The 72,089-nt window shown below is 42.1% G+C and overlaps 1 protein-coding gene, 1 long non-coding RNA gene and 3 gene segments (V, D, J or C); 4 read left to right on the plus strand and 1 right to left on the minus strand.

Annotated features, from left to right (window-relative positions):
• Positions 1-7,861: 7,861 nt before the first annotated feature.
• Positions 7,862-8,469, plus strand: LOC143673531 (T cell receptor beta variable 28-like). The segment is given in 2 exon segments: positions 7,862-8,056; positions 8,177-8,469. Coding segments are annotated over 2 exon segments (387 nt in total).
• Positions 8,470-26,984: 18,515 nt separating this feature from the next.
• Positions 26,985-33,134, minus strand: LOC143673537 (uncharacterized). Its single transcript, XR_013170429.1, has 3 exons — positions 32,752-33,134; positions 28,116-28,199; positions 26,985-27,549 (listed from the first exon to the last, which is right to left on the minus strand). It is a non-coding gene; the product is annotated as an uncharacterized LOC143673537 (long non-coding RNA).
• Positions 30,273-34,135, plus strand: PRSS2 (serine protease 2). The gene is made up of 5 exons (XM_077148165.1): positions 30,273-30,359; positions 31,374-31,533; positions 32,846-33,099; positions 33,499-33,635; positions 33,931-34,135. The coding sequence occupies exons 1-5, from the start codon at positions 30,284-30,286 to the stop codon at positions 34,081-34,083; spliced, it is 780 nt and encodes a 259-aa protein (XP_077004280.1). The 5' UTR covers positions 30,273-30,283; the 3' UTR covers positions 34,084-34,135.
• Positions 34,136-38,735: 4,600 nt separating this feature from the next.
• Positions 38,736-44,562, plus strand: LOC143673521 (T-cell receptor beta-1 chain C region-like). The segment is given in 5 exon segments: positions 38,736-38,838; positions 42,964-43,338; positions 43,843-43,860; positions 43,999-44,105; positions 44,425-44,562. Coding segments are annotated over 5 exon segments (609 nt in total).
• Positions 44,563-47,087: 2,525 nt separating this feature from the next.
• On the plus strand, positions 47,088-53,860 carry LOC143681833 (T-cell receptor beta-1 chain C region-like). The segment is given in 6 exon segments: positions 47,088-47,298; positions 47,470-47,769; positions 52,242-52,616; positions 53,122-53,139; positions 53,278-53,384; positions 53,628-53,860. Coding segments are annotated over 6 exon segments (1,032 nt in total).
• The last annotated feature ends 18,229 nt before the right edge of the window (positions 53,861-72,089 follow it).

The raw sequence follows: 72,089 nt of genomic DNA on the forward strand, positions 1-72,089 counted from the left end.
ACCAACCCCTAAATTAGTCATTAGCATATGCAATAACGGAATGCAGAGAACCTTATCTGGATCCAAATTCTGGCAACAGAACCTCAACTTTGCTCAGAATCCACCATTCTTGCCCCAAATTATGTCTTTGTTATTGAATCAGTCCATCTTGCCATTGAATCAGTCCATCGTTCCCTTATTCAGGGTGCGCTCTCTCATTAGAAGCTTCTCAGGCTTTCATATACATAAACTTCCAGTAGACTATTGCTTCTTTGTTGATGGACTTGCCCAGACATATATGGAGTATTAAAAGTGCTGCTCCTTACATCCAATCTGGGTTTCCTCTATACTTTTTTATCAAATCCTTCAGTACATAGAATTATACCACTTAAACTCTAAATGCAAATGGTTAAACGATCAAAGACTACATTCCCTATGAAATGGATCTTCCATCCAATGACTTAGTTCCTGGAAATCCTCAAAAGTGACCTCATCGCATGGGGGCCTATGGGACAATGATGATACAGACAGACTCCTACTTACATTTGTAGAATTCCGCAATGCTAGCCCTCTGTTACACATGGGCCCAGAAATATGAGCTGGGAGACCCTCATTATTGTCTTGGACCAGCCTTAATCACCAGGTTCCTCTGTTTTTTAGTCTCATATTTCCTAATACCAGGTGAGCTCTAAACCATTCCTTAGAGGAATCTAGTTTTAGCCTTCCATATGGAATATACTCCCAATGCCTGACTCACACTTCAACTGACCACACACATTCTAAAGATATATTTACAAGATTCAGTAAATTTTTCAGATATGGAAGACAATTCATGATTTCTTATGACCTTAATTTTTGCCTCACTCATTGCCAGTGACTTTTGTAGATTACCATGCCAACATTCCTCCCTTAAAAATGGTTTTCTAGGTGTTGCAGCAGTGGCTCAGTGGTAGAATTCCCTCCTGTCATGCCTGAGACTCGGGTTAGATTCCAAGTGCCTTGCCCATGTCAAAAAAAAGAGAAAAAAATGGTTTTATTCATTATTTTGTCCTGTTCCCTCTTTTCTCATTATTCTATCATTTCCCTGAACAATTTCATCCAACTTTGTCACTTTAACAAAAATCAATATACTAATGATCTTCAAGTTAAATATTCTGGCTGGTTATCAATTGGAGTTCCAGCAGAATTCATATAACTTCCTACATGATAATGTCACTTGAAGTTTCTAGTGTTACCTCTAATTCAATTTTTCACACTCAACAAACTTGCTCCCATTAGTCTTGATGAAAACCAATGTGATTCATCCAATTCCCTGAATCTGTAACTAGCGAGTTTGGGAGGATGGCCAGAAAGACCATTCAGCAGCAATCCTCACAAATCTTTCCTGAACATAACTGAATTTTGATGTTCCATTAGAAAAGGTGCATGATAATTAAAATAAAACATGCCCAAACCTTATGCAAAAATTTAAAAATTGGAAAAGATACACATAGATAAAAGCACAATTATAGGACATACCCACACACACAAACTTACTTTATGTGTTGTTAGGTTTTCCCTGGCCATCCAGGGATCTGGGTTCCTCTCCTTTTTAAAAGAGGGGAAACCACAATTTTCTCCTATCTTCTTTGTGATTTCCTGTAATACTTCCTTGCACATGAGAAATAGACATGAACAAATGTATGAAGGAGTTAAAGGGAATTTCTAATAATAAATATGAAAGTACGAAACAACAACCAAAAAAACATTATAAGCCTGGGTTAAACTAGGAGGAAAAAAGCATCTCAGTATTTGGGTTAAATTAAAGAAGGCAGAAAGAGAGCCTAGGGGTTGCACAGTGGAACGGGTGGGCAGGACAGTGGTGTGCCTCCAGAGACTGAGAATTAAAGAGAAAAGGGGCAGTGATATTCCAGCCGTTTGCCTGCCTCTACAGCACAAATAAGTGCTTTGGCTTCAGTATCAACATAAAGTGAAACAGAGCACAATTAATGCAGGCTCAGGGCTAGGGAAACTTCGGTATTCCTGTAAGGAGAATTACTGAAGATGGAAATCTTTTGTAATAGGAGAGTCAGTGGAATGACTATAAATTTAAAGATTTAAGTAAATTAGTAAAAGCAATTTTGAGTTCAGGGAGACATTAGGAATGACTAATGATCTCTCTAACTATGGAAATAATTAGAAAATCCAACACCTGTACATGCAAAAATTGTCTTATGCTACAATAATGACATCATAGATAATAAGAGGTTGAAAAAGAGAACAAAGATAAAAATATATTATTATAGGCTTTATGTAGACAAAGACCACCAACTACTTTTCATTCCGAGTTAACCAGTAGTACCAGCTAAGTCCAATGGAGAAAAGAGGCTTAGTGTCTGGTCTCTAAAAGGTGCTTCTGGTCACAAGTAATTGGCAGATAGATATGATGATACAATAGGCTGACTGCCTAGCACTCAGGTCATATTTTGCTAACATCAGAGCTAACACTCATACCCAGAAATCACCCAAACCTTGGCCTCACCTGCCATGGACACTGGATTCCCTTGAGCTTGATTTGCCAGACTCCTACTTTAAGGTTTTCTCTGGTGATTATATATCACAATCCCTCCTCATCTTTCTCTCCATATTCTCACTTTTTTTTATCCACAGGTCCATGGATGCTGATATTACTGGAACCTCAGTACATCAGGTTTTCAGATTAGAAAAGACAATGATAATGAGGTATGACGAGAGTATATATATACTATGTGCTGATCCAGAAAAGAGCCAGGAATGAGGCTATAATTACTCTTTGACTCAGTTGGTTCCAGGAACACCAATAAATGGCATAGTATCTCTCAAAACAAAACTGAGAATTTCTACCAACCCTTAGACATCCAGGCCCTCTCGGATGTTTCTGCCAGTCCTTAGCCCACAACACAGCACAGTCACTTCCTCTCTGCAAAGAAGAGATGCCATGAGGGGTGAGGTGGCCCCATGCTCCTGAGGCCTGCCCCTACCAGAAGTTCCTGCCCCCACACTCTGGTCTTTTAAGGCTCTGAGGAACCCAGTCAGTAGAAGTTTATCTCCAGATCAAGGCAGAAGACAGCAGCTCTAAATGTGCTGTGACCATCCTCTCTCTCTCTCCCTTACTTTTTAAAAAAATATTTTATTGACAAATTTTCACACACATACAGTCCATACATGGTATACAATCTATGGCTCACAGTTTTATCACATAGTTGTGTAGTCATCACCATGATCATTTTTAGAATATGTGCATCACTCCAGAAAAAAAATAACAAGAAAAAAGAAAAAAACTCATACATCCCATACCCCTTATCTCTCCCTCTCACTGACCACTAGTATTTCAATATACGCAACTTATTTTAACCTTATCCCCCTATTATTTACTTATTTTTATCCATATATTTTTACTCATCTGTACATACTCCAGAAAAAAGGAGCATCAGACACAAGGTTTTCACAATCACATTATAAAAGCTATATTGTTATACAATCGTTTTCAAGAATTCAAGGCTAATTCATTCTGCATGTAAAAAAAAAAAGAAAAGAATTAAGGCTACTGGAATACAACTCTACAGTTTCAGGTACTTACCTCCAGCCACTCCAATACACCATAAACTGAAAAGGAATATCTATGTAATACATAAGAATAACCTGCAGGATAACCTCTCGACTGAAATCTCTCAATCACTGAAACTTTATTTTGTCTCATTGCTCTCTTCCCCCCTTATTGTCAAGAAGCTTTCTCAATGCCGTGATGCTGGGTCCCTTCTCATCCCAGGAGTCCTGTCCTATGTTGCCAGGGAGATTTACATCCCTGGGAGTCATGTCCCATGTAGGGGGAAGGGCAGTGAGTTCACCTGCCAAGTTGGCATAGAGAGAGAGGCCACATCTCAGCAACAAAAGAGGTTCTCTGGGAGTGATTCTCAGGCATACTTATAAGTATCTCCCTTACTTCTCATCTTTTGCTGTTTCAATGGGTCTTCCTAAGACCAAGCTGTTTAACAGGCTTGGCCTGAGTAATACCCAGCCTCACTTACACCATCTACTGGAGGGAGCTTCATTTTACCTCAGGTATAATGTGGTCTTTGGGCTCTCTCTCTCTCCAAAGACCCACAGGCCTGTCTGGCCAATTCTGTTTCCCTGTTCCTCACCATTCTCACTGCAGCAGCATTTTGTCCAGTACTACTATGTCCCACACAAACTGCCTCTCTAATTTCAGGTGCTGGTCCCTGGATATCACTCTTTTAGCAAAGGAGGTTTATTTATTTATTTGGTGGATCATGCTCTGGGAACCAAACTCCCGGTCTCCCACATAGCATGTGAGAATTCTACCACTGAACAATCTTCGCAAGCCCTGGATATCACTCTTTTAGGACTTAATATTTTATTGTGAATTATTGTATAACTGTATTTCAGTGACTACTGCCACCTACCTTCCAAAGTGTCTTTCAATAGTACAGGCTGTTCCTTCTGCCCAGTCTACCTGGCAACTCCTTCTTACCCCACAGTTCTTGTGATTGCTGCCCGGTTTGCTGGGAGGTCTCTGGTCACTCCCTGGGCACTCATGACAACTTGTCCACACCTCAGTTTTACAATAGTCTTACTGTCTTTAGTTTTAATTTCACACAAATCTCCCCCTCAGTCTGGTTGTTCTTTGATTCAAGGAATGCACGTTTTCATCTTAGTATCACCAAATCATGGTGCCTGATATACTGGATGATGATCTGAATATAATTTCATGGGGCATGCCTCTGTGGTCCATGACTTATGCCTGGGCCATGGCATACAGCAGGTGTTGCAAAAATTTTTATCAAGGATTCTAAGAGGCCTTAGATTGACCAGCCAAATTTTGTGTTTTCTTAAAAGCTCAGCTGTTTCTCTCTCCCAACCAAGAGCCTTTAGTCTAGGCAGCTGAGGGAACTGAATTAAGTCTCTGAGAGATGGGGTTTTAGAAGTATAAAAGACACTTTTTTTCTTGGATCATGCTATTTTTAAGCATAGATGCTGCCAATTTTGCTGTATACCTACCCTACTGCTGCAGAAGCCATCCCTCCACAGGCTCAGGGACAGAGCTTTACATTACAGACCTCCCCAATTATCTCTGACCCCAGAGTGGACCCAGCAACTAGGGGAAGTTCTCCTGGGGAGAAGATTTTCTCATGAACTGCAGGTCACTGGGCTGGCAGCCAGTGTCCTGACTCTCAGCCAGTAACACGGCACTGCAAAGCTGTTCCTGTGAGGAAGGGAAAGGGCTTGTGACAAAGGTATGTTCAAAGTCTTCCTTTTCTGAGCAGCTCTCAGTTTGGAATTTCTCTTCCTCATAGCAAATAACAGAAATGTTCATAATACTTTGTCTCCCACCACAGTGGACATAGCCTATTTGATAGCCTGAGAATATAACTTTTTAGCATCCCCTTTCTCTATACAACAAAATCATTTTTAATAATGATCAGGCAATATTCACGAATAATCAGTATAGTCTTGATTTGCTCTTTAAGTTAAAAATACAATTAACAATAGCAAAGTAAAAATGGATTTAAATGTTAAAAATTTTACTCAAATTTGGTAAAGTATCTCACGTATGAACCAAAATTTTGTATTTACCAAACAAAAATACTATACCTCACAATAAAGACTCTTTTGTGTTTATGGATGGTAAACATAAATAGAGATTTCAAATGGTCACATAGTATGATGACAGAATTGACGTGATTCAAGTTCTGTTTCTTCATGTTTACAATCCCTAGGCTTTCTTAAAATTGAATATTTAAATGCAGAAATAAATAGTACTACAGGGGTTGGGCACAGGAATTGTGCCTGAAGGGAGTGTGAATGATTCTAAACTTTGAGGAACTTACTCTTAAAACAGTACTTGCACAAATACATGTAGCTTAGCCCAGGAGGGTCGGGGCCAACTGTTTAACTGGGGGTTCTCCGAATTAACTTCTATGTTGGTATGGTGTCTATTAAAGTATAAGGAATAAAAATTATATATACATATGAAATATACATATATATGGCAACTGTTTAGGACTTGGCTCAGAAAAAGATTTTTTTAGGAGTCTTTGATCATCAATATATTTTAGAATTGGAAGAATCACATCTCCCTAAGAACCTACTTCTATGGAAGCACAGCCATAACGATTAGAACCCAAGTAGCTGAAACTATATATTATCTAGATTAAATGTGTGCTTTAGGACTGACCGGTAGGAAATGAGGACTGAGAGACTGGTGATAATTTGCAATGCAAGATGCCATCCCGGATGCAAGGATGTGCTCAAAAATGGCAGAGACCTGCTGGGAATCCAATAACCCAACAATACCTCCTCAATGCTAAAGCAAATTCCAAAATCAGAGAACAGCTCAAGGGGAAAAGAGAACTTGGGCCAGAACGCAAAGCTAGACATATTTCTTCTGACCACGTCTGGTAAAGAGGTTCCAGGAATCTCAAAGTAAAGGACCTGATGATTAATGTCAGAATTAAGCTGGAGTTTGTAGCTTTTCCTTCTTGGCTGGTAAGTAGGACCTGATGCTGTTTGGAGGAGATGTCTCTTGTAAAGTTGACACGCTTACAGAAGTAACAGAAATGGCACAGGACACATAGTAATGGATGGTATTTTAAAATCCGTGGTGCTGGAGAGGGCATATTAGTTTTAATTTTGTAGATTAGAATTCATTGAGAAACAATGCCTGCAGAAATACGTGGGAAGGCAAATATGAAAAGACACAGACTTCCCTGAAAGTCTGACATAGGTTGCTGAATAAAAGGCCTTCTGTTGGGGTAGTGCTTTAATACACTTCTTTTCAAAAAACAGTGTTTGAAATGGAATGATTTCTAAATGTTGTGTTAGTTAATTTTTTTTTAATTAATAAAAAAAAACAAAAAAAAAACAGTGTTTGATAAATGATGGCAGCGGTGGTAACAGCCAATGCTTTTAATAACTATGCTTATTGAGCCAGGCATGGTTCTAGCCAATTTAAATGTATCAACTTGTTTCATTCTCACAATAGCCCTATGAGGCAGGTGCTTTTATTACACCCTTTTTACATTAAGGACTTTGGGTCCAGAATTTGCCCCAAATCACACAGCCAATAAGGAACAGAGCCAGGATTCAAATAGGCCGTCTATCTTAGAAAACTGACCTCCTAACCAACACATTAATTCCAGAAACTATTGTTATTAAATAATATTGCATGAAAAACTTAATTTCTGTGAAGGAAAATATCCATACGCACACCTGCACACATTAAAAAATGGTAAAGTTTTTCTAATAAGAATTGATCAGGAAAAAAAAAATTATTTCCACATTTGGAGATTCATTTTCAGGGAGTCACTAGAAGGGCCCAAAGAACTCAGGATATTGTTATCCCCACAGCTAAGGTTTATTACAGAGATATAATAAAGATAGACTTCTGATCATAAGGCAAAAAGGCACGGGGCAGAGTCCAGACAAATTCATGTGAGAATTCCTTATGCTCTCTCCTTTCCAAGAGGGAGTGCCTTCTGACCCCAGCAACAGAATGCAGCAACATGTGTATACTGCTTCTGCCCAGAACAATTCATTGGAGACTCAGAACCCACTGTTTCTTGGGGGGAGACTTGTCACATAGGCACCCTCTACCAAGAACATATCAAAATTCTTGATCAAAGAAGTAAAGCAAGTGCTGAGCAGAAGCCGCATTGTTTGCGCAAACAGTCTACGTCCAAGGAGCCACCTTTATCAGTTACCAAATGGTGGAAACACTCAAAAATCCAAGTTCCCAGATGCCAGCTCATGGCCAACCTTACAAGCAGGCCTTTCTAAGAACAGCAGTTTCAAGTCTGCTATGTTAACACTTTCCTGCATACGTGCATACACAGTGATATTCCCTGGTGAAAAGCATACCCTTCGCTGTCTTGCCTCTTAGACTCTCTGGAGTCTAGAGGTTGGCTAAGGGACCATAAGGGGGCAGGGATGATGACATCATAGACAATGAACCCTTGGTGCAAGAAGACCCATTCTGTCTTCGAAACTGCCATGGGAAGCAGGCTCCTCTGTGGTGTGGCCTTTTGTTTCCTGGGAATAGGTGAGTCCTGGCAGTTTACAGAAAACCCCTATTGTATTATTCCTAGGGTTCTGAACATAAGCTTTTCCCTTACTAGTCTTCCTGGTGGCCTCTTTCCTCACCTCTTCTATCCTTTCACAGGCCTCATGAATACAGAAGTAACCCAGACACCGAGTTACCTGGTGACAAGGACAGGAAGGAAAGTTTCATTGGAATGTGTGCAGCATATGGACCACGAAAGAATGTTCTGGTATCGACAAGATCCAGCCCAGGGACTACAACTGATCTACATGTCATATGATGTCAGCAATAAGGATGAAGAAGATATCCCTAATGGGTACAGCGTCTCTAGGAAGAAGAAGGAAGCTCTCACCCTGACCCTGGAGTCTCCCAGCACCAACCAGACATCTGTGTACTTCTGTGCCAGCAGTTAATCCACAGTGTTGCACAACCACATCCTCTCTGCACAAAAAAGAGCAGCTATGACAGGGAAATGACCCTTACTCAGGGCTGATGGTGGCTCTTATGGCATATTTGGGTCCATTAGAAAGAGGTGACCACTAAGGAGAAACTGATCCCACAAGCACATATATTGGCAAACAGAACATGGGGTATTTTTCAGGTCCCACCAAACCACCCTTTGTCCAAGTTAGCAACCATCCTCAAGAGTACTCTGTACTCACAAATGTTTATGTTGAAACCCTGCTCTGCCTTTTTTTTTTTTTAATAGCGTTTCCTTTCCTTTTCTTTCCTATTCTAGTCCCTCTTATTTTAAGTTTTCTACTTTACTCAGTATCTTTTCTCTTGGTTGATATTTCACTAGAGGGCACTAATACCTTCTGAACTCTCTCTTTAGGTAAAATTTATAGCCATTGTGCTGATTCAAGAGACAGCGGATTCAAGAGAAAAAAGAAATTGAGATTTTCTTTGTCAGTTTTAAAACTTCAACTAAAAATCCTTCTCCAAGTTTTCTTAATGATCAATCATGCTTTAAGAAAAATTCTTGCAAGTGTAGGAGTAAAATGTGATGCAGAAAGTGGTAAAATTGAATCAGGTTGTACCTGTGAACACAATCACCAGGTAACAGTGTCTGCTAGTTTGTTTTTAAGTATAAAACATATACTTCCTGTCAACAAATATTTATTGAACCTTTTTTTTTGTTTTAGGAATACAAAAGATTTAAAGCATTTTAGACATCCCAAGCTTCACAGAATTTTTAAAATATTTTTATTATGAGCAATGAACTGACATACCAACATTCTTTTTTTTTACATGGGCAGGCACCGGGAATCGAACCCAGGTCCATTGGGCATGGCAGGCAAGCATTCTTACCTGCTGAGCCACCGTGGCCCGCCTCATACCAACATTCTTGACATGCAGTTATTCTTTTCATTTGAACATTGTTGACATGGTTGCAATCGATGGCTCACGGTGTGATCACACAGTTGTATATTCATCACATGATCACTGTTTTGTACATTTGCGTCACTCCAGCAAAAGAAAGTAAAAAGAAAACTCATACCTGCCATACCCGTTACCACTCCCTTTCATTGATCACTAGTATTTCAATCTACTCAATTTATTTAATCTTTGTTCTTCCTGTTATCTATTTTTTTATTCCTGTTTTTTTACTTATCTGTCCATACCATAGATAAAAGGAGCATCAGACATAAGATTTTCACAATCCCACAGTCACATTGCGTAAGTTGTATCATTACACAATCATCTTCAAGAAACATGGCTACTGGAACACAGTTCTACAGTTTTAGGCACTTGCCTCTAGCCACTCTAATACACAATAAACTAAAAAGGGAATATCTGTATAACGCATAAGAATAAGCTCCAGGATAACCTGTTGACTCTGTTTGAAATCTCTCAGCTGCTGACACTTCATCTAGTCTCCTCTCTCTCTCTTCCCCTTTCAGTTGAAAAGGGTTTTCTCAATACCTTGATGCTGAATCCCAGCTCATTCTAGGATTTCTGTCCCACATTGCCAGGGAGGTTTACACCCCTGGGAATCATGTCCCACATAGAGACAGGGAGGGAAGAGAGTTTGCTTGACATATATTGCCTAAGAGAGAGAGAGAGGCCACATCTGAGCAACAAAAGAAGTTCTCTGGGGCTGACACATGGGCCTAATTTTTGTTGGCTTAGCCTGTCCTTTGCAGGGATACGTTTCATAGGAACAAAGCCCTAGACTGAGGGATCGGCCCATTGATTTGGTTGTCCCCACTGCTTGCGAGAATATCAGGAACTCTCCAAATGGAGAAGCTAAATTTTCCCCTTTTCCCATTTCCTCAAGGGCACCTTGCAAATACTTCTTTATTCACTGTTCAAATCACTCTGGGATTTATCGGGGCATCACACCAACCCGAACAAACCCACGAAATATCATGCCCTATTCAAGCTCCATGTACTTATGGTGTTGAACTAAACTGTCCATACAAGTCAAATTAGGAAACGCACCAGCCAAAATACAAATTTTGTACCAAATAAACATTTCTCGCCATAGTCACACACAGAAGTTGAAGTTTCAAAACATAAATGACCATCTATTTTCAACACCCTGCAATATTGACATTCCTTTGTTCTTCCTCATGCAAAAACATTTTTTAATTTGTACATTTAGTTGCTATCATTGTACACTCTAGGTATTCCTAGATTATACCATTTCAGTCTTTATCATCTGTCTTTCCTTCTGGTTTCATATGTGCCCCCAGTTCTCCTCCCTCTATCATTCTCATGTTCAGCTTCATTCAGTGTACTTACATTATTGTGCCACAATCAGGTAATACTGTGCTATCCATTTCTGAATTTTTACAATCGGTCCTGTTGTTTAATCTGTATTCCTTCAGCTCTAATTATCCAATCTCTACCCTATTTTTATCTCCTGATAACCTCTGTTCTTAACTGAAATTCTCCAAGTTCACTCATTAATGTTAGTTTATATTAGTGAGACCATACAATTCTGTTTCTGGCTAATCTTACTTATCATAATGTCCTCAAGGCCCATCCACATTGTTACATGCTTCATGACTTTATTCTGTCTTACGGTTGAGTAATATTCCATTGATGTATATACCACAGCTTGTTTAGCCACTCATCTGTTGATGGACATTTGGACTGTTTCCAACTCTTGGCAATTGTAAATAATGCTGCTATAAACATTGGTGTGCAAATATCCATTTGTGACCTTGCCCTCATGTCCTCTGAATAGATACCTAGCAATGGGAATGCTGGATCATATGGCAATTCTATACTTAGCTTCCTGAGGAACTGCCAAACTGCCCTCTACAGTGGTTTTCCCATTTTACATTCCCACCAATAGTAGATAAGTGTGTCTCTTTCTCCACATCCTCTCCAGCATTTGTCGTTTTGTATTTTACTGATAATGGCCTTTCTGGTGGGTGTGAGATGATAGCTCAATGTGGTTTTGATTTGCATTTCCCTAATAGCCAGGGAAGTTGAGCATCTTTTCATGTGCTTTTTAGCCATTTGTATTTCCTCTACTGAGAAGTGTCTGTTCATGTCTCTTGCCCATTTTTTTAATTGGGTTGTTTATCCTTTTGTTGCTGAGTTGAAGAATCTCTTGATATGTTCTGAATGCTAAACTCTTATCTGATGTTGGTTTCCAAATATTGTCTCCCATTGCATAGGCTGCCTTTTTACTTTCTTGGCACCCTGCCCCTCCAGATAAATTTGCCTATTGGGTTTTCTATTAATGCAAAGTAAGTTTTTTGGATTTTAATTGGTATTGAACTAGATCTTTAAATCAAACTTCACAGAATTTCAAAACTATTAATGAGACAATGCAGGCATATGACAATATATTTTGATTCAGTGCTAAATTTTAATGCAGATCAACTCAGAGGAAAAAGTAAATAACTATGTGTTATAATATTCAGGATTAAGTTCATGAGAAATAAGACAAGCTGATTTTGAATAAAAACTAACAGGGGAACAGAAAGTATCAAAAGAAAGAAATATCATGTAATGTCTTATGAGAGATCTCACTGGAACAAAGGGGCAGAGTCCTTCTCCAAGAAAGGGCAAGAATCACAGTTCTCCTTGCCAGGAGCAACATCCTGAAAGAGAAAGCACACTTTCATAGAAATAGCATTAAATAACAGAATTCTACATCTACAAGCTTTCATCTTAAGTAAGCCTTCAGGGTATCTGACAATCCTACAGTTTTCCCTAAAATTTTTATTTCCCACAGTAAGCATTGTCCCAACTCAAAAGGTCAATCCCAAGAGATGGGAATGGATTCTGGCACAGCTAGTACATTCCCAGTGCTATGTGGAACTACATAATATTTGTCATCACCTCAACTGATGGGAGAAAAAAGTTGCTGCACGAATGAAAAACATAATTTGAGGAAATAATAGTTTAATTTCTTCCAAATTATTGAAAGCTATAAATTTACAAGAAGTTCAGAAAATGCCAAGAAGAAAAATATATCTGGAAAATCCACCTAGCTTTTCCAAGTTATATTGCTGAAAATCAAATAAGAAGATGGAATGACAACTATAAAATATTACAAGAAAAAAAAAATCAACCCAGACTTTGATATACAGTGAATATATTCACAAAGAATTGAAGACGGAATAAAGGCATCTTCAGATAAATGAAAACTAAAATATCCATTAACAACAGGCCTGAACTACAACAAATGCTAATGGAATTTCCTCAGGCAGAAAATAAATGATAACAGTTGGAGATTGGATTATGAAGAAGCAATGATGAAATGTGAACAGATATTAAAGATTTTCTCAAATTCTTCATAACAGATGAGAATATTTAAAGCAAAAACTTCAGCATTGCATTGAGGAGTGTGTAACAGAGGACAGAGATGAGGGTGTGGTAAACAGACTTATTCAGTTGCAGTTCTTATATTTTAAGTAAGTGAAGTGATGCTGTAGTAACTGTAAGTAGACTGTAAAAAGCTAAAGATGTGTGCTATAATTTCTGCAGCAATCACTTAAAAAATTAAAGGTATAGCTAAAAGTCCAATAGATAAAAATCAAAGAAGAATTCAAATAATGTTCAAATAAACCAAAAGAGGGCAGGATAAAAGAAATCAATAAAAGAATAACAGCTACCTTCCCCCACTCCAGAAAAAGGATGGGATAATTAGATAATAAATTATTAGAGGGTAGAAGAAAATGTAACTCTATCAATAATTAAACATTAAACGTAAAAGTACTAAGTACCCCAATTAAAAAGAAGAGAGTTTATAGTGGATTAAAAATCAAACTCCACCATGTGATGCCTGCAATAGACACACTGATATCATGATTCTAAAATGAAGGGAAAATATATCATGCAAACACTAGGCATAAGAAATCTGGAGTTGCTTTATCAATGATGTATCAAGTAGATATCAAGATAAAGATATAAAAAGGGATTTTTTGCAATCATGAAAGGATCTAGTCATCAGGAAAACATGGCAATCATAAATGTCTGAGTCTAATAACAGACTTTCAAATTCACGAAACAAAATTTACAAAATTAAAAGGGCAAATAGACAAATTCACGGTCATACTTGGAAATTTTAACACCCTTCTCTCAACAACTGATAAAACATCCAGACAAAAAAAAGCAATAAATATTCAGTGGAATATCTGAATATCACTATCGAGTACTTAGAAATAATTAATATATATATGCTCTACTCTACTGCTGCACGTTACATACTCTTTTTAAGAATCCATGACACATTCATCAAGATAGACAATATGCTGGAACACAAAACAAGTCTCAAAAATTTCAAAATGCTGAAATTTTACAGAATATGCTCTTGGAGAAAAAATGATTAAATTAGAAATCTCTAACAATACAATATTCAGAAAAATCCATGAGTCAAATTAGAAATCACAAGGAAAATACAAACAAAAACATATCAAATCAAATGATAATGAAAATACAATATATTTATATTTTTGTGACATAGCTAAGGCAATACATAGAGAGAAAGTTATTGCCCTAAACGTTTACATTGGAAATTGAGAAAACCTAACATAATTGACCAAGCTTTCCGCTTAACCACCTTGGAAAAAAATGAGTAATGTAAGCCCAAATTAAATAGAAAGAGGGTGTTAATAAAAGTAAGAGGGGAAAAAATGAAAAAAATCAAATAATAGAAGAAATTAGCAAAGCCAAAAGTTTGATAGATCTCTGGCTATGTGATAGAGAAGGAAAAAGCTGAACAAAACAAAATGAAATTACCAATATCAGGAATGAAGAAATAGATATTGCTCAGATCCTAAAAGCATTAAGAGGGGGAAAAATGGGATAATATAAAAAACCTTTTGCCATAAAATTCAACATCTTAGAGTATTCACTAAAAATGCAACGTATCTAAACTGTCACAAAATAAAACAGATTCTAATCCTATGCTAACTGTCAAGAAATGAAAGTATTTATGCCAAAAAACAGTTATCATTCCGTTGACAATAAATTTAGTCTGCAAATGAAGGAAAGAAGCGGGGCAAATCAGTATTTTTACACAGAGATTTGCTCATGGGTGCGACGTTGGTGCAGCTGCACCTGGGAGCTCAGAGCGTGGCAGATGTACAGATATCTCCCCAGCTGTGGCCCATTCCATGGAGGATGAAGGCATGAACAATTCCCATAAATGGAGAGAATATAAATAAGGGTTAACTGATCTTAACTCTTTCGGAGCTTATGGTATAATCTTTAGCAAAAGTGGACACTCATACATTCAGATTTGAAAATTCCTAGCCAATGCTTTCCATGCTTTGCATTCCCACTGCTATAACCTACCAATTCACACATTTCATTTCAAGAAACTTAGAAAATTCAGAAAACTTCATCCTGGCATTGATATGCCAACTCCTGGAGTAAGTAACAGAAAGATAGTTTTGTTGTTAATAACGCTTTTTCAATATGATGCATGGGATGAATTAAAGGAGACCACAATTTTTTTGTCACGCCTCCCTTAAATCCAAGCTAGCTTTGTGGCTTTGACCCATATACAGTAGTGGAAGTTTTTTCTGTGGAACTCCTAAGTTTATGCCGTAAGATATCTGCTGCTGCTGTTCATTCTCACCACTTCTATTCCACATTGTACTGTAGGTCCCAGGTACTGCATTAGGACAAGAAAAATAATAAAAGGCTAATGAATAAAATATTAGTTATAACTTTTCCACTAAGAGGCAAAATATCTGTTTAAATTTAAATATTAAAAGAAATCGATATAATAATCACTAAAACGAATAAATGAATTGATCAAAGCCATGGATTACAACATTAGCATACAAAAATCAATTGTGTTTTATATGCTAATGGAAAACAATTAGAAAATGAAATTTTAAAGCTTGAATTTACAATACCTTAAAAATACATAAAATACTTAGGAATAAATTTAACAAAATGCATAAGATCTGTATACTGAGAATTGAATAAACATTGCTAAGAGAAATTAAAGATGATTTAAATAAGTGGAGATATATACCATCTTCACAGATTGGAAGACTAAATATTATTAAAATTAGTATTCGCCCCCCCCCCGAATTGATCTATAGATTCAATGAAATCCCAGTTATTATCTCAACTGAATTTTTTTTTAGAAACTGGAAAGTTGATTCTAAACAGTATATGTAGTCATAAAGACACTACACTATCCAAAGAAATTTTTTAAAAGAATGAATAGTTGGAATACTTTGACTATCTGACTTCAAGATGTACTATAAATACAGTATAGTATTCAAGCAAAAGTGGTGCTCGAATAGGGATAGACAAATAGAAAATTGGAATGGAATAGAGTTCAAGAAATGGACCGACCTTTATATAGTCATTTTATTTTTGATAAAGGCACCAAATCAATTTACTGGGAAGTGGAAGACTGCTCAGCTAATGGTGTTAGAACAACTTGATATTTATAAAGAAAAAATAAAAGACTCTAACCAGATGCAAAAATTGCATGACCATATGCAAAAATTAATATGAGAAGGATCATGGACCAAAATATAAAAGCTTAACATGAACACTTGTATATTATGCAAAACTATTTAAAACAGTGTGCATAAAATAATAGCCATAAAATAAACATGATGTAATAGGTTTCATTAAAATTAAAAACTTTTACTCAACAAGAGAGGCAATTAAGAAAATGCATAGGCAAGCTACAGACTTATAAGACATATATCTGACAAAGGACCAGTATCAAGAATATATAAAGATATTCAATAACAAATTAATTTTAGAAACAATCTAATTTTTACAAAATGGAGAAAATTATACAAATATTTTTAAAATGGTCAATAAGCACATAAAAGGTGTTCAGCATTTTTAGTTACCAGGGAACTGTACATTAAGATCTCAGTGTGGTACCACTAAATAACCACACACCAACTAAAATTAAATAGCCTGGCGATACCAAATGCTGGTAATAATTTGGAGCAACCAGAACTCTCATATTTTGTTGGTGAAAGTGGAAAATGATTCAACCACTTTGGAAAAAGGTCTGGCAGTTTCTTATAAACTAAACAAGCAACTACTCCTAAGGTTTAACAATCCTACTCCTAGGTATTTACTCACGAGAAATGACAGCATAAATCTACAAAAACAAAACTTGAATTAAAAATGCTTATAGGAATTTTATTTGTGACAGTCAAAACCTGGAGGTCATGATTCAAGTGTCTATCAACAGAGGACATTTTACAAACAATGGTATATTAATATGATGACATATTCTGCTGCTATAAAAAAGAATTAAGTACAGAAACAGACATAGATGAATCTCAAAAACATTATTCTGCCTGAAAGAAGACACAAAAGAGTACACACAGCATTATTCCATTTATATGACACTCTAGAAAAAAAGTCTAATTTATAGTGAAAATATCAAAACACTGGTTCTATCTAAAGGGACTAGAGGTTGAGATCAACTAAGAAGAAGCTTGAGAGAACTTTAGGGGATAATGGTAATATTCTATCACCTAGTAGATTATACAAGTGTATGCAGCTGTCAAAACTTAATGGTATTCATAATATTTGTGCATTCTACTCCACACAAATTTTGCCTACAAAAAAAAGACCCATAAGGACGCATGGACGTCCAGTTAGTGATATGCATGTTGAAATGTTTAGGGTTAAAATATGCCTTCAACTTTTAAATGTGATAAAAATTTAAATGGATTGATAGTTAAATAAGAGAATGAATAAATGGATAGTCATGTGATCAAGCAATAATTACTTTAAATAAGTGTTATAATCTACGCTATGAGTATATAAATGTTCACAAAACAATTGTTTCAGCTTTTTAAGATGTTTGAAAATGTTCATCAATGTGGAAAAATGAGGTAAATCTCTGTTTATTGATATGAAATGAACTTTTAAATACATTGATAAGAATATATTGTTACAAAAAGAAGTAAGGTACATAAAAATTTGGACAGTAGGCTACTGCTCCTACCCAAAAGAGCTTTTCCAGCTGAAAGGCCAAAGGAAACACCAGACACAGACTGAGACATGAACTTTTATTATAGGGACTTACTTACAGGAGTGAAGAAAGAAATTAACCTAGGAGTCAAGTTGCATTAATGGCAGCCGATGCAGAGCTCAGTGTGAAAGTGTTCTGCATTGATCGGGGTGGGGAGGAGAGCAGGGTTTTATAGTGGGCATACACAAAGAAGGCACAGAGCCAAGAGATGGTATCCACATGTTGCTAACAAAGTTAACTGTTTCTTAATGTTTGCCTCTCTGGACGCAAGTTTTCACAAAGTTAACCTTAGTGAAAGATAATGAAGGCACAGAGCTAAGAGAATATGTCCAGGAATGTGCATAATTGTTGACAAAGTTAGAAGAGTTGGGGGATATTGAAAAATGCAAAAGCACTGTTATGTTATAGCTGCTGTTTGTGTAAAAGAAGAGGGAGGCAGCAACATGTAAACTTGTGCAGACAAGGAATATTTCTAGGAACATATATAAAAACGTATCAAGAATGGATGCCTCTAGAGAATAACTTACCTTTTGCTCTCCACTCATTTTTGTACTGTTTGAATGATTAACCATGTGGATGCAATTATTAATTCAGTAAATAAATACTTTAAAGTTATGTGATAATTTGGTGACTATGACATTCCAGAAAAGAAAAACCTGGAGAAACCATGGTGGAACGCAAGTTGCACATGGTGAATTATAGGAACATAAGCTCAGAAACAACAAAGACTCCCAGTAATTGTCCACTTTATTCCTTGCACAGTACAAAGGGTCCAAAAGAGCAGGGGAAAAGATCCTACTTCGGTCAGTCCCCTAGGGAGGTCAACTGCTTGGGTGAAGTTTGGCAAATGACAGCTTTGCATGCCCCTGTTTGGAGAGGAGGGAAGCCTGCAGTGATTGAGCACTGACTTCCTAAACACTCCAGGGAAAGGGGGCTCTGCCAATGAGTAACATTTGCACCCTGGCAAGCAGCGGGGGATGATTAAAGATTTAACGGGTTCCCTTGGATACCTGTGGTCTCTTGCTAAATGGAAACATACGAAACACCTGCAAGCAAATAAGCAAGAAAGGGAAAGGAGGATGATAGACAAGAACTGGGAGATGGTTGCTGAGTGTCTTTGACTTCTGCTACAACAACTGCGGTTTGAAGAGCTTGAAAAGGGTCAGAATTATCTTTGTTGTTGTTCTGGACAAAGAGAATATTGATGGGATAGAAATTATTTAGAATTTTTTGAATAGGGGTCACTTGGTACTTTTCAGAAGGATTTAACAATAATGAAGCGGGAAAAGATTCTGGGTTATTTTGGCAGTTTGATATATTTGACTAAATTAAAATTTCAAATTATCCCTACATATGAAGGAAAATTGGGATCTTTTATATCTTTTACCAGTTTTACTACTTAGCAGGTTGCCTCTGGCACCTCACATAGATGTAGAGATTTTACCCACCTCCTACACATACTCACCATATGAAAGGGTTACTGGAATACTGTTATCACTAATGTGCCACATTTCCTTTATTACAGGGTAAGTTGTTTTTCATAATTTTATTATTCTAAAATATAGAATAAATCATATAAAATGTACACCTTTAATATAGTAGCATTAACCACCACATCCAAAATAACAATGTGTACTTAATGGTGCATTTTATAATAGTTGGAATCTCAGAAGCAAAGAAGTAAGGTAGGTAGGGTAATTTTGCAAAGCTTGCTTTCCAGAGGTCCCTGGTTTCCTACCAGGTAGAATAGTAGGCCTACCACTCTCATTCAGCTGCTAGATTCTACTCTATTAACACACAGGCAACCACAAGAGTGAGCCAATCTTTAATTGTATTGATCATAAAGTTTGAGCTTTGGAGTTACATAGACATGGACTTGAGTCTTGACTCTGTCACTTATTCTCAGACTGTGTGATTGGAGTAGGAATTCAATTTCTCTAGGTCTTATCTGCAAAAATAGGGTGATAATTGCAGCCCACCTGGCTTTTCCCATTGGTAGATTGAAAAAATGCAACTAAAGCAGAGTAAGTGCTGCGAAAAATAAGCTCAACTTTAGTACAAAAAAAAAAAACCCATCCATTATCAATATTTACATCATAACAGAAATCAATTCAATGATGGAGAAAGGTCATAGCATTGTGGTCACATTTTACAGAGGGGTGATCTGTTTCATAGCCCATATGGCACTGAATCAGAATAGAACAATGTCCAAAAGTAAGAGAAATGAAATAGTTACGACTCTCTTGACTGAAATGAGGAAAGAGATGGAGAGAGGCAATACATAGATACAATGCATTTAAATTTTGAATTGACAAATAAGGCAGGGGAGGAGAAAAGAGGCAATAAAGATGAATTTCTGAGCCTAGAGAATAAGAAGAGAGAGGAGGCCTTTTATTGGGACAGGGGGATTCAGGAATAGGAGCCAGTTTGTTTGTTTATGTTGGGAAAGGGGTAATGAGTTCAGTTTGGGACTCATTATTATTGTGCTATAAGACAGCCTCAATGAGGACCCCACAGAGAGTTGAAATTCTGACTTATTAGACCCCCTCATATTCTAAAATTTTCAATACTAAAATTTATTTGAGCCCAATACTACATCCCATTCATGCTTATATTCCCAAAGCGTAGCACATATGTGGTGCTTAACAGTAACAGATGGGAAAGTGGTGGATAAAAGTGGATGGGTAGAGGGAGGGTCACAGTGGCTCAGCAGGCAGAGCTCTCACCTGCCATGCCGGAGACAAGGTTCGATTCCCAGTGCCTGCCCATGCAAAAGAAAAAAAAAAAAAAAAGTGGATGGGTAGCAGGTGCATGTTGGATGCCTCGTGAATGAAGATCCATCCCAGTTCCACTAGGGGGCTAGTCAGTTTTATCCATGTTCTGCAGAAAACTACCATTCTAATAGAGGACAGGAACAGAGAGTACCAAAGAAACTACTCAGTGGGGAGGAAAGACAAACCTGAATTTGACTACCAAGTGCCTTTTCTCAGGGAAGAAGAGAGGCTGTCCATTAAAGATGCTGAGTTTCCTACTCTTTCTCCTGGGAATAGGTATGAACCTTGTAACAGGGGAGTTTGGGGATAGTGTTAATGCTGGCCAGAGGAAAAGGGGGCTATCACTTTCTCTCCAGGGGGCCTGAGGACACAAATCAGGGGAGGAGGGGGGTACATTGGATGGGAGGATTCTCACAAACACCAGTTGGCAAAACAAAAGGGAGGCAGTTCTATGGGGTTCTGTGAGAGCAGAAAATATCAGAGCAGATAGTGCAAAGACCTATCTGCCTGGGCACATGTCCGACCCAAGATTTTCAGCCCTCATGGGTCTCTCTCATCTGTTTGGAACTAGGGTTTGTGTCCAGTCGTTTCCTTTCTCAAATGCCAAGCAGAGTCATCTGCAAAAGTGGGACCTCTGTGACAATACAGTGTCATCAAGTCGATAGTCAAGATACCTTCATGTACTGGTACCAGCAGCTCCCGGGTCAAAGCTTGATATTAATTGCAACTGCAAATCAGGGCTACGAGGCCACATATGAGAGTGGATTTCCCAAGGCCAAATTTCCCATCAGCCGCCTGAACTTAACATTTTCAACTCTGACTGTGAGCAACGTCAGCCTCCAAGACAGCAGCTTATACCTCTGCAGCTCTAGAGACACAGTGCTGGGCACAGATCAAAAACCTGAGCAAGAACTCAGCTCCCTCCTAGCAGTTCCTATGCAGAGGAGCCTGAAGACCATGTGAAGGTGAGCTGAAGGGAGGAAAACCACAGCCCTGGGGCAGAGGCAGCTATCTCTGAGTTCAGGTGTGAATGGATAGACTGGGTTTGGGGAGATATCCATAAGGGGCTGGGATTTGAACTAGAGAACACTAAGAAATAGGTGGTGGGCTCCAACCACAAATGAGAAGAGGGGCTTCTGGGAGGCTGAGGGTAAAATTCTTTCCAGAAGAGTGTTTAGAAATACTACAGAAAGACAGAGGAGCTATTGATGCTCCCAATGCACCTATTTTTTTATGTTGATATCAATTGTAGCACTCTATTAGTTATTCAATATATTCCTTTTTTTAAGCAAAAATACTTTGAAAGTTTGAAAAGGGAATGCAAGCAATTTTATTTCTACAAAACACAGAGTTTTAAACCTATAAATAACTAAACATTTTGATCAGATCATTAAGAATACATGGGCTTAACAGCCATTGTGAAGTTTCAGAGGATATTATCATCAAGGTCACACCTCAACATTGACTCTGGGAGTTCAACTTTGGTGATGACACTTGGATATGATTATCACAGTGGATAAAAAGTACTTTTACATACATGAGGTAGAAATGTTACACAGAAGTAGGTGATATATATAGAAACCCAGACATTTCTGTAACTTATAATTCTATAGTCTAAATTCCAAGACTATTACGTCTTATTGAGCCAAAGATCTTAAAGTGTTTGTTTCCCCTCTTAAATCTCTGACAAATTTCTAGTCATTGATGTACCCAAAGGAGTAGGAGACCCACCCTTTCAAAACAAATAGGAATTTTAGGTAAAATATATCAAGATAAAATTTAAAAGACATAGTTGAACTCAAAGCTAGCAAATAGCAAAACATCTAAATGCCAGAAATAAAATGAGAACCAAACGCCAGAAATAAAATGAAATGAGGTGGTGCTAAATATGTAAGAGGCCACTGTAATCTCTGAACTAAATATTGGTATTAATAGCTAGAGTGCAAGTTTTCCTACAGTTCATGTCAGGAGAAGCCAGAATACAAGTCATTTAGAAAACTAAACATAAAACTAATGCACCAACTCTTGATGTGAAAGCTAGAATGATAAGAAGGGTCAAATGAAAATTCTTGGAACTTTTATTGTGGCTGCTGTAACAAATTCCCATATACTTGGTGACTTAAAACAACATAGGCCTGAAATTAGAAATTAGTATCACTGCACCAAAATTCAGGGCACATTGACAGGGCAAAGTCCCCTCCGGAGGCTCTAGGAAAAAATTAATCCATTGTCTCTTTCAGCTTCTGATGGCTGCCAGTCTTCCTTTACTAGTGGTTTCATTACTTCAGGCTACAAGGCCAGCATCTTCAAATATCTCTGCTCTGTCTTCACATTGTCTTCTCTTTTGCACATGTAAATCTCCCTCACTTTCCTTTCATAGGGCTACATGTGATTTCATTTTGGGTCCACCAGACAGGCCAAGATAATCTCCCCATCTTAAGATCCTTAACGTAATCCCATTGGCAAAGACTCCTTTCTCCCCAAATGAGGTAACGTTCACATTTTCCAAGGATAAGGACATGGATAGCTTTTTGGGGTCTATTTTTCAGCCTACCAAAAATCTACTGTCTATCCAAGTAGTAAACCAAAAATGATGCTGAATCCCTCAGGAGCTGAAGAAACTAGAGTCCCTACCAAAGACTAGAAATAATCAGGGCTCCTGATACTTCTCATATCCTCATTTAACTCCACTGGGCCTGGGATAAAGCCACATTAATCCTGAAGAATGACTAGTTTATTTTAAACATGATCAAGTTGTGACACTAATCGTGATTGCAGTTACAGATGTGGAATCTTTATTGGAACAAATTAACATAGATTCTGGAATTTTGTATGCAGCTATTAACCTAAAAGTTAGTTTTCAGTAACAACCAGTAGAAACAAGCAGATAGTTTTCCTTCAAGTGGTAGGATCAGAAATACCCTTTAATTGTTTTATCATAAGGTTATAATTAGCCTTTTTTTCCATCATAATATAGTTTAGATGGCCTTTAGTCATCTTGATATCATGCTGATGTATTAGATGGAGGATACTATGCCAATTGTGCCTGGTGAAGAGGAGTTTTATGGCACTCTGCCTGCTTTGGACACATGTTTTACACATACATGCCAGAGAGCAATTTTTTATTTTAGTAAAACCTACTAAAATACAGGACCATGTCACACTGGTGAATTTTCAAATGGTCCACAGGTGTGGGACATGTTAGGATATCCCCTCCAAAGTGAGAGATAAGCTGTTGCACCTTAACTTATTTACCATAAAGAAAAAGGCACATTGCTGGGTAGACCTCGTACTTTGGAGTTAAAATATGCTGCATTTGGATGCTATTCTGGCCGACTTCCTGTGTGATCTGTAAGGCTAGGACCAATGCAAGAAAGAATTTTTAGCAGAATAAGGCTGTGATGGAAGCTGTCCTGCTCTTTGGATCATAAGACCAAGCAGATTAAGTTGTTTTTGAAGTGTCTGTGGAAGTTAGGGATGGGCTATGGAGATATGCCAATCCCCAATAAGAGAATCATAAGGCATATATAAAAGGTCTTAGGGTAAAGCCATGCTCTCTTCCACCTGCCAGCAACTATTCTTTCTTTGAAAAATTACTCTAGGCTTTTTACTGAATGTTTCACCATGGCATTCAGAACTGGTTTTTATCTGATCCAGGAAATTATAAAGTTGCACTTGGATAGCAGCATTCCACTATAAAATGGAAAATGTATAATCAAGATCAGATCTAGCATAGCTAGAAGACACACAATTAATTGTCAAGGATGAGTCTCAGAGTTTTGTGGTACCCATTCCTAACTTTTTCCTCTTTCCCCCTCTTTTAGTGGGCCTGGCTACTAAAACAAATACCATACAGTGGGTTGGTTTAAACAGTGGGAATGTATTGGCTCACAGTTTGAGACTAGAAGAAGTCCAAGATCTAGATGTGCTTTCTCCCTGCGTACTATGACATTCTGGCTGCCTGTGATCCTTGTTCCTTGACTTTTCTGACACCTGAGAATGCACATGTCACAATGTGACAGACTAAGGACCAAGGATTGCCAGCAAACAGCCCCAGAACTCCAGTCTTCAGGAAGAAAGCAAAGCCTTGATTTGGACTTCCTTTTAGCCTCAAAATGGTGAGCAAGTCAATTCCCATTGTTTAACCCAACCCAGCGTATGGTGTTTGCTTGAGCAGCCAAGGAAATAAAAACAGATTTTGGTACCAGAAGATTGGAGTGTTCCGTTAAATGCCAAATATGTGAAAATGGCTTTGGAATTGGGTAATAGCTAGAAATAAGGATGCTAAAGGTACTTCCAAGGAGGCCTTAGAAGGAAATAATGAATGTGTTACTGGAAACTGGTGGAAAGGTGATCCTTGTTTTAAAGTGGCAATAACTTGGTGAAATTGATTCCGATACCAGATGAAAGACAGAACTTGAGACATGAACTTGGATATTTAGTTGAGGAGATCTCCAAGCTAAATACGTAAAGTGCATCCTAGTTTCTTCTTGCAGTTTATTGTAAAATGTCAGAGGAAAGGGAAAGCTGAGAACTGAACATCTTGGCTTAAAGAAACCAGAAGCTGGACAAATACCGTATGGTCTCACTGATATGAATTGACATTAGTGAATAAACTTGGAATATGTCATTGGTAACAGAGACCATCAGGAGATAGAAATAGGGTAAGATAGTGGGTAATTGGAGCTGAAGGGGTACGGACTGTGCAACAGGACTGGATACAAAAACTCAGAAATGGATGGCACAATACTACCTAACTGTAATGTAATTATGTTAAAACACTGAATGAAGCTGCATGTGAGAATGATAGAGGGAGGAGGGCTGGGGACATAAGTGAAATCAGAAAGAAAGATAGATGGTCAAGATTGAGATGGTATAATCTAGGAATGCCTAGAGTGTATAATAGTGAAATGTACAATGTACAAATTTTAAAAATATTTTTGCATGAGGAAGAACAAAGGATTGTCATTATTGCAGGGTGCTGAAAATAGAGGATAACTAATACTTTAAAATGTCACATTATGTCTGAGACTAAAGCAAAAAATGTTTATTTGTTATAAAATTTAGATTTTGACTAGAGCATTTCCTAATATAACTCATGTAGATAGTTTGATTGAGTGTCATAAGTACTTGGAATCTCAGGTAGCACATGAGATTTTGTTGGTTTGTCCAGAGTGATCCCCAAATGAATCCCAGAATGATTTGATCAGTGACTGGAAAAGTATTTGCAAGCCCCCTTCGGGGAATGGTGAGAGTGGGGAGAAATTCAACTTCCCCAAGTTGAATTCTTGATATTCTCACAAGCAGTGTGGACAACAAAAGCTATAGGCTGAGCCCCCAGTCTTGGGGTTTGTTCATATGAAATTTAACCCCACAAAGGATTGGACCCCTGGGAACTACATGGAAAGCTGACAAGTATTTGCAAGACTTGTGTGAATGGAATCACATTCAGCCTGGACTGAAAGGGACAGAGAAGGGGTAAATCAAAGGAAGAATGACTTTAAGGGCAGAACCATGGAAGCTGAGGTCTGAATGGAAGATATCTCCTTGGGCCAAGACAGTGGGCCTCCTATTGTGTACCTGACCATCTGTATTGATCATCTGCCTTGCACTTGAAGGGAGCAGGCCTTCTACTGAATTGTTCATGAAGAGTGCTGCCACCACAATCCTCAGAGATGGTGGGGCCTGTGCCCCAGGATTTACAGGGAGCCTGGCCACTGTCCTGATGCTTGGAACAGATGAAACCTTTATCCCAGTGTTTAGGGAGAGGATGGTCACTGCTCAACCACTTGGAAAGTGCGGAACTACTTCCTAATAGGCCCAGAGGATAAAACATTTACCTATAGATGACAGTCAGACCTTGAAATCTAATGGAGTTTGCCCTGCTGGGTTTCAGAATTGTTTGACACCGGTGACCCCTGTTTCCCTTCCAGTTTCTCCCTTCAGGAATGGATATGTTTATCCCATATCTGTACCTCCATTGTATATTGGAAGCAGGTAACTTATTGTCTATGTTTCACAGGTCCGCAGAGGGGAATCGTGTCCCAGGTCAGACACGATAACTGATTTTGATGCGATTTTGTACTTGGCATTGTTTCTGAAATGGCTTAAGGCTTTTGGGATATTGTGATGAAATGAATGTATTTTGCAACATAAAAACATATCATTTGGGGGCGGGGGGGTTCAGAGGAGGGGGTGGTGATTTTAAGCTGTATGTACCCCAGAAAGACATGTTCATAAGTTTAATCCATTCCTGTGGATGTGAACCTGTCCTAAGTAGGAATTTCTATTGTGGTTGCATTTTTGAGGTGTGGCTCACCTCAATCAGGCTAGGTCTTAATTCTATTTCTGGAGTCCTTTAGAAGCAGAATGAAATTCGAACAGAGAGAGAAAGTCACAAGAAACAAGAAGCTGAATATCAGCGGATTCCAGAAGAGAAGGGAAAATTTCCATCTTTACTTCAGCTGTCTGGCTTCTCTTGGGGATCTCATCAAAAACTTGCATCAGAGTTACTAACTTTTGGCCTGCCCTGCAGAATTTGGACTTGCATATCCCCAGTTGTGTGAGCAAATTCCTATTTAAAAATCTCATAATATTTAAAGCCTATCTATCTATCTATCTATCTATCTATCTATCTATCTATCTATCTATCTATCTATCTATCTATCTATCTATCTATCTATCTATTCTGTCAGTTCTATTTCCCTAGAGAACCTTGACTAATGCAGGCATACCTTTACTAATGACATCTTCAAATATTCTATTTACAAGTGGTTTTACATCCACAAAACCAGGGTTTATTGTGTTGATAATACAGACTCAGTAAGGAATAATGAAATCCCTATGTTTCAGTTTCCTAAAGCTGCCAGCATGCAGCATACCAGAAATGGGTTGGCTTTTTCCGTAGGTTTTTATTAGGTTACAAGTTACAATTATAAGGCATGGAAATGTCCAAATTAAGGTATCAACCAGAGAATATTTTCACTGAAGAAAGGCCGATGTCATCTGGGGTTCCTTCATCACATAGGAAGTTATCTGCTGGTCCTTCATTCTGGGGTTCTGTTGATTTTAGGTTCCCTGTGTCCTTGCTTGCTTCTCTGGGAATACCTCTCTGAGCTCTCTGTGTCCTGCAGTCTTCTCTTAATGTTTCCAGGGTGATTCTCTCTCTGTGTGTCCTTCACTTGGTTTCATCTCTCTGTTTCTCTGTCTTTATTCTTTTCAAAGAGGATTTCAGTAGAAGGATTAAAATCCACCTTGAACTGGGTGGGTCACATCTCCAAGGAAACAACATAATCAGAAGGTCCCACCCACAATGGGTCTGCATCCACAAGAATGGATCAAAAGAACATGGGCTTTTCTGGGGTACATAACTGATTCAAACCAGCATACTCTCCTTACCCTACCATCAGATCCTTGGGCCCTTTGCCTTATTCAGGTCTCAGATTAAATACCATTACCTTGAAGAGAACTTTTCTGAGCACACTACCTATATTGCATTTATCAACCCACCCACCAGTCCCTACATAACTTAACCAAGTTAATAAACACCTAATCATTGACTGAAATTAATTCTAAAAAAGTATATATATGATACCACATGTATTCACTGTACACAGTGGTATATATATATATATATATATATATATATAAATGTACTATATTTACTATACTGTGGTATACTATACGCTGTACAACACTATACTATATATACTACTATGAAGTATATATATATATATATATATATATATGCTATGCATTCTTATTATTGTCCATCCTCCATCTCTAAATCTCGCATACAAACACAAGCACACAAGCAGGCAAATGTACTGAGAGCACACACCTTTTCTACCTTCTTCATTGCTGTTTACTTAGAGTCTAGAAGAACTTCTGGAACATCATAGAAACTCAATAAAGACTTCATGACCTGGAGGGGGGAACAGCGTGTTTAGTGACATTACAGAAAAAGTTCCTATTATTGGTGGTCTGCAATCTGGCTCCCAAAGACTCACACAGCTACAGGTAAGGCCCAGAGAGATTGGCCATCCATGCTTTGGACATGGCCTGGAGAGGGCAAGGCCATGCCAAGGTAAAGCTATAAGACCAGGTGCCAGGTGAAAGATTAATCCAATCTTCCAGGAGGGGCAGAATGTACAAGCTTGCCCTCTAAGGACCTTGGGCTTGATTTTCCAATAAACCTTCTCTTAGATGTCACCTGCAGTGATTCCCACACGGTACAATACTTTCCATGCCTTCTCACATACTTGAGACCAGCTCTGTGATTTTTAGATCTGCATATTTTTGTAAGACAATCTTTCTGAGTCTTAGTCTCTACTGTAAATGGAAAAGATTTCATTCTGCATACCTCAAAATAAAAATATTTGTGAAAAGTTAAACTGTGAAATTTGACAAAAGAGAAAATCAGTGTAACACTGGTGTGTGTGTATGTGAAAGCTCCTGAAATTTGTAAAGCATTATACAAATATACCAGTATTCCCATCTAGGTATGGAATCCATTAGGGATTGGAGGAAATGCAGTAAGGAGAGGTGAGGAAGCCAAGAAGTGGTTGCAGAGAGGCTTGCTGGGCAGCCACAACAGAGACCACACCAAAAGACATCTCATGTGCCTTCTAACCCATGAGCTTCTCATCGGTGCTTCCCCCCAATCCTTTCTAGCTTCCCAATTACTGCCTCCCTCCAGTACGCTTGCTGTCTTCCATCGCACGACCAGATTTCTGGGGTCTTCCAGGTTGTATACTATCTCCAGAAAATTGTATCCTTTTCTATCTTTCAGAGACTTCAGATGTGAACTCAGCCCACTCCTTGTCCTCACCAACCATGAATTCAAAGGAGCTGGGAAGAAAAAGTCACCTCCTAAGAAGGCTCCTTCAACTGGCTCACATAATTTAGACTAAAACACAGATACCAGCTCCATCTTTTCATATCTTCTGATCAGACTGTGCTTCAGTAAAGTACAGGGTCGAGTCTTGGTGGCCATGGAAGGTCCCAATTTTGTAGTGCTATAGTTGGATAATCTGAGAAGATTAGAGAATTTCACTCTATTTGAGTTCAGTGTAACAATAGCCCCACTACATTTAAAATAGAAAATTCCAGAAACTCCTCTCCACATCTCTGATAATGAACCTAATAATCAGTTCCTTTCCCATGCACTAGTAGAGAGTGTTACTAGTGCTAGTTCTCAGATCAGAACCCAAATTTACTCTGTCCAATCTGCTCCTAATGTCTGATCTGGGAGATGCGCTTCTAGATCAGGCTGCCAGCACTTAGCAGAGGGGAGCAATTCACACACCTTCAGCGCAGGGTAACTACAAGACTGCTTAAAGAGAACCCATGGCAGTGTCAGTGAGGGAGACCAATGTCTTCACAGAAAGGAAGAGGAGGATATGGTATTGGTCTTCTATTTTCCACAAGCACCAGTTAAACTCCTATGTACATTTTCCACCCCCATACACATGCTTTGGTGGGAAGGAGAACCAGCTGAAAACCCAGATTCCTAAGGAAATTTTATATTGGGGCTCTGGCTCCTCAAAGTCCTCAGTTTGACCTTCCAGTGGTTTGGACCTGCGAGAAGGACCTTCATGCTAACAGGTAGAAGGCTTAGATAAGACTTCTTTCCTCTCACGGTGGATCCAAGACACTGAGTAGTCAAGTTTGCTACCAATACCAGCCACTTCTTAAAGTAAGTTAATTCCCATGAGGGAAGAGGATTTCTAGTCTCCGGTCATTTTCCCCTCCTAGAAGTCCAACTGTGCTATGTGTGGGCTTGACCTCCCCTTTTTTCCCCTCAACAGAAATCATTGATTCTCCATCCCCGCACCCAGAAGGAAAGGTTCCTTATCACCTGCAAGTCATGTATTCACAGAGAGTCCAAGACAGCAGAGGTGATGCAAGACCCTGGGAAGGGGAAAGGTGCAAGTGTTTGTTCTGGGAGGAGCAGTAATCCTCCAACCTCACACACTCCTCTTCTTGCTCCCCTTAGGAGGTATAAATATGGACTCTCAACCACTCAATTACACTTCTGCTACCATGAACACCTTCCTGATTCTCGCCTTTGTGGGAGCTGCTGGTGAGTTCCATGGATTGTTTCCCTTCCTTCTCCTGGCAGAGATATTTGTCCTATCCATCTGCTGCCTCTCCTTTTGCATCCATACTCTGACATTGTATTGTCCCTATCTAGCATCCCTCCTTTCCACCTTTTCTGGGCTCTCATTTTCATCTCCCTTCCCTCACCTTCTGCCTGACACCACTCTTTCCTCCATGTGTATCCACATCGGGCTTTAATAGAAGAAGCTGGAAAGAGAGACCAGGTGAAGGTGGTCTGTGAAATGGACCAGGAAGCTTGAGGTGTTGCCCTTGCAACCCTGGGATAGCGCCACTGTAGCTGCATTAACCACAGCTGCACAATGGAATCACCTGGGGAGACTGAAAAACCACTGCGATCAGAGAACCACCTCTACAGATTCTGACTGTAATTGGTGAGGGGTTCAGCCTGAGCATAGGACTTTAAGCTTCCCAGGTGATTTTAAGATTCCCAGCTGTGCAATCAAGGTTGAAAATTGCTGTCCTATTGGCCAATAGCAGTGTCCACCTTGTCCTGCCTAAGTAGGCTTAGGGGCTGGTCTCCACCCTGGCCAGACTGCCCAGATTTGAGCTATGGGAGCAGCTGGGTATAGTCAGGGCTACCCAAACAGAAGATTTCCTTAGATCGGCCAAACCATCCTAACAGTCTGGAGCCCAAATAACCTTGGGAAGTAGACCAATGTTGAAAAACAGAAAATCATTCAGTGGGTTACAAAACTACATTCCAATCTGCCTCCCACTGAATGCATTGTGAAGACATTTTCTTGTGTCCTCACCTGATGCCCCCTCTGAGCCCCTGCAAAGTTCCTACTATGTATCCTGCAGACACACAGGCTCAAGGGAACCTGTGATACCTACGAGGGTGGGAAGCACTCCTTTGCTTGCCTATTATCACTGTGCTTGTTTAAGAATCCTAATTAGCATGAATCAGTCTAAACCTCGGAGGTCCACCCTCCACCATCCTTCTGATGTGGCTTTCCCCTTCCTATCTCCACCCAAGTTGCTTTCCCCACTGATGATGATGACAAGATCGTTGGGGGCTACACCTGTAAGAAGAATTCTGTCCCTTACCAAGTGTCCCTGAACTCTGGCTACCACTTCTGCGGTGGTTCCCTCATCAATGATCTGTGGGTGGTATCTGCCGCTCACTGCTACAAGTCGTAAGTGCTGGGCCCCTGGCTGCCATGCCCACAGCCCAGGGACATCTCAGAGGGTTTGGGTACATCTAAGGGTCATGCTATGGTTGGATAAGGTGAATGGGAAAGATGATGGAGAAGAGAAATTCTCAACAGCAGCTGAATTGTAGGAGCTGCGGGTGAAAAGGGAGGTACAATAAGAAGTCTCTCAAGCCCAAAACAAATACATAAAATAGTGGGGTCTTTAGAGTGTATAGAAGCAACTATTAATTATTTTTGAGTGGGTGGCAAGGCCCAGTGAAAAAGGTAGGCAAAGACCTCACACGAGTGACCTTTTCTGGTTGACTGCACATTAAAACCACGTAAAAAATGTTTCATAATGGATTGTCGTGACGGTAGCACAACATTGTGAACATAATTAACACAAAATTATGTATCTGAATATGGTTAAAAGGAGAAATTTTAAACTATATATATGTTACTAAGAATAAAAATTAAAAAAAATAAGCTTACGACACAACGAACCCACTTGTAAGTGATGTACTATAATTAATAGTACAATTATAAAAATGTTCTTTCTTAAATTGTAACTACACTAAGTGTACCACACTAAAGCAAGGTGTTAACGATAGGGTGGTATATAGGAATTCTGTATCTTTTGCATGGCTTTTCTGTAAGCCTACAACCTTTAAAAAAAAAGAAAGAAAAAAAAAACAAAAACTGATGCTTGGTTCCTATCCCTAATCATTAACTCGGAATTTTCAAGAGTGGGCTCTAAATATCAGTGTGTTTTTAAGGCTCCATGCTTCAGCTAATTCTACTGTACAGCAAAGGCTGACAACCCCTAGACCAGAGATTCTCAAACCTGAGCATGCATCAGACTCACCTGGGAGGCTTGTTAAAATGCCATTCCAGGAGGTTCTGATTCAGGAGGTCTGGAGGGGCCTGGAAGATGTATTTCTAACAAGTTCCTAGGTGCTGCCATTAAGTTAGATCATACAGAATGATGGTGCTTACCAGGCAAAGGGAGGAAATTAAAGCCATTTCCTGTAGTCAGCAAAGGCACAGAGGATGAAGAATGCTTAGAAAGCTTCAAATAGCTCCTTTGTGCCCCTGACACTGGATGCATGGGGTGGGCGGTGAGGGGTGAGAAAGAAGTCTGGAAAAGGAGGCTGAGGAGCAAATGGCCAACTGGATTCCTTCACCTCATTCTCCATCTCCACCCTAAGCCTCCATACTCACCCGTGAGCAGTGAGCTTGAGATCCCTGGAGGAGAGCAGGCATCAGTGCTTTGATGTGGGGACAGATGCATTCATCATGCTTCCCTTCCCAACAGCCGTATCCAGGTGAGACTGGGAGAGCACAACATCGAGTTCCTCGAGGGGAATGAGCAGTTCATTGACTCGGCCAAGGTCATCCGCCACCCGAACTACAGCAGCTGGGACCTGGACAATGACATCATGCTAATCAAGCTCTCCTCACCTGCCTCCCTCAACAGCCAAGTGTCCCCCATAGCTCTGCCCACCTCCTGTCCACCTGATGGCACCATGTGTCTCATCTCTGGATGGGGCAACACCCTGAGCTCTGGCAGTGAGTGGAAACCTTCATCCCTATACTTACCTTTGTCCCCACATTTTCCATAAGCAAGGATACTCACTGTTTGAACCTTGTGCTTCCAACCTGAAACTTCATTTCAAGTTCATACTACATGCAAGGCTCAGTACTAGGGAGCAGAGAGGTACCAAATCTCAAGGAGAAGACTCCTGTGGTCAGAAGATAGAATAAATACAGAACTTGCTATAATCACTTCTGGGGAGGGGTGCAGCCATGCTCATTCTGGAGAAGGGAACTAAAACTACCCTCCCATGCCAGTGCTTCCAGGGTTCTGTCTCCTTGGGGATGCCCTCAGTGATGAGTTTTGATTTGCCATCCCCCAGCCTGGCCTCACCCCCATTTCTCCTTTCTTCTGCCACTCCCTGCTCCTCAAAGGTAACTACCCAGAACTGCTGCAGTGCTTGGATGCTCCGCTGCTGAGTGAGAGCCAGTGTAAAAGCTCTTACCCGGGGCAGATCACCAAGAACATGGTCTGCGCAGGCTTCCTTGAGGGTGGCAAGGATTCCTGCCAGGTGAGTTAACCCTTCACATGCTGAGGCCACAGCCCCACACAGGCCCTAAGTGAGAGTGGGATCTCAGCCCCCAAGCCTCTGGGGCCATGAGAGGAGGGCTCCTTGCTGCTCCCCTGGAAAAGGAAGTAAGGCTCATTTGTGTGACATATTGTCCCCTTAGAAAAAATGGAGAATGGGTCATGATGAGGAGGATGTGAGCCCACAGCGCTGGCCAGGAATGGGGTATTTTAAGGCTGTGGCTACATTCGCCTTCCTCTCCCTCTTTATGTATCTCGGCCACTTTGTCCCTCCCCAGGGTGACTCCGGTGGCCCTGTAGCCTGCAAAGGACAGCTCCAGGGAATCGTCTCATGGGGCTATGGCTGTGCTCAGAAGAACAAGCCTGGAGTCTACACCAAGGTCTGCAACTTTGTGGACTGGATTAAGCAGACCATTGCTTCCAACAGCTAAAGGTTCCCCAAGTCCTGCTGCTGTGACTGCTAATAAAGTAACTGTGCTCTCACCACCAGTGTCTGCCTCCTCCTCCTCCTCACTCACTCTGGGAAACAGCCTCCAATCTGAGGTCACAAAGGTCTCTACCCCTCAGAGATCAGTAGATTTCCCCAGTTCTCAGAAGGCGTGCAAAGGAACACACATTCAGCAGCATGTTAAGGGGTAAATGTTTTCAAAAGTAAGGGTAGAGGGGCAGGAGGGGCTGTTTTCTGGAGGAAAATAAGCTTGACTCAACTTGACTTCACTGTAGCCCTCCTCTGGGTCTCAGGGTACACTGGGCATGGTTTGCAGGACTCGGCTAGCTCCTTTGACTGCAGAGGGAGCCTTTGTATAGCAAAAGCAAAACATCTAGGGAAGCACCTGGACTCATCTCCTTGGCCTATTCTGACCTTCCTTCCACATCTGCTCTTGCTAAACCTGGCTTGGATTCACTCCTCGTGGCAGTGCCCCACTGGTCCCTACTTTTTAACAGCACACTAGGGGAAAAGAGAGCTCCCTGAGTCTCCATTCCATTGCTTTCCTGAGATGTCTACGTTTTGTTCACCCACATAATGCTACCAATATGTATAAACCATTCTGACTGCTTTCTAGACATTCTCACATTTCATTCCCTGACCCTCAGCAGTGGTTATTATTACAGTAGCACAGATTAAAAAAAAATAAAATTTCAAAGAAGGTTATTAGTCTACCTATGTCCCATACCCATCAGATGATAGATCTTGGGTTTGATTCCTCATTTGCCTGACTCCGAAGCCCATGCTCTCTCTGCTGTGCCTCCTGGTCTCACCTGCTGCGGCACTCGGTTGTGGTCTAAGATGGTCATGCGATGCCTTGAGTGTCTCCCCAGTCCATTCTCACTTGCTCTCTATTCCTGGCCTCAACTGCCCTTCTCGAAGGGTTGCTCCCAATGGCTTCCTTCCATGCCGCGCATCCGCGCCCCTGATCACCTTCCAAGGCCATTCTGAAGGGCCATCTCATGGCACTGCTTCCCTATTCAATGCCGTTCATGACCTTCCACAGCTTTCAACGTAGCATCTCAGCTCCTTCTGGTAGAAGCACAAGGTCCTGAATGCTCTGCTTCTCCCTGCTTCCAGCCTTGCCCTCTCCACTTCTCTCCTCCCCTGCTGTGCTCCACTGGCCAGGAGTCCTGGTAGTCTGTCCAACATGCCATGTACCTCGGACCTGTCACTCTGAACAGCATATGGCTCTTCCCAGTCTCCCCTTCATCCTCTTTAGAAAAGTCTTTCCTGGCTCATCTGCTCCCCTTTCCTCCCCCATCTTGTGCTGAGTGCATTCACCCTCTCATCTGAGCCACGAGTCCTCCTTCTGGCCCATGCTTCCTTCTATCACAGCACTGTTTATGCTGTTTAGGAACCCTGGATGTGTCTATCTTGGCATCGACAATGAGCCCCTTTGAAGGATGAAATCTAGTCTTACTCATCCCAGTACTTCCCAGTGCTTAAAACAGTGCCTGGAATATTAGTGCTTAAAACAACGCCTGGAATATAACAGGAGCTCGGTGAATGCCCATGGGTTGAAGAAAGGAAAGGAAAGGTAGGAACGGAGGGAAACGTATTTAGAAAAGAAAGAGGCTGCTAGAAGACTGATTCTCCTAGTGTGATCCCCTAGACCAGCAGCATCAGAATCACCTGGGAATTTGGAAGAAATGCAAATTTGGGGGCCCCACCCCAGAACAACTAAATAAGAAATTCTGAGATGACCCAGCAACCTGTGCTTTAGCAAGATGTCCATCTGATGCATGTAAAAGCTTAAGAAATAGCCCAAGACAAGTATGCTTTCTGCAAATAATAGTAATTAATGTTTTTGCTAACTATATTCAGGCCCCATGATAAACCTCATTTAGTTCTCTCAACAATCCCATAAGGTAGGTATTATTATTTTCCCCACTTAAAAATAAGGAGACCGGGACTTCAAGAAGTTTAGTAGTTCACCTAAGGTCTCACGGAATGGAAACCCTGCATTGGAAGTCACACAATCTGGCTTCTGGAGACGGGTGTGACCGAGTCTGGGGAGCTGTCGCTGAAGCTGACTAAGCAGGCCCGGGTTCTGGTTTCATCTACTGTGACTCTGGGCAACTCATTCAGCCTCTATTCCATTTCTCACTTGAGGAAACTGTGAGAAAATTTTCAGAGCGCAATACTGTGCTTCGGAAGGTTACAAGGATTACACACACATATTATCTCTTTGTCTCCCCCACACCAACACACATCTCGAGAAAGGCGTACAAGTAACCCTGCTTCGTCTTCCAGTTCCAATGTGCACTGTGCACATTCTTCTCTCCCCCTCAAGTGGCCAAGCCGAGGTTGCGCTTAGGTCTAATAAAAATAGTAAGGAAAGGCTGCCCCCTGCTGTCCATCATGGTGGATGACATCCTACCGTATATATGTTACCTGGTCTTTCACAGAACACTCCTGGCTACGTTTCGGCATCCCGTCCAGGGTGGCAAAACTGGAACAAACTTCAGTTAGGATTAAAAGAGCTGTATTACTAAGACAGGCTGGTATTATTTTTTGTAAGGCCAACCGGAATGAATGTTAGGCTTCTATACAACGTAAATCTGGTCCCCAGCTACATGACCAGAAGGAAAATTTTACTTGGAAGGTTAATTATTGAAGGGTGGAAGGGATGACTAAGACAGAAAACGCACAAAGAAATAGGTCAAAATAATTCGTTGAATTGGTGACAGTGTGCCTTACCGGGGAAGGCAACAAAGACGAGGACAGGGAAGGAAAGGAATGACTTGGGTGCCTCAGTGCTTTGGATCCCACCCTTTGGAACTTAGGCTGGGGGTAACTGGTGGTAACTGGTTTTGACACGTCCCCCTCACTGTCAGAGCCCCTGCAACTGTGGGCCTGGGCACCTAGCGCCCTCTCCTTAACCACCTGCAACCACATTGCTGTGTGGGCTGTCCCATGCCCTGGCTTAACCGGACGTTTACTGGAAAATCTCAAATAAAGCAGAGGACAAGCAAATAGGGAAATGTGAAGAAGTTTATGTGGTCATCCCTGCCCTCACAGTGTCTCTACTTCAGCAAAAATGAAAGCGTGTTTGCAAACCAAAAACAGTGTCCAGTGAAATGATATGTAGGCCACTCACTTGGAGGTTAAATATCAAAGTCATCCTGTAGAGGAAAAATAAAATATCTGCCAAAAACTTCATATATTTTACCCTTCAGTAAAGAGAGAGAAAGGATTGTGAACATGATTACATGACGATTTAATTGTACATGAGTGCTTTTGAAACTGTCTCGGTTCATCCAGTTCTCCAAATCCATTTCTGCCAACTCCATCTACCTAATGTAATTGCTGAGGCAGAGGCCCACGGAAACTCAGTGCGCAGTGATGTCGCTGACAACACATCCCTCACTCCCCTCACTCCTAAAAATAAACGAACTTCTCAGCTATCATTTTGTCCACGTCTAGAAAAGGCCCACCTCCATCTAGCGCACGCTCAATTCCCGAGGGAACTCCAGACTCCAATTAACCACCCTAAAGACTAGGAGTTGGGCCAAAAGAACAGAGCCTGGGTATTGAGGGGTCTGATTTGCATTGAAAGGTAGGTGTGGCCTCTGAGTACTGCACAGCTGTCCCTCCCACTCTGGAGGGCAGGGCCTTGATAGAAAGCGGGTACTTCTTGACAGGGCGGATCCCCACGACGATGACAGATTGGGGAGGGGCAGACCCCTGGGGGAAAACCGGCCCCCTTAGCATTCAGCCTTTCAAAGACACACCTCTGAGGAGCTGAGAACATCAGGAAGAAATGACACCGAGGATGAGGAGGGAACCCCTCGGCCCTGCTCACACTCAACCACCCCCTCACTGGCACCCTCACCCTGACCTCCCACTCCCCTCAAATGAGCAGCTGTTCGGGTGGTTTCTTTCAAACTCTGAGGGGCGGGCCCGTGGGAGGGGCTGTTTTTGTACAACGCTGTATCATTGTGGGGACAGGGAGCCACGGTGGTTCAGCTCTGTGGGAAACCTTTACAAAAACCTTTCAGCCTGTCCAGCAGCCTCAGTCCCCCAATTTTCTCCTGGGTCACAGCCCAAAGGTAGCTTAAGTTCAGAGTGCCTCTGCTTCATCCTGTCCACATATCAGTTCAAGGCCATGGATAAGGACAGGCCCTGGGTCAGAACTGAAGCTACCAGACAGACAGACAGACCCCAGATTAAAAGGGACACCTCTGTGACCTCACAGGTCACCTGACAGATGAAGGACTCAAGGAGACTCCTTAATCCCAACCTCTCCCCTCTCTGAAACCCAGGACAATGTCAGTAGGAGGGCACATGGAAGGTGACCAGTCATCCTGAAGGACTCCAGAAGAAGCCAGTGGTACCCTGGCTCTCGATTAAGTGGAGTCACAGGTTCTGGGACCCTGCTCTCTTCTTCAGGCCATGCCCCTTAGAAGGACCCTCTAAGAGGGGACATTTGTGTGGAGAATCTGTCTAGAAAGAGGAATAGACCCTCTGGATGGACGCAGGCCATACTTCATAGCCTCGAGAAGTCAAAAATTGAAGGTGTTCTTCTACACAAAATTTACAGAGCACAGGAGGAGGTGGGTTAATACAGGGTCCTCCAGACACTAAGCCAGAGCCCCTCTTCTCTCCATGCTTTACATTTGTTTTCCTTCTTGCCCATATCACTGTGCGAACACAGAAGTTTTCTTTGGAGGAGGCACCAGACTCACAGTTATAGGTAAGACATCTTCCAGCTGTATTTCTAGGCCTCTCACAGGGGAAAGCCATTTAAGGGCTGAGATTTTTTAGAGTGGCTGTGTTCTGATGTGATAACTATGACTACAGCTTTGGCTCAGGGACCAAGCTAACGGTTGTAGGTAAGGCTGGGGGTCTTTAGGGGAGGTACAATGAGGGAGGACTCTCTCCCGGGAAAGGGGAGAGACCCAGATCCTGGCTCTGGGTTGAGGGACATGTCATCTCTAACTCTGGGGAGTAAGTTCAGGGGAGGCTGAGTGTAAGAGAGGGTCTACCCAGCCAGCCTAGAGGGGTCTCAATGGACTCAGAGATGAGCCTTGGGACTAGGGCAAAGAAGGAAACAAAGATAGTGTTGCCCGCTCCAAGCATTGACCTGAAATAGCACGGACAAGAGAAAGCCTGGAGAATAAGTAAGCTGTGGAGGATCCTGACATTGGTCCATCGTACCTCGCTGACAGAGGCTGTCTGGACTTCATGCCTTCCTCTGCTCTGGAATTCACTCTGTGTCTTTTTTCCCCAACTGTGCTGGGTCCTGGGCAAGCCCTAGGAGAGCATGAGTATCTGAGGCAGGTCTGGTGGCTTTTTGAGAGAAGAAGTCTATGAACATCCTAACCTCTCCCTGAATTCCACCTGTGCCTTTCATGCTCAGCAAGCATGGGGTGGTTTTTTCTGCTTGTTTGTTTGTTTTTTTGCATGGGCAGGCACCGGGAATCCAACCCGGGTCTCCAGCACGGCAGGTGAGCACTTTGCCTGCTGAGCCACCATGGAGCCCTCACAGGGTGGTTTTGAAGTGGATCTAGGTGACTGTGTTCTGGAAGCATCCTCCATTTTGGGGATGGAACCCGGCTGTCTGTTATAGGTGAGTGAATCAGGGCTATAGGTCCGCGGACCTGCCAGGAGAAGCAGGAATTGAGATGGAGCCTCTCTCTTGGGTGCTTTGGTGAACAAAAATATTTTCTGAGACAGATCTGAATTGTTGCCTTGATGCAGACAAGAGAGGCAGATTCTGTAGCCAATAATTTCATGAACCGGCTGTGGCAAGCCTGGCTTACCCTACTGAGAAGTAGATCATCTCCTCCAAGATCACCTTGTCCAAATTCTAACTCCAAGAAGGGTGCCCCTTCCTAATAGCCATGAGAGATGGAAAGCTAATGTTAGAGCTGTTCATGGTTTCTCTGTTTTTCTCCTTCACCTGAAGAAGAGATGGCCGGAGGGGAAGCGTAGCCAGGAAATCACAAAGGGCTGAATCTGTTCTCTGATCACAACACCACAGGTTGCAGAGTTGTCCACTCTCACAGCCCCACCCCCAAATTAAGTTAAATTCTAAGGAAAGGGAAAGGAGAGCTGGCAGGCAGACTTGGGGGAAAGGGAATGGAAGGCAGCAGATGGCAGTTTTCCTCTCAAACTTTAATGTTGTGCAACTAATGAAAAACAATTTTCAGCAGCAGAACCAACTTCTCTCTCTTAGGTAAGTAAAAAGGTTTCTCTCAGGGTAAGGTTGGAGTTCCAGAAGGACTCCTTAGAGAATGGCAGGGACTGAGAACGCAGCCAAAACAAGACTCAGACTATGGGTGAGTGGGGATATGGTAAAAAAAAGCCCCCAGAAGGTCAGTGCGAAACACAGCCTGTGGAAGGAAGAGTCCCCCATACCAGCTGCTCTGGGGTTTTCCACTCTCGTGTTGTACTGTGTAGCAATCAGCCACTGCATTTTGGAGCTGGGACTCGCCTTTCTGTCTTAGGTAAGTTACAGGGTTAAGAGTGTGGGACAAATGTCTCTTAGAGCCAGAGTTTGTGCCTCCCTATTCCAGGCCTTGGCAGAGTGGGGTTGAGAAAACACTCGTACCCCTGTGCAGGATCCAGGGAGCTTTTCCGCCAATCTTTTTATTGCAGATTGATAGACTCCTTTATTTCTCTTCTTTAAGTTTCCCACCTTTATTATCTGCCTCCTCATCCTTTCTTAATTCATCCTTCTTCTTATGTATATGGTTCTGCCCTTCCTAAGCCTTATCCTCTTCCCCCTCTTTCCCTTCTCTCACCATAGTGTATTTAGGTATTTCTAATAATAGATTTTCTTTAGACAAGATCCATGAATCCTGGGAAAGAAAAGCAGCCATTCCCTCCGACTTGAGACCCCAGTGTGGATTTTATGATGGCCATCTGTGGCTTTGTTCCTATAATTTGCCCCTCCAACGTGGGTTCAGCACCAGGCTCAGTGTGACAGGTACTGGGGCTCCACTCCTGACTGGAATGGCAAGAGGGGTGTAATGATCAGGCCCTAGAAAGAGAATTAGGTGTAAGGATAGAGATGGGAGGCTCCCCTTCTCACCTGAAGCCCTGCTGCCCTCTCCTACCTTCTCCAAAGCTTCTCCTCTGTGTTGTGCTGCTGTGTTTGCTGAGCCTCCTTGGCCACAGAGCTCCTTGCCTAGGCTTCAAGGCTTTGTGATTTCTCTCTCTTCTTTGTGCTCCAGGGCTTCTCTCATCTCTGCTTCTTTAGTGGGTGTTTTACTTTCCCTTTCATTTTTTTCATTCTCCATGTTTTCCTTTCCATTCTGACACCATTAGCGTTCTTGATTCCTTTTTGGTGAACTCTCTGTCTCCTATTTTAACTCCCTTCTCAATATCTACCTCCAGCTAAGAACTGTCCTTGCTTTTATCTTCCTCCTTCTGCCTGTCTCTTCTCGTTACCTAGGGTCTGTTTCAGTCTTCCTGAGGTGGTTTGAGGGATCAGGAGGCTGTGGGGGATCGGGGGAGGGGGGCTGCTCCTGAGGTCTGAGGGCAGAAGTCTGTGCAACAGCACTGCAGGAGCTGCAGGCGAGCCTCTGAGGGCATTGTGTTTGGTGGGTGTCAGGGGATATAGGTTTGAATGAGTCATTTCAACTGGAAACTCATACCATCTTAATAACAAACAGGTTTAAGAAGGGATAGAGATAGGAGACTCCATTTTCTCAAACCTTATGATCTCAGTTGGACTAACAGGGTTGAGAGGCTTTGACCCAAGCATAAGAAAACACTAACACAACCATTACCACGCTTGGGATGAATTTGACAGGTGGAAGGAGCAGTATTAGCATGGGAAGACATTGGGCTGGAGATATTAGGAATGGCCTGAGGAACGGGGTACACAGGTCCAACCAGGATTAGTGGTTCTGGGTAGGTTTCATTCTGCAGGTAGGGGGCACAGGCTAGGACGTGTACTGGAAAGTACAATTCACCGAGATTCAGAAGGCCTGGGTTCAAGGGGGATGGCCACCTAGCCTTGTAACTTGGTAAGCCACGCAAACGGCCTCAGCCTATCTAAGGCATAAAGCTAGAGATCACAATACCAGCCTCTCAGCTTCCTTCAATTGTAATGGACTAATCTAAGAACAACTTTGTAAAGGATTTAGCTTATTGCGGCCAAACTTTTTTTATGCTGTTGGTCATCATTACTGTGTCACTTGGTTTGCCTCTTTCCAGGACTGTGTCTCAATTTTCCCATCAGAAACATTTCCAAAATGTATATAAAGTGGAGATGTCTGGGTTTGCCACATTCGTGCTCCAAAAACTCACTCCCATGTTCAAAACAGGGGTAAATGGAGGGCACAGTAAATTTTGGCAAGAAGTATATGCTTGAATGATGGACATGATTTCTTCCACCCTTCACATGTTTTTAGATGAAAACATTCCTTCCAACAATCCCAGCAATTCTTTTGCTCACATTTGCCAGGCACATAAAAAGGGTCCAGGTCATTACATTAACCTTCTGCTGACATGGCCCTGGATTCTGGGTGCTGTTCAAACCTAGCAACCAGCTTTTGCTGCTGTTGAGAATTTAAGGCTTAACTGAGAATCCAAGAAAATCAAGACATAATGTCCCCCTTAAGCAGATATGGGACATAGTAGGCAATATGTACCATAGGATAACTGAGAGACGACGGCAGAGTTGAATGAGAACAACTACAGATAGATGCTGGGATGATGCTGTCCAAACAAACAAGACCTAAACTATATTATTTTGCTTTAATGTGGCCTATTCCCCACGGTCCTCACTTTCCCTTCCACACACGTAGAGCTGACAAACCCTACAATTCTCTGACCTGCCCTGCCCCGACCCCTCTCCACTTTTCAGAGGACCTGAACAACGTGAAACCACCCAAAGTCACTGTGTTTGAACCATCAGAAGCAGAGATTGCACGGACCCAGAAGGCCACACTTGTGTGCCTAGCCACAGGCTTCTACCCTGACCATGTGGAGCTGAGCTGGTGGGTGAATGGGAAGGAGGTCCAGAGTGGGGTCAGCACAGACCCCCAACCCTACAAGGAGGCCGACTTCACTTACTTCCTGAGCAGTCGCCTGAGGGTCTCTGCCACCTTCTGGTACAACTCCCGCAATCACTTCCGCTGCCAAGTGCAGTTCTACGGGCTCACGGATAATGACACATGGACCGGGGTTGGGGACAAACCCATCACCCAGAACATCAGTGCTGAGGCCTGGAGCAGAGCAGGTGAGCAGGGCCTGGGAGAGGTTAGGCAAGGAGATTGACTCAAAGATTCAGGTAGAAGACAGAGTAGATCCATCAGAAAGCCAGAGTGGATGGGATGGAATGACCAAGACCCACAATGCCAGCAAGCAAAGGTGCACCTCCTCCCCATGGAGCATAGAAGGTGCTCAGGGTACATCTGGCTAATTCCTGCCCCAGATCCTCAATCCAACAAAGTTGTGCTGATAGGCCTTCCTTACTTCTACCCTGCACAGCTTAGCATCTACATCGTTCGCCTTCCCCATTCCCTATACTGGTCCTAGTTTCCTGAGGTCATAATAATGATGCCCTTGACATTGGAGAAGCTAAAGGAAGATAGCACAGGGTTGTCAGCAGAGGCTGAACTTGCCCCTTCTGACTTGTGTGTGTTTGTGGCCTATGAACATATAACTCTAAAGTCTATGAATGCTTAGTCTGCTCAAATTATGGAATTCTCTCATTCCTGTTCCTCCCCCTTTTTTCTTTCAGACTGTGGCTTCACCTCAGGTAAGTGAACCTCTCCTCATTCCATCTCTCATGGTGTTTGCTCTGAACCAGTGCATGGAGAACCCATGGACACTGGGAGATGAAAGAGGCCAGAACTAGCCACTCATGAGGTTGGGGGCTCTCCCTTCCCCTCAACAGTGTCCTATCAGCAAGGGGTCCTGTCTGCCACCATCCTTTATGAGATCCTACTGGGGAAGGCCACCCTGTATGCTGTGCTGGTCAGCGCCCTTGTGCTGATGGCTATGGTAAGGAAATGGACAGGATGGACAGGTAGGTTGGAGGTGACACATGAGATACAGCAACTTAGAGCCAGGGATATAGAGATGCTTCTAGGACCAGAGGTAGCAATAGAGGAGGAGGGAGGTTCACCACAACAGAGACAAGTAGCATCTCTTTGGAGTCACAGTGGGAGGGCCACACTAGGAAGGTGATACTGAGGTCACCTGAAAACCAAGTGGGCTCTGGGGGACGCCTTACTGTGCATCTTGTTAAATAGGCCCTCCTACTTTTCTCCATCCCCAGTATCCTGGTTTCTGGTAACCCCCCAAACTTTCTCTTTTTCAGGTCAAGAAAAAGGATTCCTGAATCCAGTTCTGGAGGTGGAGCTAGGAGCTCCCAGGCCTTCATCACCCCCAATCGCTCCTTTCTTTTTTCCATTCCCCATCAGTGTTTCTAGACCAGCTGCTTTTATTTCTCTTCCCATCCCAGTATTCACCACCTCTGTGCATATGCGCTCCTGGCCACTCATGGCTGGAATCTCCCTAACCCATAAGGGACCTTAGCATGTCTGAATCTTAAATAGACCAAACCAATAAAAATGACGTGGTCTGGCTTGACTCTGACTTGTGGCTGGATATCTTTTCTGCCTATCTCTGAATTCCTTTGTGATTCTCCTTTTGCAACCAAAAGAGAAACAATAGGTATTCAAGGAATGTGCAGCCCCTCACATGGAGTGAGCCTCACCTCTCTTCCTTGACACGAAAAGTTAATTAAATGCGAAAGGTGGTGATGACAGCTGAAAAATGTTACTCCCAAGGCAGCCTACAAAAATAGTGATGTCTAGTAGGGAATTTTCTGTCCTGCCCAGGACTAGAGTGTTCTGACTTGTATCCACTTGCCAACTGGCCAAGTCCTTCTGATGAACAAAGCTTGGTTTCATGTACCTCATCCACCTTTCAGCTTTGTCACTGAGTACACTACTCATCTTCATTTGTTCATCAAGTAGGTTTCCCACTACGATGAAGAGAATGCACTGTTTTGGAAATTTATTCTCAATGACAGATGTGTCACCAGTTTAAGTTTCAGATCAGTTTATAAATTATTTCTAGATAATTGGATGGGTATAAAAAAGTCTTCTGGGGAGACAGACAAGGGTAGCTCAGTGGTAGAATTCTCCCCTGTCATGTGGGAGACCTGGGTTTGATTCCCAGACCTTGCACTTGCCAAAAAAAACAAAACAAACAAACAAGCAAACAAAAAGTATTCTGATCACCCCAAAGGGATTAGAACAACTGTTTCCTAAAACCCGGAATCAGTCCTATTTCTATTTTTAGAAATCTTTCATTGGCTCTCTCGTGTCTCATTGCCATGATGGTGATATGCTTCAAAGCACTTAGCATACAAGCCACAATGACTGTACTTCTACCTCCTTATTCCACACCCATCTCTCACTTTCATCCCATTGAACCTCCAGAACTACTTGTTTTCAGGGCCCTTTGCACATACTACTCCTCCACCTGAAATTACATTGTGTTCTTCTTCTCTTGTTAATTCCTACTTGTCCTTAATATCTGAGCTCAGATATCTTCCCCTCCAAGAAGTCTTCTCTGGCCCTTCCTTGCCACACTTTTCTATTCCTAACTTGTCTAAGGCTAGATTATATACAGCCTCCATTTTGCTGTCATATTGCCCTGTGTACACCTCCTATAGGAGACTTATCACACTTAATCGAAACTATTTTGTTACTTGTTTCACCCCACTCCCCACAATTCAATTGTGAGTTCCTTGATAATGGGGGTGTGTTTTATTATATTAGCAACAGAATATAGCAAAGTACCTGCTTCACTGTCAGTACTCAATAAATGAGTGGACCCAATGTGACCCAATTCAGGAGCAGTCATTACCACAAAATCTGCTTGAAATAGCTATGTACCCTGCCACTTATAGGCCTATACTATACAGCCTTCCCTCTCTACTGCAACAAATTCATGCATTCACATGCATATATATTTACACACACCCACATTCACACACTCATTGACCAGATATCATTGCAATGGACTGTTATTGATCTTCAAGAAAACATAGATATTCAAGTCACTGCCCCCAAGAAGCTTACCTGTTCCTAAGAAGGATATGTCATGAACAGAAATAGCTGAAATATAAGGCGATGCTGTGAAATAGCAATGTGAGCTGTCTACTAAAATGCTGAGTTTGCAAAGATGATCAAGGAAGCATTTGAGGGGGTGGCAAACTCTTCCAAGAAAGAGTTGGTCTCAAATGTCTAGCCAGGAGAATGGTTATGCCAGGCAGAGACATAAACAAAAGCCCAAAGAGGTAAAGCAAAAAGCAAGGTTGGGGACTTGTGGGTACTTAAGCTTAGCTGGGCTGCAAGGCTCAGGGGTAGGAGTAAACAAAAATAAGGTTGGAAAGGCAGGTGGTACATGCTGATCTAAGGGTGAACTCATATGCCTAGCAACTAGCATGAGGCCTGGCACATAGTAGGTGTTCATTTAATACTTGTGGAATGAATGAAGGATGGATAAAGAGTATGGACTTTGTTCAGGAAGTAGTGGGAAATAATACAAATTTCTGAGATGTCTGTCCTGATGCCATAAGTTGCCATCACTGGTTCTTTGGATTCTCCTGTCAGAGCTGTCCTTTACCTCTTTGTCCCTCCCACTGTATCTCACTATAAAAGCCAGTCTGAACAGGTGAGCATAGTGAGACCCAGAGGGGAGACCCGATGACATAGATGGTCTCCTTAGGGTGATATGTTTTCCAGCAAAGCCCTCTCTGCTGCCCCTCACCATTGGCACTGTGGCTTTCCCCAAGCCCCACCCCTCTTGAAATTTACCCTGAACATGTCTCTTCCTAGCCTCACTCAGTCAGACCAACCTCTGCCACCTGTGCTTCCTGCCTCTATCCTGTGGTTGGGGGAAAGGGGCAAGCAAGAGGGGACATTTTTGTATAATGATGTAACATTGTGGGGAGTGGGGGGGGGCACGATGATTCAGGTAAAGGAGGTGCTTTTACAAAAAGCCCTGCTTCAGAAAATCGCCCCACCCAGCCAAGGGATCACAGCTGTAAGAAGGAAGAGAAGCTGGGAGAGGGCTCTGGAGCTGGTCCTTGACAAGGCCTTGCAGGGGCCTGGACTCAGTGGATGGCTCTGCGTCTCTCTCTTCCAAACTCAGCTTCCCATGAACGTGAAGGGGTCAGGCATCAAAGTGGAATCATCATTCAGGGCTTTTCATGGAGCTTGCCCTCTGACAAAGTATATGCGCACTTGTTATTTATTAACCCTCACAACAACCCTGTGGAAAGGAGATTTAACTCACCTTTTCAGATGAAGAATCAGGCCAGGGAGGCTAAGACCATGTAAGTAGTAAGAGGTGAGCAGTCCAGCCCGGACCATTTCAAGTGCCTCCCCAACCACCACCACCCACAAGTGGTCAGACTTCAAGTCCACTGCTCTGCCCCAAGTCCAGCGGCTTCTCCTCTGCAAACTGGAGGTGACCTCCTGTGATGCCCGGTTTACTCTGTCCTGCAAACAGGGAGGAACCGGTGCATCCCCACCCTCAGTCTGTGGAAGAGTACCTGGGGAGTCGGGAGGAATTCTTGCTAGCCCCTTTGCACTGTGCTCCTATAATGAGCTGTACTTCGGCCCAGGGACTCGGCTCACTGTGCTAGGTAAGAGGCCACTCCAGGTAGTGGGGAGGGCAATCTGGACCATCCCCTAAACCCTGGCACTAGAGGAAGCGGCGCTGGGCCACCCAGGGGTCTGACACCAGGAAGGTGGAGAAGAGCTGGGGCAGAAGTTCTGCTCCTTCGTCTCGGGTTTGCGCCGGTGTCCCTAGGGCTGTGCGAACACCGGCCAACTGTACTTCGGGAATGGGACTAAGCTGACGGTGCTTGGTAAGGAGAGAGGCAGGTGGGACTCCTGGAGGGGCGGGATGGAGAGAGGTCGTGCAGCTGGTCCAGGGCCTGGGTTAGGGGTTCCAGTTTCCGGGCTCCTAGTGAGCGAGGGTCGATGGGGACCAAGGCTGATTACCGGACTGTAGGAGAGGGCAGCACCCGGTTTTTGTCCTGGGCCTCGAGGCTGTGAGCACAGATCCTCTGTATTTCGGCCCTGGCACGCGGCTGACCGTGCTAGGTAAGCGGGGACGTCCAGGAGGGCCGGCAATCCGCGGCCGGGGGACTGGATGGGGGCGCTCCGGCTCACTAGCGAGATGGCGGGGCCTGTTTTTGTGCCACGTCCCGAGGCTGTGAGCCAAAACACCCAGTACTTCGGCCCGGGCACCCGGCTGTTGGTCCTAGGTAAGCCGAGACAGCCCGGGCGAGCCTGGGAGCGGGAGCGGGGGCGGGAGGATGGGAATCGCCGCGCGCGTTTTTGTGCTGGGCTCGGGGGCCGTGAACCAAGAGACTCAGTACTTCGGCCCAGGCACCCGGCTCCTCGTATTAGGTGAGCGCGAAGGGTTCCGGGAAGCGGGCTGGAACCGCTGCGGGGTGGCTCGGGATCCGGTTTTGGTGAGGAGCCCGGCGGCTGTGCTCTGCAGCCGCCAACCAGATTTTTGGGGCCGGCAGCCGACTGACCGTTCTGGGTGAGTTTCCGCGGGATGAGCAGACCCGGCGTCCGGGTCGAGACGTAAGGCCGGGGTGCGGGGGTGCAGTTCCCTCTTCTCGGCGTCCTGGTCCTCTCCGCGTCCGCTCCCCGAGCTCGGAGACCCGGGATGGGAACCCGGGAGTGGGAAGTAGCTCCGGGCCGAGGGCCGCGCGCTGCAGGGTTTGTATGCTAGCCTGCGCCGCTGTGTTCGTACGAACAGTATTTCGGCCCTGGCACCAGGCTCACGGTCACAGGTGAGACTCGGACTTCTCCCACCTTCTACCCTCCACCCCCACCTCGACCCCGGTCCCAGCCTACTCAGCCCGCGCGGTTAGCCCGGAGAGGTTTCGGGGGACCGAACTAGGAGCTCGCGGGGAGCCCGGGGTCAGCTTTTCAGTTGCACCTTCCCCCCTCCTCCGGGCTTTGCGAAGAAATTTAGGGGATGGGGGATGCTCAAGATCTGGAAACACGCGCACAGGACAAGGGCGACTTTTGGTCTTTTTATTTTCTGACGCATTTAGGATCAGAATGAGCAGTGGAGGTTGAGAGGATTTATTATGTGTTGGGGAGCCTCTCTAGACTGCAAAAAAGGGAAAACCTGGCTTGGGAAATGGGTAGGAGGGGGTGTAAGTGCTACTTAGAGAAGAAAAGAGCTGGATGGACAGGGAAAAGCATGCAGGAGCTCAGGACGGCAGGCGCTCAGCAGAACCCAGCTCCCGGTGAGTTTAAGGAGACACAAATTATTTTAGGGGAGGATGCAGTTGAATAGGGAAGGGGACAAAGAAGAATGACAAACAAATGTGGAATAGAGAGATCAAAGAGATAGATGTGAGTCAGTAAAGAAAAGAATCAAAGCAAGCTTGACTTTGTTGATTTATTGTTTAAAAGTGTAGATTTAAAATTAGATTTAAAACCTCTCAGCCTCTCTTCTCCTAACCCTCATGTGCTGGCCCTGGAGCAGGAGGCACTAGCCTTCTCCACTGGGGTGAATTAGGGATCCTACACCCCCAGTATATATAAGCCCACTGGCCCGAAATCTCCACCATCAAACTAAACACCCAGATGACCCAGGAAGTTCATTTGTTGCAAAGGCACATCAAAATGCAGATATTTTGCCTGTGAGAAGAAAGTTCTGTAGAAGATCTTAGAGTTTTAGAACTGGAAAGGAACTTAAATATCACCTAGTGAGGAGAGAATTGAGACCAGAGAAGGGAAATAACTCCCAACTCACAATAACTATATTAACCTGGATAATTTGATAACAGCAAGGATAACAATAGGCATCATTAGTAGTTGGTTGTCATTAAGAAGGAATCCATTGAGGCTGAGCTAAAGAAAAGCAGGTAAAGGCCAGAGGAAATGTTGGGGTCCTGTGATCAGCGGGAGGTAGAGAAAAGACCAGAACTTTGGAACCAGATAAGTCTGGGTCCTAATCCCAGCTCTTTCATGATTAGGTGGATGTGGGAAAATCCATCTGTGTGAATCTCAGTACCCTCAACTATAAAATATAATTAACAATACCGACCTCTTAAAATTGCTCTGAGGATTAAAAGAGAAGCTGCATAAGGAGGATCCAGCAAAATGGTAGATAAGAGTGTTAATTCAGTGCTTTGTTTTCCCACCCTCTCCCCTGCATGGTCAATGGGGAGGGAGGGAGAAGAAAGGAGAGGGGGCCCACTGCCACAGGAAGGGCGGGGTTTGAGCTATGGAAAATGGAGTGGAGGGCTGTATATGTGTTAGAGGTAGGCTGGGAGGAAAGATAAACTTCACAGTATTGCCTGAGGCTAGCTCCGTCCCCAAGCAGAGCACCTACAAACAGAAGCTCACTAGTATACACAGTAACACCTACATGGTCAAACCCACCCACATCCCGCAGGTACACACAAACAGAATGTAGCTATGTCTTACTTCTGTTTGTCCTGCCAGTTTTATCAGTAAACATCATAGGGAGCTGCATGCAGGGCTCAAAGGGTATCTTAATTTTTACATTGAGAATTGAATATTTGTTGGGTGAGGAAGTCACAGGAGTAAATTCTGCAGCATCCCTGAAGGGCTGGTAGAATCCCAGAGCCAGGGTCTTTGAGACTAGAGTGAAAATAAGCAAGCTGAGAGCAGAAAGATGGATGGAGCCAAGTACTGCACAAGGAAGTTAGGAAATTACATTTCACCCATATAAGGCCTAAAAGCACAGTAGTAATTAGCAAAATAGGATCTGGGGCTAGGGATCTGGGGATGCTGACATGATAGGTGGGATCCACTACTGAATTTGCAGGCCCAGTGCAAAGTGGAAATACAGGGGGCCCTTGTTTAAAAATTATTTAGAGTTTCAAGATGGTGACAGCAGAGGATTAAACCAAACACAGGCTCCTTCTAAGTGAGGCTATGGGACACTCATGAAACCAGCACTTGAAGGAAGTTACCTCCATAGACAGGTAAGGTGACAGAGCAACCTTTCCTCCATATTCTAGGCTAGACTATGTTCTCATAGGAATGAGGCTTCTCCATTTTAACAAATTACTTGGAAACAAAAATAATCAATGGAAAGCCCAAGAGCAGTATGAAATGAATGGAGAACAGGACCCAAAGAAATTAGTCACCCGAATGAGAAAGCTACATGGGTATTGAACTGAATGCATTCACCAGAGACTCTTTAGAGAGTCTCTATCTGTGATGGAGATGCTTAGAACAAAAATGATATGGAGATTCTAGAAGTTGCTCTGATGATCTCAGATGCTTATTTTAGAAATTTCCTGATAGAGAATATAACATTTAGAAACAAAGGAACAAAGAAGGTTGAAAACCCATGTATTCGAAATGAGGGGATATTACCGCATGTCTAAGCTGAAGAAAGTTGGGGTGGTGCCTAGAGACAAAGGAATGAATTGTATGATCTCCTGAGCCTCAAGAAAGTCATAAGCCTCACATTCCCATAAACACACAGTGATGCAAGAGGATGTCCTCACCTGAGTACTCAGAAATTGGATCCTAAGTAGAAGCCTTCAGCCCCCAAATATCTCCCTTACCCCAAACTCCCCTTTATTCCTTAGCCCTTCAAAGTCAGATACAAATACCCCAGCTGAGGACTTTCTCCATCCTTGTATCATTTCATATTCATAACCATTCTGGAAAGTCAATTTGTAATTCATACTTCATAAGCAGAAAAATTGACATAGAGATATTAAAGAGACTCTTCTAAAGTTACATTGCTGGACAAAATCACTTCTGGGATTTAGAGCCAGACATTCTGATTCCAATTCCAACGTGTTTTTATTGATGGGGAAGAAAACTGATAGCATCAGATGAAAGGAAATTGCCCAGAATGTAAGGGTGTTTCAGACTGGCCACCTTACAGAGATGGAGCAACAGTAAACAGTACATGTCCCTAGGTTGTGTGCAGAGGAGAGGGAAGGAAGAGGGAAGGAAGAACATTAAAAAATAATGGGTGATCCCAAAACAAACCCCATTCCCTATATTCCCCACCTTTTCTTCATATATAGCAGCCACCAAGACTGTTGTAGCTCTCTGACAAGCCTTGCCCCAACCTCTCTTCACTTTCCAGAGGACCTGAACAACGTGAAACCACCCAAAGTCACTGTGTTTGAACCATCAGAAGCAGAGATTGCACGGACCCAGAAGGCCACACTTGTGTGCCTAGCCACAGGCTTCTACCCTGACCATGTGGAGCTGAGCTGGTGGGTGAATGGGAAGGAGGTCCAGAGTGGGGTCAGCACAGACCCACAGCCCTACAAGGAGTCCGACTTCACTTACTTCCTGAGCAGTCGCCTGCGGGTCTCTGCCACCTTCTGGTACAACTCCCGCAATCACTTCCGCTGCCAAGTGCAGTTCTACGGGCTCACGGATAATGACACATGGACCGGGGTTGGGGACAAACCCATCACCCAGAACATCAGTGCTGAGGCCTGGAGCAGAGCAGGTGAGCAGGGCCTGGGAAGGGTTAGGCAAGGAGATTGACTCAAAGATTCAGGTAGAAGACAGAGTAGATCCATCAGAACGCCAGAGTGGATGGGATGGAATGACCAAGAGCCACAATGCCAGCAAGCAAAAGTGCACCTCCTCCCCATGGAGCATAGAAGGTGCTCAGGGTACATCTGGCTAATTCCTGCCCCAGATCCTCAATCCAACAAAGTTGTGCTGATAGGCCTTCCTTACTTCTACCCTGCACAGCTTAGCATCTGCATCATTCGCCTTCCCCATTCCCTACACTGGTCCTAGTTTCCTGAGATCATAATAATGATGCCCTTGACGTTGGAGAAGCTAAAGGAAGATAGCACAGGGCTGTCAGCCAAGGCTGAACTTGCCCCTTCTGACTTGCGTGTGTCTGTAGCCTTTGAACCTATGACTCTAACATCTATAAATAGGCTTAGTCTGCTCAAGTTATGGGATTCTCTCATTCCTGTTCCTCCTCTTTTTTCTTTCAGACTGTGGCTTCACCTCAGGTAAGTGAGCCTCTTCTCTCTCCAACTCCCATGGTGTTTGCTCTGAACCAGTGCATGGAGAACCCATGGACACTGGGAGATGAGAGAGGCCAGAACTAGCCACTCATGAGGCTGGGGGCTCTCCCTTCCCCCCAACAGTGTCCTATCAGAAGGGGGTCCTGTCTGCCACCATCCTCTATGAGATCCTTCTGGGGAAGGCCACCTTGTATGCTGTGCTGGTCAGCGCCCTTGTGTTGATGGCCATGGTAAGGAGCTAGCAGGTAGGATAGGTGACTGGAGGGAGGGGAAGAACATTATACATAGGATAAGAGGGGGAATCTTCACAGCCAGCCCTCAGCCAGACTGGGGAGAAATTGCAGAGATCATTACAGAATGCATCTATGGAGGGTGGGGAGAATCAACCAACCCTACTCAAGGTCAGACCTCTTCTGCCACATTCCTACTGCCTCATGGTCTCTGAGACCCTGACAATGTCTTTTCTTCCCCAGGTCAGTAAAAAGAATGCCTGAGGCCTGCTCCAAATGTCCATCCTGGTTTCCCTCCTCATCCTCAGCCTGGATTCTTTTATTTGCTCCAAATCTGGGTTCCAGTAGAGTGATTCTCCTTCCAGTTATCATTCCCTTCTTACAAGAATATCTGTTCCTTCTCTCTGTTTTCCCACAGATTGAGGATCCAACCCTGAATGTGAACTAGAGTAAACTAATAAAAATGGTGTGATGAACCTGGTGTATCTCAGGAGTTTCTGTGGAATTCTGCCCATCTCCAGTCTATCTTTACCATTCCTGCAGGCATTACATGGGACTATCCTCCTCTCTGAGCAATGTGGCTTCCTCCTATTTATCCTTACGGAGGCTCCTGAACCCCATGATCCAAAGGTCCATACTCAGTCATTCCAAATCTCCAGTGTGTAGGACTAGTTTGAAGGGAAAGAAGCTGGTCTGTGGGGAACCAGCATAATGAAGACAGGGAGGGGTGAGCCCAGGCAAACCATAACCTTAATCCTAGCACAGAGCAGAGGGCATGAGTGACCTAGGTGTCAGAATTCTGGTCATTTCTCAAGTCCAGTTGAAACTTCACTTATTATTCATCCAAGTTACATTCAACGCCTCCAGCTTAGCTCATTTGAGGGATGGTCCTAAGGTGAGCTCTCCTCAGCATGTTCAGTTTGGAATCCTAAAGAAAACTTATATGTGAAACCTGGAGATAAGCAATTTCCCTTGGGGTCAGGCCCTGGGGGAGGAGTGAAGGAAGAAAGCAGGCCCATCAGAGGCTGAGGTGCTCCACCCAGAGGAGCCCTTCCAAAGGCTCCTCAAATGTAGCACATTATATCCACCTACTTAGGTCAAGATTGAGGTAGTTTGCTCTTACTAGGTAAACTCTGCATGCAAGTTTGCTTCATTGTGGTAGAAAACTGCAAAAGAGGGGAAAGAAGGTAAGGAACAATGAAAGAGGCCATGTTTAAGTTAGTTGAGGCAGAATGAAAAGTGAGAAAGGAAATTTGAAACCTGTGAAAGGTAGGAAAGATGAAGGAGCCCCTTAATGAGAACCTGCTAGACTCCAGGCCTGGGGCCAGGCACTGATAGGTTGAGTCACCGTCACTTGCCTAGAAGAAGTTTCATTCCTGGAATGGAAGGCACAAAAGAGTTTCTCAATAATATGGGCCTGCAGATTTGTTCTAGCCTCATGACAGATTTAAGCTTTGTCACAATAAAGAAATTTGTGAGCAGAATATAGGAGAGGGGCAGGAGCAAACTCCATATGTGACCCCCAGTACAACCACAAAGCTTGCTTATTAAAGACACTTACAAGTAAACCTCTCTAAAAGAATGTCCAGCATTCCCCATGTCCTCACCATTCCACAGGGCTCATGTGGGAGAGTGGGACTCCAGGAAAGGAGCTTCAATTCTGGGCCTTTCACAAATTTACATGGAAATTCAGAAGGGGAAAGGGAACATCCAACTAGTCATGTAACAATGGGAACTTCCTGGTCAGGGGTATTGGCTTCCTGTGGGAAGGGTGTTGCTTGATTATCTGCCGCTTGCCATGCAACTGTGCCATGCAGCATTTCCTACTGTGAAGCTTATCCAACATGAGGCTGGATAGGAAAACGAGACGGACTGCTGGGACCATCCATGAGGCAAAGAACATTTCTTTCTTCAGGATTAGAAGAGAAAAAAGGAAAAGAAATTTTAGAAAAAGAGAGGTAGAGATAAGAGAGAAGTATCTTGAGGGCTATTGATATCCCCATTTCCTGACCTAAGCCAAATTTCCCCTTCTTTTCTCTTGTGAGCCAGACAGGAGAAGCCAGATTGATTTCAACCCCTAACAGTCTATCTGGGAAAAACAGCTCCAAATTATTCTATATAGGAGGAGCTTAGGGAGATCAATCTGGTTATATATGGGCAGTGAAATGAACGATTGGTATTTGGAGACCTCTATGGAAGCTGTACATATAAAACAAAAACTCACACCGTGATTGTATTTTCATTTCAGAACATTAGGAGATGCTGATGAAGAACATGGAAATGGCCAACCTTCCACCCTCAAGTCAGTTTATAGCATTGCCACTGACCTATGGATGACTTTGTCTTCTGCTGCCCCACTGACCTCTTCCTTAAACTTCCATCACCAAGTCCACTTGTATCATGTCCATGGATACTACCCTGTCCCTATCCTTATGCCAGACTCATAATAAGAAGCCCACCAAGCCCACCAACGGTTTTAATTACTATTCATGGCCATTACATGTAGCAATCCTCCATAGTTTCTGGGAAGGTGATATCTGAGGACAATCTTCGACTTTATTGCCCCTGTCTGGATCCCAAACACGTATATTTTGCTGCTTCAGTCTAGGGTTAGCTAGTCTGCTCCCTCAACTTAAAACCTTTCTTTTCTTGCTCTGTGTGTTTACAGATCTTGAAATTCATGAGTGACTGAATATATCAGATCTTTCTGCCTATCTTTAATATTTATTTTGATAGTATTTGGTCTTACCCTGAAATATCTCCCTCTGACAAACAAAATATTCTCAGATCACCATATTCTTTCCCTGGAGTACCAAGAGAAGACTATCTTTCTCTTTTTTTTTTTTCCTATTCATAGCCCCTAACCTCTGAAGCACTCAGACTCCAAAGAGAGCTTCTTAGGGGAGATGGGGTTCCAGAGATGCTAAATGGCATTTGTTGGCAAGCAAGAAGGACCTGAAAATGAGACCAAGACCATGATAATTGCAAAGCAGTTCCATCAGCTTACTCTGCAACTTATCTTCCTTGTCCTCTGTATGAGGGTGGTCTTAAGGAGTGGTCTTGACAGGAAGACTACATTCCAGAGCTTCCCATAGGCCCAGCCCCCTACTACAAAAACAACTTCTTGGCTGATATAAGGAAATGAGTTTTAAAATAGCCACTCCAGCAATTGAAGCTCCACCCACTGCACCCACACTTTTACCCTGGGATTTGATCTTGACTAGATCTTGGAACCATAGACACTCTGGTTGGTAGAGAATAGATTCTTGAATCTCCTACAGTTATGCTTGAACTCTCCAGTGACAGAGAATACCCTACCTATCTAACTGGGCCGTTTTGTCACTGGACAGCTCTCTGAAGAATTTCAGCCTTTTTGAGTAACTGTAAATCTACTGTAGTGCCCCTCATTGGTCATAATTATTTTCCTATGAGAACCCTTCAAAAGTGAACTAGTGTGCTCACCTTCAGGTAAGAATCCACAAATCTCTGAGAGATAGAGAGATCAGATCTTTTAAAAAGCTTCAGTTTGCAGAATGGGGATGATAATGAAGAATATGAAGTTTCAGCCAAAGAAACCTGAGTTCCAGCCTTACTTCTTCCACTTACCAACTATATGACCTTGGGTAAGTGGCCACCTCTGAAACTCAGCTTTCTTTTCTGTAAAATGGGCTCAATCACAAACCCCGCTTCATAAGCTGTTTTCATGTTATTTAATTCACATAACATGTAAAGCTCTTCACACACACAGTGAATAAATATTAACTACTATTATAGTGATTATTATTAGGATTTTTTTATCAGGCTAAGCATTTTTAGTTCTAGCAATTCATTTCTTTCATAGCACAAGTCTGAGCACTTCCTGTTCTCCACAGCTCTGCCATTCTCTTCTAAAAGCATTTAAGTTTGTTTTTATCCCTTCTATCTTTCTGAAAGTGTCATGCACCAGGTGGGTTCTGACCTATATAGGATAAAGATGGAGTTTTACCTCCTTGTTCTAAGTATCTTATACATTGTCTCTACTGAGGCAACATTTAAACCTTCTGTACTAACATTGGATCATTGGAGCTCACTTCTGACTCAACTCTGAGTCTTTCTTCTTATGGACTGCTTAAGAGCCACATACTCCCCTTCCTGTGTTCATACAGATTTTTAGGAAGCCAAGGAAGGGTTGTTTATTTTTATCACATTTCTTCAGCTCATCTCTTATCTCATTTCATCTTATCTAGGTTTCTCATGATTCTAATTCTGTGGGTTCACCATGTTACTTACCCCTCCGGCCTCATGCCATCTCAGATGTGATAACTTTTCCCTACTTATTCTTATACAAGTGATTCATAAAATTTATGGCAAGATTACAGCTCAATTTAGAGTCCATATTCCCCCAAACTTTGTTAGGGATTCAAGAGCTACTAAAATACAGATGCCTCTCAGAGAATTAGTTTCTAGTCCTACTATAGACCCAGTCCTATGTATGGCCCAGGACTACTAACTTTTTCCCCTTCGGCTTCTATATCCTCGTCTGTGAAATGTAGAGATTAAGTAATTTGATCTCTAAGGAATCTTCAAATGCTTCAGAGTCTGTGTGCTCAAAGCATCATGAATGAACATGGTAACTCAGGACATCTAAGCTCATCCTAGACCCAAATCTTGACATGGGTCTCAAATGTGATGTGATGTAACAAGGGGGACAGTGCTAATCCCAGAGTCCTACAGTGAACAAGAGGCAACTGGAGCCCTGGCATCAATTCCTGACCCTACCCCAGGAAAGAGGTCCAGGGCCATGAATGAAGAGAATAAAATAGTGTTAAAATGGAGAGTCTCCTTGAATCAAAGGCCAGGAAGTAAACACATGCAGTTGGGGTTTTCTAGGTTGCAGAAGACAATTAGGGAAGGGATTGAGGTGTCTGAGCCCAGTTCCATATGCTGGGCTGCTTATCTATGAGTAAGATCAGTACCGAGTAACAACAGCCACCTGCCCCTAGCTCCATCTCAGGGAGTCACAACAGGATGCGGTTTGACATTTACCACGTCCTACATCTGGGGTGCTTGTGAAAGTACCTCCCCCCCACCTACTTTCTGAGCAACAGGAGAACCACTTCCTGCCCCCATTATTTCCCTCCAACCCCTGTTCTTTCTACCTGGGTCACTGGTTAACATCTTGACAGAGGAAATACAACCACAAAGGGGAGGGGAGAGGGTCTTTAGAGGTAGATTTAGATATCTAAGCTCCACATGCAGCAACCCCTGCCCCATCCCCCAACATAACTTCTACACCTGCCAGAAGTTATACAGAAGATGAGAAGCTACAGTGGCACCATGGAAATAGCGAAGAATGAAAGCAGCTGCAATAACAGCTCTGACCCAATTGGGGTCTTTTCTGGTTCCACATCACTCAGATAACTCCCTTCTCCCAACTGTCCCTTAACTCCTTCTTACTTCTCTATACACATACCCACCCATTTCCTTCTACTCATCTTATGAAAGGTGCTAATGAGTCACAGGAACGGGAGTCCTAGATAATCAGCAGACTGAAAAATGGCACAGTCCCCCAGTATTTGCACTGGTTGTCTGTGGACATATACTCATTGCTGTACTTAATAGGTTTCTGTAGTTACTAAGCCCTAAATATCTATGTGAGGAATATTTTCTAACATATCTGGGTAAAAGCAGAGGAAGAACATGAATGCAAGAGAGAATGGAAAATACAGAGGCATAAAACCCCTAAGAAGGAAGTGGGGAATAATTAGCCAAGTCTACTTTGCAACAGCTCAAAGGGCTATCACATATTCAACCCAGTGCATATAATCCTGAGCAAAAATATGAAGCCAACAGATTTTAGTGTGACCCGTTTCCCAACGGTGTGTTTTCCCCAACTTCCTTAAGCTGTTGAGCATCCCCAAGATGTCTCTCTATACATCCCATGAGTGGACTGAGCTATGAGATAACTGAGGGAAGTTCCTCTGGTGGCCAGCATGTGGTGTTGGATCTTCCAAATGGGAGTAGCCAGGGAATGAGATGTATGGAAATAGTTCTCCTGACACGTTTACAAAATCAAAGCCAAGACCAGGCTCCTGGAAGTTGTCCTAGAAGTGAGATAGCTTCATCTCCCCCAAAGGACAAATGAGGTTGCCAGATTCCTGGCAAAAGCTAGCATATCTGGTCAGGATCTGGCATCTTGAGCTGGTTTTCCTTTTCTCTGAAATTGCAGTGACTATGGTTTTCTGAGTCCTATCCTAGATGCTAGGGAAACAGCGATGAAAACAGGATTCTTATGCATGACAGAGGCAGATGACAAGGAGGACTTTCACTTGTTACGATGAATTGAGCTGGCTTTCAAATCTCTCCTTAACCAGACTATCTTTACCTATCAATGCTTTCCTGGCTCTTGATGTCCTTGGCAATGTTCAGGACATTTTCTCATTACGTTTCTGTAACTTAGAAATATTCACGGAAACCACCACATTTTTACTTCCACTGATTCTCCTGCCTGGAATATCATTTCACTTATGTAGATACTAGCCTTCTAAAAAGCTAAACCAAGCTAAAATTCCACCTCTTTTGTGAAGTTTTCTAGAACCTTTCTGAATATTCTGCAGGAACGAAAAATCTTTTTCACCTTTCCTACAAGTCCGGTTAATTGGTAGTGATTGCCTGGAATGCTTCTCTGTTAAGAGGGATTCTGAGGCTGCCTAAAGGCTCACCAATTGTCAGTATCTGCAATGGCCACAACAAAGGGTACAAATTTCATGGATTTGTCATCTAAATAGTTCTTACTACATAGTTCATTGTTTGAAATATTTGATTCTTTCTTTCACGTCAGTAAATTGTGTTCCAAATGTGTAAGCCCAAGAGAGGAAAATAATAAGTGTTAAAAACTAGGTCCTCTACTAGAACTTTATAAACTTTATTTCATTTCACACATATGGCAATCCAATAAGAGAAGTTTAACAATAATAGCTTTACAGGTGAAGAAACTGAGGCCTAGAGAGATTAAGTAACTGCCCAAGGTCATAATGACTAGTAAATTTGGACTCCAAAACCAATGCCTGTACCTAAGCATTCTGTAATTGTGCCCAGAATCATCTTAAACATATCTTATTTTTCTTTATATGCTCAGTAATTATACTATATAATCTATTATAACATAATCCCCCTTGAGTATACATATCATATCATATATTATATTATATCCGCAGTGTCCAGCTGTAATAGCTGCTTAATAAGTAGTTGATCCCCTAACGTGCAATAAGGACCTTTGGGATTTGCTCTTTTGATTGCTCTGTCTCCTCAGATTTTCTCCTGTACATTAAATGATACTGTAAATAAACACATTTGAATTGTCATAAATTAAGTGATGCCAGGAACAGAGTATTTTAAGACTTCTTGTGCCCCCTCCTGGAGGGAAAGTGACACTAAAAAAGAAAACCATTTTAAGACTAAGGAAAACCAGGCAGAGATGAGCGAATTGAAGGAGGAGGGAAGCTCAGTTGCCAAGGTAACCATGGCATCTCTTTCCAGCCATCTATATTGAGATTTTTCCTCTCCTCCATTCCCATCCAAGTAATTTCTTTCCTAGCACTTGGACAATAAACACACCTGCCTTTTTCTTTATCCTCAGTATTTCATATCACTGATCACTTTCTGTTTTTCTGCTCCCACTTTTGCTACCAGGGAAAGGATAAGTGATAGTAAAGTCTTAACCCCAAAACAATCATCAAAAATCCTAAGTTAATGTTTCTGATACTGACAAAACCACACTTCTAGCTTGCATAAGAGCACACAGTCTACTGAGCACCTTGCCTGTTCCTAAACTCAAAGTTTCAGGTCCGAGCCGCCACAGAATTTCTAGTTTCCCCCAAAAGAGCAAAAAGAGACCTTTCAGGTAAGGAATATTAGCCAATTAAGCAACCTTGAGTTGGCATCCTCATATTTGCTCACCAGTCCAGCACCATCCTATACCCTGCCACTGGTGGATCCTATTTCTCTCACCCTCCTTTGGACACTCTCCCCAGTGAAGACAAATGGGAATTTGGAGAGGATAAATGTTAGGGTCGGTACAGTTGAAGTATGAGTAGCATAGGACTAGCCATCGATATTTGGGAACTTGACTGTGTATAGGCAAATCACAGGTTCTGTACACAGATACATCTTTTCTGTTTGTCCCTGAGAACTTAGCAAAGTTCATTTTGGGAACTTGAGCCAGATTTTTCCATTGTTTGTCTGTGCATTGGCTGGCAGACAGAAACCCAGCCACAAATATCTCCATTGGATCCCTGGGTAAATTTTCCTGGAGAAGGTTGTTAAGATTTATGAGAGGGTGGGGTTTTTGCACAGATGCCTGCCCCACCCAGTTCAGTGTGGGACTCCAGGCACAGAGATAAAAGCCAGTGTCACCTAGGAGGAGCTTCTTAGAACTCAGGATGAATTGGCCGTCCTCGGGTCTGGAGGCTGAAAAATTCTGGGGCCCCTCAGAGTATATCTGGTCAGCACTAATGGAGTAGAAGAGCAGCTGAAGAGCCTTTCCTGTGTCCTGTCGGTACCAGTACAGAGTAGGAGTTGATGTCCCTTTCACAGTGCACTCCAGAGAGACTGAGCTGCCCACAAGCTGCACCTGGGTAGCTGGCCATTGGTGAATTGTCTGAGACCTGACACCTGTGGAAAGTATAAAATGCCACTTAGAGAGTAAGAACCCCATGCCACCTTGCCTTCCATCCAGACAGATGAGTTCTGAACATGGTCATAGGCTCAGGAATATGGAATCATAGGGACCATGCAGGGAGAGTGAAGAATGCAGAGGAATACTGTAAAGAGTAAGAACCCCATGCCACCTTGCCTTCCATCCAGACAAATGAGTTCTGGACATGGTCATAGGCTCAGGAATATGGAATCATAGGGACCGTGCAGGGAGAGTGAAGAATGCAGAGGAATACTGGGCAAGGGGAAACCAAGAGAGAAACTCCTTCCCAGGGGATAGAGATAATAAAGGCTCAATACCGCAGCCACTAAGATTAAATTCCTACATCTATTCCAGGCAATTGGAGGAATAGACTAAAGATAGTCAAACCAAATCTAGTTAAGACTGGATTTGCAGGGTTGGGATGAGAGTGGGGATTTGAGAGAAGGCTGGCCTGAGAGGAGGATACTCACCTAAGAAAGTGCCCAGAAGAAGGGCGAAGAGAGAGTAGAACATAATTCAAGCCAATCTTCTGCTTAGCTAGTCTCCTTGACACCACCTCATCAGGCCAGAGTCATGGGACAGGTCCCTCCCTCTGGAGATGTGTCACAAGAGTAAAGGCTCCTATACCCTTGAGCTGAGGAGGAAATGAGGCTGTTCTTTTCTTAAGTGTGTGATGAATCATCCCCCTCTTCCCTGGGAACCAGCTTTATACTGCATATGTTATCTTTATTGCAATCACGCTGATGTCTTGGTATGCAAATATATTTAATGATTCATTATTTATCTCTAAACAAGAGATGACTCTGGCTACCCCAGTTGTCCATCAGGAATCTCTATAACTTTCAGAGAAACTGATACTGACAGGATGATGAAAAGGGATTTTAGTCTCTGAGGCTGGAAACTAACTGTAGGACATATCACTTGGGTTTCTGGAAGGGAGATGAAAAAAGATCAGAGTTCAAGAGATTTAGGTCTTCAGGATATTCAAAGCAGAGCAGCTCAGCTCTGATGGAAAGAGGCTACTATGACAGCCAACCAAGAGAGCCCCTGCATCCTATTCATCCTAGGCAGAGAGGATTTGACTGCCTGGGCAGGCAGAATTAAATACTGAGTTGATCAAACTTGGACTCTGTATTCCACCTGCCTCTAGCAGCCTAATGAACTAATTTGTCCTCTGAATGCAACGTGAGATAGAGGAAACATCAGGGGTTTTTGGAATCAAATAGATATTGGTTCAAATCATAACTCTGCTTCATGCCAGCTTGGAAACCCACAGCCAATTCTGATCCTCAGTTTCCTTATCTATAAGATAAAAAGAAGGATTATAATACCTAGCTTATAGAAAAAGAGAGATTTAAAAAGGCTGAAAGAAGCATTTTGCCTGGTAACTTCAGGAAAATACTTATAAGTGTTCACAGTCTTTGGACTCCAAGGAAAGCCTGTGCCTGCAGAAAAGATTAGACGATTTACAATAGGTTGGGTAGAGGGTGGGCACTGAAGGGATAACAGAAATACAAGATAGTACTGCCAAGCCATTGATTCATGATCACTAAGGATGAGAATTTTCTAAGCAGCTATTGTAACCTCTTTCTGTTGAAATGAGATGTGGGACTTCCATGTGCCAGGAGCACAGCCAACACATCCCTTGGAATATTTTCATCCCTCAGAACATTTTCATCCCTCTGCCTTTGCCATGCTCTGTTCTTTGAAGAATTCATATTCAAAACTATTATCCAATTAGAGTTGACTGTGGTGGAGTGGTTCAAGGTGCCTCTCCAAGTACCTAAAAAAGAGAGCAGCAGAAGTAGCCTGAAAGGGAAATTGAGCCTGAAGTAAAACAGGCATTTGTAATACTTTTCTATTTCATCAAGGTCCAGTGATGTAATATATTTGCTACTGTTGCTGATGGTGCAGTAACACTATTCAAAATTAATGTTAAGGGTATCACTTCTGACAGCTTCAGTGGTAGCACATGTTTTTGTTTGAATTTGAGTGTACTATGCATGTGGGTGTGTATGATTTATTTTTTATCTTTTCTAAATTTAATTAATCCTCATAATATTTACTTAAACAGCAATCAATCAAGTGATAAGTATAGTGTGCATTCAATGAACACTTAGAACATATGAAGAAAAGTAGCTATAGCCAACTAAAGAAGCCACAATGTTTTATAATTGTTCACTCCATTTTGATAAATTTGCTGATAGGACTTGATATAATATCTATGTATGTCAGGATTGGAGGAAACAAACCCAAGATAGATGCATACCTACAGTACCCATACAACCTATTTTCCCTCTTTATCTCCAGTTTTGTCCCCCTTCTTTGCTCCTGTAATTTCTACCGGGTCACTTCTAAATGGGGATAAGGAGGTAAGAAGAGTGAACAGAAGGTGGAAGTAGCTATGGGAACAAGAGAATTCTTGTTCTTGATGGAATCACATCATCTTTTCATTTGACTAACAGGCTTTCACATCAACAAAGGCTCTGTAGGTCCTTTATTGCCCATGCAACCTGATGTAACTCATCATCTCAGTGTCATTACCAACTGTGGAGAGCAATGTGATTTTCTTCCCTCAAGATGGTACAGCAGATTGGTGGATGAAGACATATCAGTTAGGTCAGAATAACTAGCTGGCTTCCTGATTATTAACACAACTCAGGAGCTTGAAATTCCTTCCATGCAGCTGATGCCTTAAAAAAATTTCCTTCATTCCCCATCCCCTTCTGCAAAACTGTTCATTCATTCATTCATTCATTCATGTCATTCATATTCTGAAATGTAGGTGGATACTATTGTAAAGTATTAACCAGTACAATCCTTCTCATCCTCTTTCTTTTGTTATCATGTTTGACTTTTCTCTCCACACTAATTTCTTAATGAATCATTGCTAGCAGGATAAAACATTAGGAAAAGAAAACACACACACAAAAATGATAATAAAAGCTAAATCATCACTTTACTTTAAAACTGAAGCCTGTCCTTAAGCAATAGATTTGGAAAATGCTTGCAGGATCAATTCGTTTCTCTACAAAAGAGTTAAAAAAAATTTTCAGGCACTGAAAAGGAAGGCAAATCACAGAAAGATTCCTGAATTTCCCTAAGCTCAGGTTTCACCGTGCCTTGCCCTTTGCCTATCTGCATGCTGTTTCTGCTGGTTTGAAATTGTTGTGTGCCCCAGAAAAGTCATGTTTTTCATCTTCATTCAGTAAGGCTGAGTGGGATTATTTGGATAGTTTCCATGGAGATGTGACATAGAAAACTGTCTCCACCTATCAAGGTGAGGTTGTTTACTGGAGTTCTTTAAGAGGGAGCAATTTTGGAAAAACCTTTAGAGTCCACACAGCCAGAGACCTTTGGAAATGGAGAAGGAAAATGCCCCTGGGGAAGCCTTATAAAACAACAAGCCAGGAGAGAGAGCTAGCAGATATCACCACATCTTCCCAGCCCACAGAAATGTGCAGAAACCAAAGACCCTAGCAGATGCCAGCCACTTGCCTTCCTAGCTGGCAGATGTGTTCTGGATGGCATCAGCCATTCTTCATGAGGGTAACCTCTTGTTGGTGCCTTCATTTAGACATTTTCTTGGCCTTGGAACTGTAAACTTGCAATGTAATAAATTCCTCTTTTTAAAAGCCAGGCCATTTCTGGTATATCACATTCTGACAGCTTAACAAACTAAAACAGATTTTGGTATCAGGAGTGGGGTGCTGGAGTTTGCAAATACAAAACATGTTAGAATGGCCTTTTTAAATGGATAAGGGAAAGATTCTGGAAGAGCTGTCAGGAGCTTAATAGAGAAGGCTTAGAATGCCTTAAAGAGGCTATTGGTAGAAATATGGACATTAAGGATATTTTGATAAAGTTTTAGACAGAAATGATGCATTTGTTATTGCAAACTGGAAGAAAGGTGTTTTAGTTTGCTAGCTTCTGGAATGCAATATACCAAAAATGCTTTTAAAAAGGAGGATTTAGCTAGTGATCAATGAAAGGGAGGGATAAGGGGTATGATAGGTATGAATTCTTTTCTGTTTTCTTTTTCTTTTTCTGAATTGATGCAAATGTTCTAAGAAATGGTCATGATGATGAACATACAACTATGTGATGATATTCTGAGTTATTTATTATATACCAAGAATGGAAAGATATTATGGTAAGAATGTTTGTGTTCGTATGTTGCTATGTTGAATAAAAAAAAATTAAAAATTAAAAAAGGGGGATTTAATAAGTTGCTCTTTACAGTTCTAAGGCCAAGGACATGTCCCAATTAAAGCAAGTCTATAAAAATGTCCAAATCAAGTCATCCAGGGAAAAATACCTTGGTTCAAGAAGACCAATGACATTCAGGTTTTCCCTCTCAGCTGGAAGTGCACATGGTGAAGCCCACTAACTTTCTCTTCTGGCTTTTTATTTCATGAAGCTCCTGGGAGGCATTTTTTTTCTTCATCTACAAAGGTCTCTGGCTGGTGGACTCTCTGCTTCATGGTTCTGAAGTGTTTTCTGCTCACTCAGAATCTCATGGCTTTATCTCTTGCTGTTCTCTAGGTTTTTCCAAAGTGCTTCTTCTTTTAAAGGATTCCAGTGAAACTAATCAAGACCCACCTAGAATAGGTGGAGACACATCTCCACCAAATCAAGTTTAATACCCACACTTGATTGAACCACATCTCCATGGAGATAAGCTAATTAAAGTTTCCAACATACAATACTGAATAAGGATTAGAAGAAAAATTGCTCCCACAATGTTGATTAGAATTAAAACATGGCTCTTGTAGGGTACATAAACCTTTTCAAAACGGCACAGATGTTGATCCTTGTTTTAAAGTGGCAGAAAATTTAGCAAAATTGACTACTGGTTTTGGATGGAAGTCAGATTTTAAATGTCATGAAGTTGGATATTTGGTGTAAGTACTTTCCAAACTAATTGTGGAAGATGCAGCCTGGCTGTTCCTTACAGCTTATAGTAAAATATGACAGGAAAGAGACAGGTTGAGAACTGGAGTCTTGGCTGCAAAGAAACCAGAAATTGAAGTTCTAGAAAATTATGGGTTTCCAGAAAGAGAGACCCCAGAGATTAGTGCTCCACATAAGGATTTAACCAAACATGGAAGCAGTCAACCAACAGGACAAGCAAGGATTTTGAGATGGAGTTATCCAAAAGGATTTGTGGAAAGTTTTTTTTTGATCCCAGAGTACTGCATAGAAAACCAATAGAAGTGTTGTAGAATCTGTAATAAATGGAAACACTGCAAGTGTGGACTAAAAGGGACAGAAAGGGACAAATTGGAGAAAAAATAACTTCAAAGGCAGAATCATGGAAGATAAGGTCTGAAGCCAAGAAATCTCAGGCCAGGACAGTAGACCCAGTCATGCATGTGGAGACGGTGTGTTTGCCCCAAAGGCAGAGGGCAGGAGTTTCAGTGCCCCAGGCCTCAGAGATAATGGAGCACATTCCTTGGTGCCACCACATTGTTCTGAGGGGGTTGAGCAAGTGCCTAGGAGATGGCAGAGAGCCTGGGTATTACCCCAATGCTTGGAGAGGGTGGAGTCAAAGAAAAAGTGGTCTCCCCAATGTCCTTCAAGATTAAAATTCTCACTCTACCATTTTGAGAAAGTTAGGCTGCTGTGTAGGCCCCTGAAAAGGGTGGAACTGCCACTTTCTAAAGCTCTGAGGATAAATTACTCTCAGACTTTGAAATCTAATAGAGTTTTCCTTTTAGGTTTTTGGAAATTTTGGGGTCTGGTGACCCTGTGGTCCTTCCAATGGAAATGGGAATGTGTATCCTATGATTGACCCTCCTGTGTATATTGGCAGCAGATAATTTGTTCTGAGTTTTACAGATCCACAGCCAGAGAAGGATTTTGCCTTAGGACAGACTATGCTTGTAGATAGTTTTTTTTTTTATTAATTAAAAAAAATTAACTAAAACAACATTTAGAAATCATTCCATTCTACATATACAATCAGTAATTCTTAATATCATCACATAGATGTATGATCATCATTTCTTAGTACATTTGCATCGATTTAGAAAAAGAAATAGCAAGACAACAGAAAAAGAAATAAAATGATAATAGAGAGAAAAAAATAAAAATAAAAAATAAAAAAAACTATAGCCCAGATGCAGCTTCATACAGTGTTTTAACATAATTACATTACAATTAGGCAGTATTGTGCTGTCCATTTTTGAGTTTTTGTATCCAGTCCTGTTGCACAGTCTGTATCCCTTCAGCTCCAATTACCCATTATCTTACCCTATTTCTAACTCCTGATGGTCTCTGTTACCAATGACATATTCCAAGTTTATTCTCTAATGTCGGTTCACATCAATGGGACCATACAGTATTTGTCCTTTAGTTTTTGGCTAGTCTCACTCAGCATAATGTTCTCTAGGTCCATCCATGTTATTACATGCTTCATAAGTTTATTCTGTCTTAAAGCTGCATAATATTCCATCGTATGTATATACCACAGTTTGTTTAGCCACTCTTCTGTTGATGGACATTTTGGCTGTTTCCATCTCTTTGCAATTGTAAATAATGCTGCTATAAACATTGGTGTGCAAATGTCCATTTGTATCTTTGCCCTTAAGTCCTTTGAATAGATACCTAGCAATGGTATTGCTGGGTCATATGGCAATTCTATATTCAGCTTTTTGAGGAACCGCCAAACTGCCTTCCACAGTGGTTGCACCATTTGACATTCCCACCAACAGTGGATAAGTGTGCCTCTTTCTCCACATCCTCTCCAGCACTTGTCATTTTTTGTTTTGTTGATAATGACCATTCTGGTGGGTGTGAGATGATATCTCATTGTGGTTTTGATTTGCATTTCTCTAATGGCCAGGGACATCGAGCATCTCTTCATGTGCCTTTTGGCCATTTGTATTTCCTCTTCTGAGAGGTGTCTGTTCAAGTCTTTTCCCCATTTTGTAATTGGGTTGGCTGTCTTTTTGTGGTTGAGTTGAACAATCTCTTTATAAATTCTGGATACTAGACCTTCATCTGATATGTCATTTCCAAATATTGTCTCCCATTGTGTAGGCTGTCTTTCTACTTTCTTGATGAAGTTCTTTGATGCACAAAAGTGTTTAATTTTGAGGAGCTCCCATTTATTTCTTTCTTTCTTCAGTGCTCTTGCTTTAGGTTTAAGGCCCATAAAAGCGCCTCCAATTGTAAGATTCATAAGATATCTCCCTACATTTTCCTCTAACTGTTTTATGGTCTTAGACCTAATGTTTAGATCTTTGATCCATTTTGAGTTAACTTTTGTATAGGGTGTGAGATACGGGTCCTCTTTCATTCTTTTGCATATGGATATCCAGTTCTCTAGGCACCATTTATTGAAGAGACTGTTCTGTCCCAGGTGAGTTGGCTTGACTGCCTTATCAAAGATCAAATGTCCATAGGTGAGAGGGTCTATATCTGAGTACTCTATTCTATTCCATTGGTCGATATATCTATCTTTATGCCAGTACCATGCTGTTTTGACCACTGTGGCTTCATAATATGCCTTAAAGTCAGGCAGCATGAGACCTCCAGCTTTGTTTTTTTTCCTCAAGATACTTTTAGCAATTCAGGGCACCCTGCCCTTCCAGATAAATTTGCTTATTGGTTTTTCTATTTCTGAAAAATAAGTTGTTGAGATTTTGATTGGTATTGTGTTGAATCTGTACATCAATTTAGGTAGAATTGACATCTTAACTATATTTAGTCTTCCAATCCATGAACACGGTATGCCCTTCCATCTATTTAGGTCTTCTGTGATTTCTTTTAACAGTTTTTTGTAGTTTTCTTTGTATACGTCTTTTGTCTCTTTAGTTAAATTTATTCCTAAGTATTTTATTCTTTTAGTTGCAATTGTAAATGAAATTCGTTTCTTGATTTCCCCCTCAGCTTGTTCATTGCTAGTGTATAGAAACACTACAGATTTTTGAATGTTGATCTTGTAACCTGCTACTTTGCTGTACTCATTTATTAGCTCTAGCAGTTTTGTTGTGGATTTTTCTGGGTTTTCAACGTATAGTATCATATTGTCTGCGCTTGTAGATAGTTTTGATGAGACTTTACACTTTTTCTGACCTTGTATTGTTTCTGAAATGATTTAAGTCTTTCTGACATTGTAATGGGATGGATGTATTTTTATGTATGCATAGAACATGTCTTTGTGGAATCCAGAGGATGGAAAATGCTGGTTTGAAATTGTTGTGTACCCAAGAAAAGCCTTGTTCTTTAATCCTCACTCAGTATTGCTGGTGGGATTCTTTTGATTGTTTCCATGGAGATGTCACTCATCCAATTGTGGGTGGTACCTTTTGATTAGTCATTTCCATAGAGAAGTATCTCCACCCATTCAAGGTGGGGTTGCTTACTGGAGTCCTTTAAGAGGGAACAATTTTAGAAAAAACTTTAGAGCCACACAGCCAGAGACCTTTGGAGATGAAGAAGAAAAATGCCCCCAGGGAAGCCTTAGGAAATGACAAGCCAGGAGGCCAAGAGAGAAAGCTAGAAGACATTACTATATGCCTTCCCAGCTGACAGAGGTGTGCAGAAGCCAAAGATCCCAGCAGACACCAGCCATTAGCCTTTGCAGCTGACAGAGTTGTTCTGGACAGCATCAGCCTTTCTTGAGCAAAGGTATCCTCTTTTTGGCCCTTATTTTGGACATTTTCATGACCTTAAAACTGTAAACTTGCAGTGTAGTAAACTCCCCTTTTTAAAAGCATTCTGGCAACTTAACAAACTAAAACACTGGTCAACACAAGGGATGAGAGAGGTGGAGAGGGAAGAATTGGAGGCTCAATATTCTGTGGATAAGAGAGAATTGTGCTCATTTCCAGGGTGGGAGAAGTGGAAAAGGCTTATCATAAGGAGAATCATGCCCCCTCCCCCAAAGATATCCAAATCCTACTCCCCAGAACCTGTGATTATATTGTTATATGGCAAAGGGGAATTAAGGTTAAAGATTAAATTACAGTTTCTAATAAGCTGATTTTAAAATAGGAAAATTATTCTAGATTGTTCAAGTTTACCAATGTAATCACATGGATCCTTAAATGTGGAAGAGGAAAGCAGAAGAGACTCAGAGAAATAGCTGTGACAATGAAAGCAGGATCAAATAGATGTTAAATGGCTTTGAAGATGGAAGAATGGGACTAAGAGCCAAGGAAGGTGGTGGTCTCTAGAAATTAGAAAAGGCAAAGAAATGGATTCTCAATTAGAGCCTCCAGAAAGGAACACAGCCCTAGTCACACTTGATATTTAGCTCATTGAGACCTATGTCAGATTCCTGAGTGACAGAATTCATAATAATATATGAGTTATAATACATACATGTATGCTGCTTTAATAATACATGTATGCTGTTTTAAGCAACTGTTTGTGGTAATTTACTACAACTGCACAAGGAAACTAAAACATGGCTTTAGGCTTTAGAAAGTATCTTCACAGGTGGACCTAAGTAGTACTTGAGAATCCCCAAGGACCCCAGGATATATGATCAGGAGTAAATAAAGTAAATATGAAGGCAGATTAACTGAGGGAAGCCATCACACCTCAAGAGGCCTCATGGCTGATACATGGAAGACATAGAGCATGCCCTGAGGATCAGCAGTGACTAAGAACAGAGACAGACACAGAGAAGTCAGCTGATCATCAGTGGGGACAGATGCTAATAACCAGTACAAATGAGAAGTCTTATGAAAAGATATGCAATAACCAAAGACCAAATACCCCTTCCCCAACAATTCCTTGGCACTATGTTCCAGAATTTAGATGTCATTTAGGGAAAAAGGAATAAGGGGAAAAGCATGAACTCACCAAGAACCCCCTGAAATAACCACGTGTGTTCCAATGGAATGGGGTTAGATATAAAGTAATTTTACTTACAGAAATTAAATTATATTTACCCAAACATATTTGAAAATCATAAATTGATTTCCAATTTATGTGCACATTAAGTTCAAGGTCAAATAAATGCTGTGTAAAAATTTTAAAAATAGTATGTGACCCCTCCAATAACTCATTGT

The sequence above is a fragment of the Tamandua tetradactyla genome, chromosome 1, assembly GCF_023851605.1.
Source record: "Tamandua tetradactyla isolate mTamTet1 chromosome 1, mTamTet1.pri, whole genome shotgun sequence".
NCBI lineage: Eukaryota > Metazoa > Chordata > Mammalia > Pilosa > Myrmecophagidae > Tamandua > Tamandua tetradactyla.

Coding starts and splice junctions, on each gene's coding strand:
- PRSS2 (XM_077148165.1), top strand. CDS start 30,284: ATGGACTCTCAACCACTCAATTACACTTCTGCTACCATGAACACCTTC. Junction 30,360..31,373: donor CGCCTTTGTGGGAGCTGCTG/GTGAGTTCCATG, acceptor TCTCCACCCAAG/TTGCTTTCCCCACTGATGAT. Junction 33,100..33,498: donor CAACACCCTGAGCTCTGGCA/GTGAGTGGAAAC, acceptor TGCTCCTCAAAG/GTAACTACCCAGAACTGCTG.